At 37.1% G+C, this 72089-nt stretch overlaps 3 protein-coding genes and 1 long non-coding RNA gene across 7 annotated transcripts; 1 reads left to right on the forward strand and 3 right to left on the reverse strand.

Moving 5' to 3' along the window:
• Nucleotides 1-18745: 18745 nt before the first annotated feature.
• On the reverse strand, nucleotides 18746-23364 carry LOC141642760 (uncharacterized). 2 transcript variants are annotated; one of them, XR_012543416.1, is made up of 4 exons: nucleotides 22909-23320; nucleotides 21243-21352; nucleotides 20163-20262; nucleotides 18746-19175 (listed from the first exon to the last, which is right to left on the reverse strand). It is a non-coding gene; the product is annotated as an uncharacterized LOC141642760 (long non-coding RNA). The 2 variants fall into 2 exon arrangements; XR_012543417.1 differs by lacking the exon at nucleotides 21243-21352 and having other exon boundaries at nucleotides 22909-23364.
• A 6315-nt stretch (nucleotides 23365-29679) lies between these two features.
• LOC141642762 (uncharacterized) lies at nucleotides 29680-33919 on the forward strand. 3 transcript variants are annotated; one of them, XM_074451682.1, is made up of 4 exons: nucleotides 29680-29947; nucleotides 31875-32300; nucleotides 32512-32731; nucleotides 33577-33919. In XM_074451682.1, the coding sequence occupies exons 1-3, from the start codon at nucleotides 29882-29884 to the stop codon at nucleotides 32719-32721; spliced, it is 702 nt and encodes a 233-aa protein (XP_074307783.1). In that variant the 5' UTR covers nucleotides 29680-29881; the 3' UTR covers nucleotides 32722-32731; nucleotides 33577-33919. The 3 variants fall into 3 exon arrangements, with proteins under 3 accessions (XP_074307783.1, XP_074307785.1, XP_074307784.1); XM_074451684.1 differs by having other exon boundaries at nucleotides 29744-29923; XM_074451683.1 differs by having other exon boundaries at nucleotides 29767-29947; nucleotides 33590-33919.
• Nucleotides 33920-34162: 243 nt separating this feature from the next.
• Nucleotides 34163-49534, reverse strand: LOC141642761 (uncharacterized). Its single transcript, XM_074451681.1, has 12 exons — nucleotides 49148-49534; nucleotides 48266-48485; nucleotides 47334-47481; nucleotides 44946-45050; nucleotides 44289-44446; nucleotides 42340-42505; nucleotides 39390-39529; nucleotides 37381-38068; nucleotides 36909-37021; nucleotides 36270-36525; nucleotides 35393-35673; nucleotides 34163-34897 (listed from the first exon to the last, which is right to left on the reverse strand). The coding sequence occupies exons 1-11, from the start codon at nucleotides 49338-49340 to the stop codon at nucleotides 35395-35397; spliced, it is 2466 nt and encodes an 821-aa protein (XP_074307782.1). The 5' UTR covers nucleotides 49341-49534; the 3' UTR covers nucleotides 34163-34897; nucleotides 35393-35394.
• An 18392-nt stretch (nucleotides 49535-67926) lies between these two features.
• On the reverse strand, nucleotides 67927-68346 carry LOC141640797 (uncharacterized). The gene has a single exon (XM_074449476.1). The coding sequence runs from the start codon at nucleotides 68344-68346 to the stop codon at nucleotides 67927-67929; it is 420 nt and encodes a 139-aa protein (XP_074305577.1).
• Between the last annotated feature and the right edge of the window lie 3743 nt (nucleotides 68347-72089).

Below are 72089 nucleotides of genomic sequence, written 5' to 3' on the forward strand. Positions count from 1 at the left end.
TCCACATTTATTGGTTTGGTAACGCTGCGTTTCATGTACTCATTTTTGCGTTATTTTCATTTAGTATACACATATGCATACACGTTATACAAGTAATGTCAAAGAAGGTAAGATGGTAATTGTTGGTTTCATCATATGTTGGATCACTTCGTAATGTCAGGTTTATGAGAAGATATCATTTTCGTGTAATATTTCTAATCCGTCTTGAAGATGAACTCATGTTTTGAGTAAATTGTTGGTAAAAGTTTACTATCTTGTACTCCATTTTGTTAACATAAAATTTGAACTTCAGTTAAGCAAAGCAATGTAAGTAATTGTTAAGTAATTTAACTTGTTGTGCAATATAAGTGTTGTGTAAATAATTTAAATGATTGTTGAATCATTTATTGAGTAATTGATTGGTAATTTATTGTACATTGGATGTTAATGATTAATTGTTGGATGAGTAAGTAGAGTGTTCGTGCCAAATGTGTATGTTATGTGTGGTTTGTGGAGGTGTGCGGTGTTAAATTTGGTTGGTAAAATGGAAGTAACAGTTTGTGATAGTGTATCCTTTTGTGTTTGATACGTGGTTGATGACTCAGTAGAAAGTTGTGTTTGATGGTCATGTTCGCAGAGGTAGATGATGATGATGAATAGTCGGCATGGGCAGTTGGGTGGAATGTGGGGAATGGTTACGATTGTTCTTATCGGGATGAGTTATCGTCGGTTACCTTAGTTCATGTTCTTGCGTTGTGGGAGATGATGAGTTGAACTTCGGGAATGAAGTTCTTTTTAAGAGGGGGAAGACTGTAATACCCGCCCTGTTAGAGACCCATTGACCGCCGTTGACTGACCTTAGACACATGTCTAGACCTCTTGAAGCCTTAGTAGTTCAGTCTTACGTCATAGTAACCTTTGGGATTAGGAGGCTCGATCTAGCGCGGGCTACTCAATCGAGTAGCTCTGTGACTCGATCGAGTAGAGGCCACTCGATCGAGTAAGTCCCATACTCGATCGAGTAAGTGGAATTCAGCGGTAAAATATATATCGTGAAGTCGTGAAACCAAAATCAGTTTTATTTCATTTCTCCTAAACCTAATTGTTGATACATCTCTCTCCTTCACCAATATTTATCCTTTGGAGCCCTTTGTGAGTTGAGACACCATGGGAATGGGAAGCATGAGTCGGGTAGCGGTCTTGTCGCCAGAACGCTAAATATAGATAAGTCATCAACATAATCATCATCATCGTCTTCCTTAGTTTTAGTTATGGTTGTGTTGGTAGTAATAGGATTTGTCATGCTGTTTGTAATAGGTGGTAATGGTGGTTGCTTGTCGTCATATGCAGGGTTGTTGTGGTTTGCTAAAGGTAGGTTTTCCTACTCAGTACTGTTGATTGTTTAGTATGTAGGTTGTGTTGTCTAATTGAATTTGGTGTTGTTGTTGGTATTATAATTGGTTATGGTTGTCTGTCTGTGGTTCGCGAGGTGCGCCTTCGGCTGAGTGGAGTCACTTGCGGGAGTGGGTTTGATGCGTGTATTTTATATAAGGTTTTTACCTCATTTTTACACGCAATTCTGTACTATTTACGTGGCATCTAGCTACAAATACCCCCGAATAGTCTACTTTAGTTTGTCTTGTGTAAATTACAGGTACGGACCAGAAAGAAGATAAACCGAGCCTAAACTTATCCCATTTGCATACATTTGTGGAGAATAAAGAATCGGAGCTTGGAATCTATCACCAAAAGACGCGTGAGCTGACTTCGGAAATTGCCAAAGAGTCCTATGTGCTAATATAGCTCGATCGGCTATTTATTTGGTCGATCGAATGCTTTATCCGTCGAAGATTCACTCGATCGAGCTGTTCTGATGCTCGACCGATGGGGCTGATACAAGGAGTACTCGATCGAACATCTTTTCTATTCGATCGAGAGGAATTTCAGGGTTTATCCTCGATCGAGTGGTTTCAATTCACTCGATCGAGAGACTTTGTTATTTATGCGTGTTTTTGCCTTATTTCGTTATGGGCTTTGTAATTAGGATTTTTGTGAGGTTAAGAATGACGTCGATCCTGCATCTTCAAGATCTCTGAGACCTAAACTTATCTTTCTTCTCTTCTACTCTCTCATACTCTTACTCTAGAATTTTGGCTTGGATCTAAAACTTGTAATCGGTAACTTTACTCTTATTCTTAATCCTAATCATTTATTGCTCTTTATTTCTCTCTCTTTATTCGCAATTGTTGTTATCAATCTTTCATTGCTTTGTTATCATGTTTAATCTTTCTTGCTTGTGTATGATTATTGCTATTTCAATGATAATGCATAGCTAAATTCCCTTGCTAAGACATAGGGGAGCCATGATTTTAAAGGAAGTGTAAATTGAATTGTTACGTTTGATGCTAGTTTAATCTATGTTGTTAAATCGCTACTTATAATTGTTCTTGTCCAATTGAGTCGATGCAATTAGATAATAAATCACAGTAAACCCTGACCTAGATCGGAAGATTGGAAAGGGTGAGACTCGTAGCGAACATTAGGGCATTTTAGTGAGGGAGGAAGCTAAGCTATTTGTGTTCTAGGGCGAATTGAGACCGGAAGGAGATATTCACTGCCCCATAGACTATACTTGCATTGACCTGAGACTTAGATTTCATGACTAGAGAATCATGGTGAACTGACTGTCTTAGCTACTTTCTTTCTATCTATTCAATTTCTACTCCTTTGCTTTCTTTCTCTTTCTTGATCTCATTATATTAGAACAAACTATTCAAACCTCCAGAATTGGTTACCTAGACGAACTTAATTAAGGCTGACATTTTCCCATCTCCCTGTGGAGATCGACCCTACTTACTGCTAGCTTCTGTTAGTGTATCTAAGTTTTATTTTTGGTACCTGACGACCGTATCAAATTTTGGCGCCGTTGCCGGGGAGGTGGCGTAATTTTGTTGCTTTTATTAAGTTTGTCTCTCGTCTCAAGGAATTTATTCCTTGAGATTGATCTTATATTTTTGCTAGTTCTTAATTAGTTTTGCAGGATATCTGTTCTAGAAGAGAACATTTTGGTACCTGCCTTGCTGTAAATTCTATCTGTCGGGATGCCGAATTTAGCCAGTCATTCAGAGCCTACGGTGGATTCACTTCCAAAAGGTTTCCTGCTACCCACTACTGATTCGGGGACCTTTGGAATCCACCCCTCATATATACAGCTGGTTGAGAGAAACCTTTTCAGGGGGTACCTAGAGAAGATCCTTGCAAGCATATAGAGCTATTTACAGAGTACTGCTCCACCATTCCTCTAGCTGCTGGGGTAACGCAAGACAAAGTTAAGGGAGTTCTGTTCCCTTTTTCCTTGATTGATGATGCCCGGGAATGGTTGAGAGATTTAGTCAGGGAAGCTGCCGGTATAACTGACTGGAATTCCCTTGCCTGTAACTGACTGGAATTCCCTTGGCTTAGCCTTTTACAGGCGATATTTCCCACCATAGCACACTAATGCGTTGAGAGCTCAAACTACTGCATTTGGCAACTACCTACTGAAGACTTGAACGGGGCTTGGATTAGGTTCAAGAAGCTCGTCTGATCTGTGCCTCATCATGGTTTCAAGCGCTGGTTCTTATGTACCCAATTCTACAATGGGTTGTATCCGGACCAGAGGACTGTTCTTGACAATGCAGCCAATGGGAGGTTTCAGAAGAATGTAGAGGATGATCAAGGGTGTCATCTTATCGAAGAAATGGCCATTCATGTTGCCGAATATGGAAATCCCCGAGGAGGTAGTTATGTGAACGAGTTGGTAGTAGCTAAGGTGGAGAGTCCTAGCGGAAGGCTAGGTAGTCCGGAGATCATACAGACTATGGGTGAGCACGAACAAGTTTATCCAATTACTGAGCATGTGATAGTGTGTGGTAGATACGGTATGGAGGGGCATCACCCTATTGGTTGTATGGCGGATGTAGAGCGCGTCATTGCTTATCTAAAATACAAACAAGGGGTACCATTCTCCAAGCTTTATGAGGATTTGATAACAAAAAATGTTTCTAGCCCTTTTACTCCAATGCCGCAACCAGATTCGCTCTCTACAAATGGGGAGTTTGCCAAACTGAAATCCTTGGTATTGAACTTAACGCAACAACTTCGGAAGAAATGCGACAAGGATAATACCGCCATAACAGAGCTAAGAGAGCAAGTTGCGCGTCTAACACTTGCACAAAACCAAGCGAATCAACCACCCCCATGTGACCCAATCAACGCCATTAATCTCTGAAGCGGTCTTGCTTATGATGGACCGAAAATGCCAGAAGACGGGGTTGTGATAGCTGATGATACCCCGGATAACGAGTTGGAGGAGCTAATAGACGATATCCCTGCTGAATATCATCCTGCAGCTCGATCGAGTGATTTAGCTTCTCCCATTACTCGATCGAGTATAATACCTGCTCGATCGAGAAGTGCTCAATTTGAAGACTTCGATCGAGGAATAATTCCTCACGATCGAGTGATTTGGCAGACAAAGTTGTTCGATCGAGTGATTCTGGGACTCGATCGACAGAAGCTAAAATTGAGGATCTCGATCGAGAGGTCCATACTCCTCCATCGAGTAATTTTCCTGAAAAAACCATTCGATCGAGTGACAAATGTGTTCGATCGAGCACCAGAACCAGCGGAACATCAAATATAACATCTAATTCCACTACCGTATCATCTTCCCCTGATGTGAAGGCGTCACGTACTGATAAAGGTAAAGAGAAAGTCGCGGGTCCACTCATAGCTACCAAGGTTCCTTATCCAGGACGTCTGAAGGATGCTAAGGTAGAGCGACAGTACGGTAAGTTTGTGGACGTGGTCAAGAACCTTCAGGTAACTGTCCCTTTTACCGAACTTATTACCCAGATACCTACATACGCTAAATTTATGAAAGATATTGTGACACATAAGAGAGAGCTAAGTGAATTTGAGACTGTTGCATTTATGGAAGAGTCTAGTAATTTACTTTTAAATAAAGCTCCGCCTAAAATGAAAGACCCGGGTAGTTTCTGTATTACCTGTACTATAGGTAATGAAGTAATAGACAAGGCTCTTTGTGATTTAGGAGCCAGTGTCAGTGTCATGCCCCTGTCTGTATGCAAGAAATTCAATATGGATCACCTTAAAATGACCAATATCACATTACAGATGGCCGATAGATCTGTAAGACGACTCTTGGGTATCTTAGAGGAGGTGCCTGTAAAAGTGGGCAAGTTCTTTATACCAGTGGACTTTATCGTTTTAGATATAGCTGAGGATACCCGGACCCCAATTATACTAGGAAGACCGTTCCTATGTACAGCTGGGGCCATTATTGATGTCAAACAAGGGCGTTTGACTCTTGCAGTGGGAGATGACGCGATTACTTTCAGTTTACCCAGTACTTTGGCTCGGCCGGTGATAGAGGATACATGTTATTCTGTTGATGTTGTTGACGAGTCTGTCTATAACTTCTGGTCGGGTTCTTTTATAAAGGACCCACTAGAAGCTCTAATGCTTTTGGATGAGTGTGCAGATAACCCAGATAACAATGACGCTGTATTGGATTTGCTTGAAGCTGCTTTGGATGAGCGTGAACTCACCAACGCTGAAGGAAAGAGGGTGGAACAAATGATTAACACTCTTTGCGCCATTGAGGTAAAGGTACCTGAGCGTAAGCCTCTCCCCTCTCATCTTAAATATGCTTTCTTAGATGATACAGAGCAATATCCAGTCATTGTTAGTGCTAAACTTGAGGATGATCAGTTAACTGCTTTGTTAGCTGTGCTTAAGAAGAACAGGAAAGCTATGGGTTATTCTTTGGATGACATCAAGGGGATTAGTCCCGATATTTGTATGCACAGGATTGAGCTTGAGGAGGATCACAAGCCTTGTAGACAGAGTCAGCGCCGGCTGAACCAGAAGATGCAAGATGTTGTGATGGCTGAGGTTATGAAACTGCTTGACGCGGGTATTATTTATTCTGTAGGTCATTCCAAGTGGGTGAGTCTAGTTCAGGTAGTTCCTAAGAAAAGAGGGACTACTGTGGTCAAGAATGACAAAAACGAGTTAATACCTATAAGAGTAGTGACTGGCCGGCGGATGTGTATAGATTACAGACAGCTGAATGCCGCCACTAAGAAAGATCACTTTCCCCTTCCTTTCATTGATCAAATGGTAGAAAGGTTAGCTTCTCATAAGTTTTTCTGTTATCTAGATGGGTACTCAGGGTTTTTTCAGATCCTTATTAATCTAGATGATCATGAAAAGACTACTTTTACTTGTCCTCAAGGTGTTTTTGCTTATCGCAGGATGCCTTTTGGTTTGTGTAATGCCCCTACCACCTTTTAAAGGTGCATGATGGGAATATTTTCTGAGTATATTGAGTCTATTATGGAAGTCTTTATGGACGATTTTAGTGTCTATGGAAGTGATTTTGCTAACTGTCTGTCTAACCTTGATAAAGTGTTGCAGCGCTGCATTGAGGTTAACCTTGTGCTTAATTGGGAAAAGTGCCACTTCATGGTCAACGAGAGAGTTGTCTTAGGGCACTTAGTTTCTGACAGGGGTATTGAGGTTGACAAAGCAAAAGTGCAAGTGATTCAGCAATTACCTCCTCCCGTTAATGTTAAGGGAGTGAGGAGTTTCCTTGGTCATGCTGGCTTTTATCGCCGATTTATGAAGGACTTTTCAAAAATTGCTAAACCACTTACACAGCTGCTTGTTAAGGATGCCCCCTTTGTATTCACTGATGAGTGTCTTTCTGCTTTTAACAGGTTAAAGCAGGCCTTGATTTCGGCGCCGATTATACAGCCTCCCGACTGGGATTTGTCGTTTGAGATTATGTGTGATGCTAGTGACTATGCACTAGGAGCGGTGCTAGGCCAAAAGAAAGACAAAGCTTTGAATGTAATCTACTATGCGAGCCGAACTCTGGATGAGGCTCAAGTGAATTACACCACTACTGAAAAAGAGCTGCTAGCTGTGGTATATGCGCTAGAAAAATTTCGTTCTTATTTGATAGGGTCGGAAGTTACTGTTTTTACTGACCATGCAGCGCTGAGACACCTTCTTGCTAAGAAGGAAACTAAACCATGGCTGTTGAGATGGTTACTCCTCCTTCAGAAGTTTTATTTGCAGATAAAGGATAAGAAAGGTGCTAAGAACGTAGTAGCTGATCATTTGTCGTGACTATCACATCAAGAGGGAGAAGATTCTTTACCTATTGATGATTCTTTTCCTGATGACTCTTTATTTGCTGTTTTCTCTTCTATTATTAACCAAGATCCTTGGTATGCAGGTCTTGCTAATTACGTTGTTAGTGGTACACTGCCACCTGACCTTTCTTATCAGCAGAGGAAGCGTTTTCTTTATAACGCTAATCAGTATTTTTGGGATGACCCTTATTTATTTAAGGAGTGTGCAGACGGTCTCTACAGATGGTGTATTCCACAGTGGGAGACCAAAGCAATCTTGGAGGGCTGCCATTCATCTCTTTACGGTGGTCACCATGGTCCATCGCGCACCGTAGCTAAGGTACTTCAGTCTGGATTTTATTGGCCTTCTTTGTTTGATGATGCTAAGGTTTTTGTTTCAGCCTGTGATGCTTGCCAACGATCCGGGAACATTTCAAAGAGACATGAGATGCCACAAAATGGTATCCTAGAGGTCGAAGTTTTTGATGTCTGGGTCATCGACTTCCAAGGACCCTTCCCGTCTAGTAAAGGTAACAGGTATATCTTGGTAGCTGTTGGTTATGTGTCTAAGTGGGTGGAGGCAATTGCTTCACCCCATTATGATGCCAAGACCATGATTAAGATGTTTAAAAAGATTATATTTCCCCGATTTGGTGTCCCTAGGGTTGTCATTAGTGATGGGGGAATGCATTTTAAGGAAAAGAAATTAACTTCTATTTTGTCTAAGGTTGGTGTTCAACACCGGCGTGGTTTAGGGTACCATCCCCAAACTAGTGGTCAAGTTGAGCTATCTAATCGTGAGATTAAAGAGATCTTAGCTAAAGTAGTTTCTAAGTCACGGAAGGATTGGAGTCTTAAGCTGGAAGACACATTACGGGCATGTCGGACTGCCTTTAAAACACCGATTGGTGCATCACCATATCGGTTAGTTTATGGAAAGTCATGTCATTTACCTGTTGAGTTAGAATGTAAAGCTTGGTGGGCAATTCGTGAACTTAACTTTGATCCTAAGTTGTGTGGTCAGAATCGTTTATTGCAGCTAGATGAACTGGAGGAGTTTAGGCTAAATGCCTATGATAGCTCACGCATTTACAAAGAGAAGACGAAGAGATGGCACGACAAACGGATCATACCTCGAGAATTTCACGTCAGGCAGAAGGTGTTGCTGTTTAATGCCCGACTGCGCTTATTTCCTGGGAAGCTAAAGTCCAGGTGGAGTGGCCCCTATACAGTGACAGCTGTCACTAAGTTCGGGTCCGTGGAATTAGAGAATTCTGAGGGGAATAGGTTCAAGATCAATGGCCAATATGTGAAGCATTGCCAAGAGGCAAATGATGTAGACAACTGTATTGAAGTCTTGTACTTCGACAATCCTGATGAGCCAGTTAATTGAAGCCAGAAAGGTCATGCGGACCTCTTAAACCTGCGCTATCCGAGAGGCAACCCGGACTGTTTTATTGTATTTTAGTTTAAACTTACTTTTCTTTTTTTTTTGCCGTTTGTTAAACTTCGAATGCTAAACTATGCGTATCTTGTTATTCCTGTACTTCTTTTATGCGTTTTGCAGGTGACTTTCCTCGATCGAGTAGTTTTTCTGCTCGATCGAACACTTTGGCTAGAAATTGTACTCGATCGAGCTTCTGCTGTTCTCGACCGAAATGCTGCAAAACCACTTCTCTCGATCGAGTATCCCATCTTCTCGATCGAGCACTTTTGACACCCATTCCAGATCGAACCATTCTGACCTGTTCGATCGAGTAGTTACGTGGTCCAGCTATTGTTTTTCGCCTGTTGTGCTGCTGCGTGGCTACCCATGACCTCCCATGTTCATGGTCGGTTTAGGGAGGTCCCTCCTTACGCTGTCTTGTAAGTTTACCGACTCCCGTTATCCTTTTCTCTTTTGTTTGCATTTCTTTCCCTATTTTTGGTATAATGAGGGCATTGTACGGTTTGGTTTGGTGAGGTATGCATCCATATCTGTGTCTGCATATTTTCTTGTATTTCTGTTTGCACGTTTATTCAATTTCACATGCATCGTTGTTTTTAAGTTGAAAAATCACATAAAATTCAAAAAAAATCACGTTTATTTTGAGTTGGAACGATTGAACTTTGACGCTACATTGAGTCTTTACCCTTGCCTTGCATATTCTTGACACCTTGTTGGCATGGTAATGTGCATAATCTACGAGTTTTTGTTTCTCTCTTATCTGGACGAATAGACTTGACTCATTTATTGGTAAACTACATTTATATTCTAAGTTTAGAGCTTAATAAACTAGTGACATTCAAATCCAGTTTCATATAGGATGTGAGTAGTGCTCTCTATAAGACATGTAATATCAATTTGCATAAGCATGAATTTAGTCTTCTTGATACCTATATGCATTCGGTCTGTGGATGGTGACATATGTTAGAAGAGGCAGTTTCCTTTATTTCATTCTACCTATGAGCCTCACATAGCCAAATTGCCTATTTTGTCCTGTTTAGCTATAATCTATAATCTATAATCTTGCCTACCCTAGCCGAGCTAGTAATTAGTAGCTGTTTGGAATGTTTCATTGCGGTTTGGTTATATATCTGATTTGATAGTTTGGTGGAAGTATTAAAGGGAATGAAAAGAAGAAAAATTGTGCGGAAAAAGAAAAACAAAATTGAAAAAAAAAAAGAATTGAAAAAGAAAAAAAAAAGAAAAAGAGAAAATTATGAAAAAAGTCATGAGCCGAAAATATTATCATGTTGTGACTTATGCTCCCATATTCTATCTGTATCTTATGAGGAGTTGATAATATTATGGTGGTTAGTGAGTTTTGTGCTGAAATATAGCACGAATTTGTATTGATTTATTGAGTATGAAGTTGGGATGCGTATCTAGTTTGGATCCATTGTTGCTAGCTTGGCTGCTAACTCCACATTTCCAAATTCATTATAGCCCCTTCTTACCCATTACCTCACTTACCCAAATGTAAGTCCTCGGCATGTGTCTTGGTCATTAGTTGGTTGGAATGTGTATGTACGGTTATAGAGATTTTATTCATGTTAAGCTGCATGCATGTTCTTGTAGGTCGAGTTAGGTGAGTGTCTTTACTTCTTTCTATCTTCTACATATATTCTCACCCTGTGCATAAATTGAGTGATGAGAGACCAGTGAGAGTCCTATTTTTATGAGTCTTGCAAGGTCGACGGTTCAGTAGTTTGAAACATTGATTTAATTCGTTTGCACTTACCATTTGCCACTTTATTAGTTGTTGCATTAAACTGGTTTGGGTGGGTGATTTGTAGCCAATGAGTTGGTCCCGTTCCACTAGTTGTCTTTAGTTGCATTCATAGTTTGCTTGGGGACAAGCAAAGGTTTGGTTTGGGGAGATTTGATGCGTATATTTTATATAAGGTTTTTACCTCATTTTTACACGCATTTCTGTACTATTTACGTGGCATCTTGCTACAAATACCCCCGAATAGTCTACTTTGGTTTGTCTTGTGTAAATTGCAGGTACGAACTAGAAAGAAGATAAACCAAGCCTAAACTTGTCCCATTTGCATACATTTGTGGAGAATAAGGAATCGGAGCTTGGAATCTATCACCTAAAGACGCGTGAGCTGACCTCGGAAGGGGCCAAAGAGTCCTATGTGCTAATATAGCTCGATCGGCTAATTATTTGGTCAATCGAATGCTTTATCCGTCGAAGATTCACTCGATCGAGCTGTTCTGATGCTCGACCGATGGGGCTGATACAAGGAGTACTCGATCGAACATCTGTCTTAGATTGCATGACTAGAGAATCATGGTGAACCGACTGTCTTAGCTACTTTCTTTCTATCTGTTCAATTTCTACTCCTTTGCTTCTTTCTCTTTCTTGATCTCATTAGATTAAAACAAACTAATCAAACCCCCAGAACTGGTTACCTAGACGAACTTAATTAAGGCTGCCATTTTCCCAACTCCCTGTGGAGATCGATCCTACTTACTGCTAGCTTCTGTTAGTGTATCTAGGTTTTATTTTTGGTACCTGACGACCGTATCAGGCTTCACGCCCTTGATTCGCCCCTTCTGGAACCCGCAATAAAAGGGGATGTGCACATTAAGAAACATGGATTTTCGCTCGGTAAAGATGAGCGGGTATATGGGAACGGCTGCGGTCCCCCATTGGCGCTGTGGAATATCTATTGCGACGGACATTCTGGCAGGACTTGACCTTCGGGTAGTCAGAGGAGTGTTGGGTGATTGAAAGTGGTGTTGGGTTTGTGTATGCTGTATCTAGTGTTTTGTGTTGTTCTTCAGTTACTAACCTTGTGTGGTGTTGTCTGTGTTTCTTCTGGTGTTGTGTCTGCCGTGATCCATTATGGTGAGCAGTCGGTCTTAGTAGGTGTTGATATGTGGAGCTTAGCTGGGTGCTTTGGAGGGACGAGTTTATCACGAGTCATGACATGGATAGTATGACGTAGTTGATAGTTTCTTATCAGTTGTACCTTTATTTTATTGAGATAAGTTGTAATAAACTCAATTGTTCTTTTATTGACGTTTGATATTTACTATTCCTCAGGAAACTGGGATGGTAACGCCCTTATCTTCTGGGGATGGTCTTGTTAAGGTTCCTTGGTAGATGGGAGATGTTACAAAGCGGGTAAGGGTCAAGTGGGGTGGTGTTATGGATGTGGATATGGATATGGTGGTTTAAGTCGTTGTATGGTCGGTGGAGTGGTGGCAGACTCATGGGGGTATGGATTGTTTAAAGTTGAGTAATGAAGGACGTCTGGTATATGTTATATTAATGTTGGAAAGGATAAATAAAGATAAAAATGCTGGACCCGCGGACAACCTGGATCCGGTCCAGATCCGTAGGGTCCGGATATAGATCTTAAGAATTTGGACCCGTAGGATTTGGACAGGATCTGGATCTTGTACGGACCACACGGATCTGGATCTTCATCCCACTAGATCCAGTCCAGATCCGGCCCATTGTCATCCCTACTCACAACTCATCTCGCCTCTAGGGCACTTACCTTTTAGCCATTATGGTCTAATTCCATCATATTTGTACCTGCATTTTTCGTTAGTTACATAATCATTCCAGATAACACATGAGAAGCATCCACTCTATTTACCCACTCTCCTTTGCTCTCCCTAGGGTGTCAGGTTCAAAACTAGAACTGCCATAACCCGAATCAAAGATGTCTCCTTAACTTGTGCTAAGGGGGCTCCTAATAGTTTCTACCTGGTGTTCATTTTATTTAGACACATCCTAGGTTCATTTAATTCATTTGTTTTATGCCCTAAGACCATCGCTTTGATACCACTTTGTAACACCCTCGCTTATCTAAGAGCCTTAACCTAGACATCTCAGATAAAAGACGATGTTACCATCTCAGTTGCCTGAGGTATATAGTATAAGAAACAAACAATTCAAGGTACTTTAAATTAAAAGACGAATGATATAGTAAATGTCCGCATTGGACTTACAAAACTCACGGCTAAAATATGCTAAAACTATAATGAACTAGTTTAAATTTAATTACAAACCAACAATATGAACACTAATGAATAAATGTGTAATCCAAGTGTAATCAAATAAGTGGTGATGCATCCATCTCACTCGTCCCCAGCCCAAGCAACATCCATCAGCCATACCTGCTAATTATCTGTTCCCGTGACAAGAACATAAATTTAAAGACGTATGAACACACATAAGTCAACCTATGAACTTAAAATAAAATACGGAATAATATGTAAAGAAGACAATATAAACAAATGGAAATATATGTAAGGCGCACAGCTTTAACCAAGCCACGCTGCCACTGTCTCAAATCACGAATACACAAGTATTCTGTTGTCAAGGCTCACGCCCATGCTCAATCACACGATGTAGACATGCCACGCCAGGTCCAGGGCTAACTCCTTACACCGTGCCCTGCGTGTCCTAAACATCCAAGGTCCACAGCTCGTCCACATCCCCGTGTCAGGCCTATAAAAATCACAATCCACCTCGTACCAGTGCCAACACAATAATATGTAACTACAAATTTGCCAATATGATAATATATCTGCTAAGTACGTAACTACCACAATGCAAAGTTCCTTAACTATCAATGTATTAAACCAACGCACAAACCAATATGAATAAATTTAAACCGAATAGATAAACATGCCCACAAGGTAATAATAGCCAACAAAATGACCTCCAACAACTATCACATACACGGCCTGAAGGCCTTCGCCAATAATCATTAACCAATGCTAAAGTAAGAACTCAACAATTCCAAATAACACAATTCAAGATAAGAAAACCACTCGGCCTAGCCGAAATTACTTATAGGCTTTTTCCCTTTTTTTCCTTCCCAAAACCGTAACTAATATTCCGTCTCAAAAATTATTAATCCCGACTCTTAATTTAGCTTATGAAATTATTTATAAAATATAATGCTATTTATACTTTATAAAATTACGGGTATTACATATCAGTCTTACTCCTTAAGACGGGTCAAACAAACCCACTTTATGCAAAAATGACCCGCCAGCTTGCAAGTGCGTATGTCCTTGCATTTAATGTTATATCCTCCTTTTTTTTTAAATAATAAATCATGTATGAAGACGTAAATGCTATGTGGAATGATCATTATATATGCATGCCTTTAACTTAGACTTGTCAAAACCTGACCCGACCCGAAAACCGACCGTAATCCGACCCATAAATAACCCGGTTTTTTCAACCCGAACCCGTTTTAACCCGTAAATAGCGGGTCGAAACCCGACCCGTAATGGGTTGACCGTTGGGTCAAGCTAATATATCTTCCTTAAAATTGATAATGTCAAATAGGTATTGACTTATAAAATATTAAGGAAAGATATGTATATATACGGAATGTCACGTTATCACCTCAAACCATATGCCACGTCATCGCATCAAAATGTGTGCCACGTCTTCACTTTCACCATATTACATCGATCCATATTCTACTTCAGTACTGCCATGTCATCATTTCAGGCAACCTAACACGTCATCACCTTGAAGTGTGTGCCACGCCATTACTTTCACCGTGTTACATCGAACCACATTCCATGTCGGCACTGCCACATCATCACCTCGATCACATGCCACACCATCACTTCGAAGTGTGCCACATCGTCACTTTCATCGTATTACAGGGAACCACACTCCACGTCAGCACTGCCACCTAATCACCTCGAATCACATGTTATGTCATTGTTGTCATTTTATTTGAGTCTCACTGTCGTACTTAGCGAGTTAGTGAGGGTAATGATGATGATGACGAGGTGGTGATGGCAAGAATGGTGACAATTAAGTGGAATAAGACGAGCAAGAGGAGAAAGAACGTATAATGGTAGGAATTACGATATATACGAAGTTTTAAAAAATGACATAAAAAGATGTTGATCAATCCGTTTTTTTTACTCGAACCCGACACAAAACCGGTATCGACCCGTTCGTATAACAGTGTGATATTGGAAATATTAAGCAAAAAATGTTTAATCTTATTAATATCACATATTAAACTAGATAATAATAAAAAGGATATTCTACGTGGTAACCCCGTATTTTTTTATTTTCTACATGGTAACCTCATTTTCACAAAAAAAAAAACGCCTTTGAATGGCCATAACTCACAGCCATGAGTTCCGAAAGCGGCGATTTTTTTTTTCAAAATAAAGATATCATTAACACGGTCAATTTGGAGAAAAAATGTCGCATTCGGAACATGCTACAGAGAGGACGCTCAGTCAAAGTTTAAAGTTTGATTTGCCGTAATTCTTGCTACGAGTTTAGAAACTGAATTTTTTTTTCCAGATCAAATATCTCGTAAATCCGGTCAATTTGGAAAAAAAAAATCGCCGCTTTCAGAAGTTTTGATCGTGAATTATAACCAGCCAAAGGCGTTTTTGTTTAAAACGAGGTTACCATGCAGAAAATAAAAAAAACACGAGGTTACCATGTAGAATATCCCCTAATAAAAATTTAAGAATAATTATGTCTTTATAAGTAGAATTAAAGAAAATGATTTTTTTAAAGGCGTTAATCTGACCTGTTATGACCCCTAAACCCGACCCGAAATCCGCCCATATAAACCCGTATTTTTCAAACCCGAAATAGACCCGACCCGTATTTCACCCGAACCCGAAATGACTGAATCTGTAACCCGCCTGTTTAACAGGTATACAGTTTAACTTCTTACTTCATCACTTACTTTGTTTTCATTTTTTTACATTATTAATCATCAACTCCATTAATCTTCATAAGGAAAATACTATCATTTACGCTTTTAATGTCCAAATCTCAATCAGTTTCAAAATATTAATAACAATTCACTAATAAATGGTTACAAAATTTATAAACATGGAAAACAAATTATAAAAAATCAGATTTGTGCAAATATGTTTCATTAATTGTGCAAATTAGTACCATTTTCAAAATCATTTCAATATGGTAACTTAGTCACATATTAAATGGTAACAAAATTATCAAATATGAAAACAAATACGAACATTATGATAATGTTATAACATATTTCAAATATGTTACCATTGTTGTATATTTTCAACAAGGTAACATTTTATACGAAGATGCTAACATAATTATTTTACATTTATTACACTTGCTTCGTTGGTTTATCACTTAATAACTGGATTGTCAATCGACTAATAAATGGCTACAAAAGTCATAAACATGGAAACAATCATTGTTGTACATTTTCGACAAGTAACATATTATACGAAGATGCCTACATAATTGTTTTACATTTATTACACATGCTTTATTGGTTTATCACTTTGAAATACTGAATTGTCAATTGGCTGATAAATGGTTACAAAAGTCATAAACACATAAACAATCATATGTCTGTGATGTTCATTTAATGTAATAGGTTGGCATTTTATTACATTTTATTGAGGTTTGGAACAGAAATATGGAAACAATCATACGTATATAATATGCTCAGTTTATTGAGACTTTGAATAAAATAATGGATTTTAAAATGGTGAAATTTCACCTCAAAAGCCACTTTTACCTTTTGTCATTTCACTAGGAGTCTACCCTATTATTTTTGTCGCATATTTGTGAGTAATGAGTCTGTACTACTCTACCCTACCTTTTTTTTATCCGTTAGTATTTGACCACATTTTACAATATGGCCGGTATTGAATTGAGTCGTCTTACCTTTAAGACGGACACAAATTCTCATTTGTGACGGAGATACCCGTCGCAAGCTTGCGAAGGGCCAAATACATCTCATATTCTAATCGGGTCAACTAAACAAGGAGCCGACAATTTCCTGCATGCATTTATGAGTGTGATGTACAATTGAGATTTTTTAATATCTAATTGTACTTAGCCCACATATTTAATTCCAATTATTTGCAATCCACATGCCACCATTTAATGTCCTCCGTCTTGCTTCTGCATCATTGATGCGCTTGCTTTCTTTCATCCTTGCATGAGTCAGAAAATTCCATCTTCTTTCCTCTCTATTTTCCACAATCTTTTACATTTTTTCTTTCTTTTTTTTTTCTGTCAAATCTTTCACCTTTTTCTTCCATCTTAAAAAAATTATAATTTCAAGATCAAATCTACCAAAAAAATCCCAAAAAAATCATTATCATGTAAAATACGAGTATGAAGATCTACCAACAAATATTATGTAACTAGAAGAAACCATCAAATACGGTTAGCATTCTTTTGTTTTTGATTTTTTTTTTTTCCAAATTAAGAATGTTTAGTGAATAATTATGTTTGATGGAAGAAATGAGTTGAAAAATCTCACACTTAAGTAAATTGGGGATTTTAATTGTTCTTTTCCAGTTTTGGTATTTGGGTAAAAATTAGGGATTTTTTTGTTTGCAAGACTTGTTATGAAAATGAATCTTTTGGATTTTTTTGTATATTTGATCACTATGTTAGATATTATGTATCTAAAAGAAGCGATCAAATCTGATCGAAAACGGTTACTTTGTTTGACTAAATGGTAACATATTTTTATTACAATATTTTTGTTTGATGATTACTTGATTAGTGATTTGAAAAATGGTAACATACACCACTGGAATACCGACGTCATATACTAAAATAGGAACATAGTGAACTGAAATAGTTGTATGTTGAAAAGTATAAAACATGTTGGTTAGGTGTGGTCATTGTATGCTCTTACTACAATGGTAAGTAATTAAATTGAATGGTATTATATGTGTTGATTTTGACAAAAAAAAATGTATTTATATAATAACTTGTAATACTTAGATGTAAACATATTAGATTGAAATGACTGTTTATTAAACATAATAGTTGGAACATTGCAAACAATATTTTTGATTTAATTGACTGTGATTTATGGGGTCCTTGTACCGCTACCTCCTCTTGTGGGTCACAATATTTATACTTGTGAATTGTATATTTTGTGACCAATTTATTTGAAAATGTTGCTAAATTGAGAGGATTTCATATTCTGTTACAAAGGGTACATTTGTTATTACTTGTGGATAGAACTTAGTTTCATTGATTTCATATTCTGTTACAAAGGGTAAATTTGAAGTGTACGAAATATGTTTGAATATGTTGTTTTATATTCATCACACGACAGATTATGTAAATGCAGTTGTTGTTGTTGTAAATCTCATCAATGTTTCTACTTTTAGTTCTAATATCACTCTGTCAACTCGCGTAGGTACAGTCTATTTAAAGCCACATTTTATATCTTATGAATGTCTATATTTTATGTACAAATGTTATCCTGTGAACTTGTGTTAACTAGAGTACGACAGATTACTTAAATGCAGATATTATTGTATATCTCATCAATGTCTCCACTTTTTGTCCTAATGTTACCATGTCAACTAGTGTAAGACAAATTATGTAAATGCACTTATTGTTGTATATCTCATCAATGTCTTTATTTTTAATTCTAATGTGACCCTTTTAACTAGTGTAGGTACAATCTATTTAAAGCCACGTTTTGTTGTATATCTGATGAATGATTATATTTTCTGTACTAATGTCACCCTCTCAACTTGTGTTGATACAGATTATTGAAAGTCACTATTGGGAATTAAAGCTGAAAAGTGGGAAATATGTACAGATTATTCAAAGTCACTATTGGGAATGAGCATTGTTTGAGCAATATGTAATTAGTAACCACTTTAAACTTCATTGTTGTATATATAGCTGAATTGGTTACAAACTGACTTAAAATGCTAACATTTTTTTTATGTCTCATAACTTAAATTGTTGTGAATTATGTTCAAAATGTAGGTATGTAACATTGTTTGTAAAAAATAGGTAGTTGTTATGTATTTGGGTAATATGTAATTTGTAACCATTTTAGATATCATTGTTGTATAGTTGAAATGGTTACATGCTGAATGTTACCAATTATAGTTTATGTATGTTGCATGACTTAAACTATCGTATTTTGATATGATGGGGAAATATGAGTTGTTGAGGTATGATGGTATTTGAGACATATTATACTGATAAATTGTTGAGTTAATAGTTCAATATGTCACCACTTAGCCTATGTTATTAGATTATTCTATTGTCAACAATAATCCAAAATAAGATGACATATTATACTGATGAACTGTTGACTTAAATGAGTTAATTGTTCAATATGTCACCACTTAACCTATGTTATTAGATTGCTCTAATGTCAACAATAATCCAAAATATGATGACATATTATACTGATGAACTGTTGAGTTAAATTTTTAATATGTCACCATATGAATAACTTAAGTAATCATTTAAGTTAAATATGGAGTTATAAACATCTAAGCTCGATATAGTAACATTGTCTTCTGTTCTCATCAAATATACCCATAAAGCAAACATAGGTTATGCGAACGGCCTCCTCTTCAGCCACATCAACATCTTCCTCTTTGATCAGCCACAACCTTTCCCTTTCCTTTCCCTTTTCCCGCCACAACTTTCTTCTTCTCTTGAACCTTTGATTGCTCAATCGTCTCATTTGTCACAACTTGCTCAGCATCTAACAACACCAAAATAAATACGCCAATTTAACAACATCAAAATACGATAGTTTAAGTCATGAAACATACAGAAATTGTAACTAGTAACATTTAGTTTGTGATCATTTCAACTATACAACAATGATATCTAAAATGGTTACAAATTAGATATTATCCAAATATATAACAACGGCCTATTTTTAACAAACAAATTTACCTACCTACATTTTGAACTAATTCACATTAAAAAATGCTAATATTTTAAGTCAGTTTGTAATACAATCCAGCCATACAACAATGAAGTTTAAAGTGGTTACAAATTATATATTACCCAAATACACAACAACAAAATACGACAAACAATTAAACTCTTGTGTCTATTATTAAAATCAAACAACATCAAAATACGACAAATATAAACTGAAAAAAAAAAGTCAAATCAATGAAAATAAAAAAAAATCAATGATAAACCTTAAAACCAAACTAAAGAAATCACTTGCATTTGTCTAAAAAACCAATGAAAATCAATGAAAACCCTAAAACCACCAAAAACTGAAAAAATCAATTTCTGGCCAAAACTATACCCAATTTAACACTTTTTATGACCATTTGAATTATCCAACAATCAACTCAATTTCTGGCCACTTCATTTTAGACACACTAGACACTAAATCCTGAAACATACAAACTATACACCCAATTTAAGTCAATTTTTAACCACTTCATTTAGAAAACACTGAATCCTAAACTGGTTACAAATAACACATTGCCCAATACATAAGTTTTACCTATTTTAACAACATTGTAACCTAGTTTCATTTTAAAAAACAAAATAGAACATTTTAAGTTAATAAACATACCATAACTATACCACTTTAACTCACTTTCTGACCATTAGTTATTATATGTCCACATTGTACATTTGCATGTCTACATTATTAAAACATTAAACTATAATCAAAAGCATTAAACAAAGAAATTAAAATAAAATAACTGAAAAGACATACCTTCAACGACATCATCACCCGCCTTTGTGGCTCTTGTGTTTTTCTTCACCGGTTGTCTTTTGGTTACCATATTTTATGATAATGTTTTGTATTTTGTAGGCTGTGGATGAAGGATCCAAATGAGATTAATATGGAAGTTTTTTACAGAGAAAATTGAAAGGGAAGAGAGAAGGAGAGAAGATGAAAATGGGGTAAATAATGATCTTGATATGTATGAAATTAGGTTAAACGTTTGTGGTTATTAATCTTGTATTAGGAATGGTGGACTTTATTTTATTTTTTCAAGTTGTCTCATCAGTCAGCAGATCACTATTCATGCACAGTACCGGCTGTCTATCCATTTAGCATTTAAACGGTACTATTCGACCCGTCGCAAGCTTGCGACGGGTATCTCCGTCACAAGCAAGACGGACTGTAAGATGGATACCATCCATCTTAAAGGAGACTTATTGTTGTTAATTAGGCCATCAACATGCATTTTTATATTATTTATAGATGGATGGAGACATCGAGAACACTTCAACATAAATTTTATGCATATTTAATTACACTTTTATATGTATTGTAAATTTTTATGTCATGAATCGTGTATGAAAGAGGAGTAAACCTATTCTTTTGGATTAAAGTCAATTTCTTTAAGGTCGATTCAAATATTATAATTACAGTGTAAAAAATTCTGATCTTGTAAGTTTAATTCAAATCATATAGGTTCAGAAATTTCAAATCTTATAAATTTAGTTGAGTATTAAACAAAAAATTTCAGACTTTATAAGATAAGTTCAGTTCATGTCATATAAATTCAATTTCGAAGAGTTTAGGAAATAAACTATCTTATAGTGTTATATTATATTATGCCAATATTAGGTTTTGTTTGGCAAAACTAAATGAAAAGGTAGTTGAAAACTGAAAAGGTAACTGATAAGTTAGCTGAAAATTAGGAGCCGATAAGGTAACTGATTATATAAAAATGTGTTTGAGAAACTAACTGAAAAGGTAGCTGATTTTTGTAAAATGACGTAAAAGCATATAAAAATTATAGAATAAAGGGGTACAAAATGGAAAATAAGCTATTTCAGGTACCTGATTTCTCAAATGCTTGGCAAAACTAACTGAAAAGGTAGTTGAAACCTGAAAAGGTAGCTGAAAACTGAAAAACTAAATGAAACCTGAAAAGGTAACTGATAAGGTACCTGAAAATTAGAAGATGATAAGATAAGTGATTATATAAAAATATGTTTGGCAAACTAGCTGAAAAGGTAGCTGGTTTTGGTAAAATGACGTAAAAAGATATGAAAATTATTTAATATTATAAAATAAAGGGGTAAAAAATGGAAAATAAGTTATTTCAGGTACATGATTTCTCAAATACTACCTGAGGTAGCATTTCATTTCAGGTACCTTGTTTGAACAATTAAGCTACTTGCCAAACATTTGCAAGAAAATCATGTAGCTGAAATTTTGGTCAAATAAGCTATTTTGGTCAAATAAGCTACCTTAAGTGTCGTGTCAAACGGAGCCTTAAGCCAAACAAACGGGTCAATAGAGTCGGGTTAGTTTATGCTTTGCAAGAGTTCTGGTCGGGTCATTCAAGTCGAGTTATTTATGAGTAATATTAAATGTGTAACAATAGACTTTCGGGTCGGGTTATATTGGGTCGGGTCAATTTGGGTTAAGATCAAGCTCGGCTCTTAAGTTAAGGCGTAGGGTTGGGTCATTCAGGTCGAGTTAATTTTGTCAGGTCTAGTTAAACTTGTGAAACAACTTGTTTAATTAAATTAATTTAGTTCAATATTATACTACACGATATTATTAATATTGTTGTTATTGCTTTTGTTATTATATCATACTCGTTCGCAATAGGAGGGAATATAAAAAAAAAAAAGGAAAGTAGGTAGTTTAATCTTAGAAAAATGGAATAATTATTAGCAAAAAAGATTGATTATAGTACTAAATTTTTATTTTTGGATGATGAGGGAATCTGCGGCCGCTATCTTTGGTACGCACTGGGTAAACCCCCGAGTATACGTAATATAGCTTGCAAACCACGTATAATAGGTTAGCCACCCGAGGACGACATGCTCGAAGTCTAGGAGGTATAGCCTTAGGCCTTAAATACTCTACAAGACCGCTCTTAAGGAAGCTTGAACTTGAGACACATGAGTGTTACACCAATGTTTTAAATTCTAGACTTCACCCTTGCGGACAAGAGTACTATATTTGATGTCATTTTTTTCCTAACTTACATATATAACTCATGAAACTGAAAACAAACCAACGAAGATAAAAATGACATCAACCCGTTAGGTTAGAAGGAACATGTAAAAATTTGATGTTCTCTATTGTTGGTTATCTTTAATCAAACCTATTTTGACAAGTCCCTTATGCATGAGTATGTGTAGGTGAGACCACAACAAAAACACCAATTCTTCAAGGTAATGTTTCTTTCATATTTTCTTACCAGCTCTTCAACGTTATGAGTTGCCCAAAAAAGAAAAGCATTAATTTGTATTTTTTCATCACACCTATATATACTATTGTTCACATTTATCTCAATTCCAAACTAATTTCTCGATTATTAAAGTGATCAAATCGAAGCGAAAAACCCAAAATCTATACCGTCATGGCTATTACCCGAAATTTTTTGATCATGTATGCAATTACTTCACTTATTGTTAGCATGCCTTGTGCCCAAAACTGTAAAAAGTACAAATTCCCTAATAAGATGGTCTACAAGTCGTGTACTAACCTTCCAACTCTGGGAGCCTATCTTCATTGGACCCTGAAACCGTCTACAAACACGGTCCAAATCGCTTACAGAGCAACCCAGACGCCAAATGGGTGGGTGGCATGGGGGATCAACCCAGAGGAGACGGGTATGGTGGGAACACAAGCAGTAGTTGCCTTCCAAGATGGCAAAGGCAAAATGAAAGTGTATAGCACCAAAATAAGTAGTTACAGTCCGGGAATGAAACCTGAAGCTCTTAATTTTTTGGTTTCGAAACTGAAAGCAGAATATGTGAATAATGAGATGATTATATATGGTGTTCTTGGAGAATTAAGCAATGGAACAAGTCTTAATATTGTTTGGCAGGCTGGAGATTCGGTGAAGAATGATATACCGCAGATGCACCCTCTTGGTGGTCAGAATGTTAAGTCATTTACATCATTGGATTTCTTGTCTAAATAAATCTCCCTATGCTCTAGTTTTCTACGGTTTATATCTATTTTCTTCTTGCATCACACAATATTTTTTTTCTTTGGTTTCTTTTTTTTTTTTTTAAGGTAAAAAAAAAAAAAAAAAAAAAAAAAAAAAGAATGGCGTGGGTTTTAAATTTTCTATATACATTACAAAACCTGATTGCATACCCTACTTATAGCTTGACTATGTAATTTACGAAATACGGACCAATATAATTGAACGACAAGTATATTGCATGTGCGTTGCACTTCTTAAATAATTGGTTAAATGCATAATTAGGTAAGGATATTGTAGAACAATTTTAGTGCTAATATAACTTGATTAACGATTATTATTGCTTCAACTTGTGATTTATTAGCTAAACTAATAAACACTTGGATGACACACTTTTTTTCTTTAAGATACTCCCTGCGTCCGGTCAATTGTTTACCTATTCTATTTTGGAAAGTATCAGTTAATTGTTTATCTTTCTATTTTAGTGATGAACGAGTCGTTGTCCACTATCAAACACATTTATATCCAACTTAGTATAACAATTAAGTCGGAGTCAAACCCAATGGACAGAGGCAAGCAAGTTGTAGTTGTGCTAAGGTTGTCACAATTGAATTGGGTAAAGAGTATGGATCAACTAACAACAAATTAAATGTAAATAAATGAAAACAAGACAAGTATGTAAATAAGAGTGTAAACAATAGATTAACTAGTTGCTAAATCATACACAACCTTTTACTTAATCCTACACATTTTGTCAACTTTTTCCACAATTACCCTTCCTCTAAAAAAACTCACTTTTCCCCCTTTTCCAAAACCTAATTAAAATTATCACAAATTTTCAATTATGAATTGTAGATGGCAATTAAACAGATAATTACTTCATTTTGTTGAGTAGATTTACATAAATTTCGATCAAATGTTATGTGAATTGGATTTATTAACTTTGTGGGTCAAATATAATTGATAAACTCCTCCATCGATTGAATTTATAAACATTGTATTTCAATCTAGGTTTGTTCAAGGGTAGGGTGTCGGCAGGGCGGAGATGCTGCGAAAGGGTTGGGCATCGGCGCGAGTGGGAAATGCGGTGCAGTGGTGGGTGAAGGGTGGTTGGTAGGGCAACGACATGTGGCGAAGGTGGATAGGCAAGGGAGGGGATGTGGGATGGAGCGGCAATCGTAAGGTGTGGGGTGGTGGAAGGGTGAGGGTAGGGCGATGCAGGCGGTCCGGTGGTGGGTGAAGGTTGGCTGATATGGGTGGTTTGGGTTGTTGCCATGGTTTTTTTTCGTGTTTATCAGGAAAAGGTAGAGAGAGGTGAGGTAAGTTTAGAGTTGGGCTAAAAAAATGAGAGGGGTAATGTCGGAACAAGTCCCAAATTTGTGTAGGATTAAGTAAATTCTTGTGTTGGAAATAGCAAGTCCTTAGATTAAAGACACTAGGGTGTCATGGGATCATAGAGGAATCATGGTAAAATCACATAAAAGAGTCATATAAATACAAGTGTTGTGTTGGAATCGGGTTGATTTATGTCTTACAATTCCTAGGTTGACTTGGGTCTCCTAGTCGAGTTGGTCTATAGCTTATGACTCCTACATCGACTTGGATCACCCTAATCAACTATGTGCATGGTCTAACAATCCTTGAGTAGGTTTATGTCTTACAAGTGTTGTTGAAAAGATAGCGAATCATGCTAAGGTTGTCAATCAAGCATTCCATCAAACATAACATGTGCATAAGTTGAAACCATAACAAACAATCATTCATATGAACTCATTAAGCATGGATCTATCCCATAATTACTCCCTTAGTCCCCCACTAACCCTAGTTAAGAGACCACTCACAAGTCATCACGATTAACATGTCATAAATGGTGTCAAACATCTTAATAAGCACAAACATGAAAAAGTGAAATAATTAACAAAAGCTTAAGTAAAGGAGTAAGTAGAGAGTAAATGATGAATTATACCAACTTGAGATGAACAAAGGGAATGAAAGAACAATAGAATAAATCTTTGATTCTTGATGAAGAGTTGTCAATTCTCCAATCTAAGATTGTTTGAGTAATAATTAAGGAAAGATTAAAGTGCAGTGATGGAAAGATTAAAAACCAATCTAAAGGAGTAATCTAATCAAAGATAGCTTAATCTCTCTAAGGAGGCTTAATCCTCTAATTAATACAAATAAAGTATAAATAGTAAGTACAAGAGTAAGTTAAGCAAGGGCAGAATAAGAAAACAGGTAGAAGTGTCGAATAAACATTCCCTTGCACTAGGTAGGAACTCGTGCGAGTTCAAGCAAAATATGTCATTCTGGTGTTCAGCTCGAGCAAGCTGGTGCTCAGCTCGTCGATTTGAGCTCGGATTGTAAAACGGAGATTATTTCCTCATCCGGACTCCTAATTGAGTGATATAAAAGCCTAGACCACTTTATTTTTCGACACTGATTCATCTATGAGGTTTTTAGAGACAAAAAATCACTCCTGGGTTTGGGTCCAAGTTAATTCCTCTTGTGGTCACTCCCTTGTCGTAATTGTTGAACAATAAGTCGAGGGGGTTTGGCATCAAAACCGTCCAAACTCTTGCTTTATTTCTCTAAGGATCCTTGGCCTAGGTCTTCTCTTCATGCTTGGTCGCTGGACGTGCTCAATTTATCTCCGAAATGCTCCAGCGCTCATTTTCTACCAAAGGCACCAAACCTCAAAGTATAGCAAATAGGAAGCGGAAGATAGTGAAACGGCCCTAATAATCACATAAAAGCATGCAAAATGAGGTTATTTAGAAGACTAAATGTAAGTAAATATGAGCCATGCAGTGTAATTACCAGGGTTTTGCTATAATACTATTAATATTGCAGTAAAAATTAAAAATATCAAATGACCTTTAAAAATCCTAAAACTTTGTGGTAATTAAGTTTAAATATTAAACTAAAATTGTGCCAAATTTCAAGATTTATGGTGAATTAAGTACTTTTAAGAACAATTTGAAACAGCTTGCACAGAAGTAATTGCAGACGGTGGACTCAGTTAAGCTTAATGACTATTTGGTTAATAAAGAGGATATATTTCAAATCCTAAACTTCCACAGAATGTCACAGGAAATTTAAGAGATTAACTTAACAAATTTAAACTCAAAATCCACAGTTGAACATAGGATTAAAAGCTTATACTTGCAAAACACAATTAAAGTGAACCACAGTCAAGCACAAGTCCAATCTAATTATGCTAAACTGACTTGGATTAATTTGCCACAGAGATCACAGGCTAATTATCAGACCAGGGACTCAAACTACGGATTAACACAAGTTTGAAAGGATTTGAGAGAAGTCTCAAAGGTTAATTTCATTCAAAAAAAATCTGGTTTAAACAGTTGAGACACGGGTCCTTATATAGGCCTTGTCTTGCATTACATCTCGAATAACCTAGCATCCAAGGGCCAAGATTTCTTCTAGGATGAGTAAAAACAACATTAAATATATTACAAACTGAAATTGAAAGTAAATAAGTGAAAATAAAAGCAATGGGGTTAAAAACAGACTGGAATAAAACAAGAATTTAGTCTGGTCATTTGTCTGTTTGTGCACATAGTTGTTGTGGCTTTGTTGGCTAGCTGAGTACTTTCCAAAGTCAAGGTTAATTGTTGTTTTTCTGTGGCAGGCTTTGTGGAGAAATGGTGCAGTGGTCCTTCCTGTACAGCCTCACAATTGCCTCACCAGAAATGGAAAGATTGTTTTATGCTTTATCACACTTTTCAGCAACATGTGACTGGCTTCCTTGTTTGATTTTTGTGCTGAATTTTGCATTGCATTAGCTTGGCTTGACTTGGATGCTTGGGACTTGTGCTGGACTTAGTTTAGGCTCACCCCAACTGGCCATATTGGCAGCTGAAAGTTGGACCTGGTAAACCTTTTGACAGGCTGTTTTGATTACGATCCCCTTATGGAGGGTATATTTTGTTGTGAAGGGTGGTTGCATCAGGTACCACCGTTTGGCCGACTGACCGGGTTGTCAGAGCTCTTGGCAGTGCTAGGTTTTGTGTATTCTTAGCGCGTCAGGGATGTCTCTCTTCGGTGTCTTCCGACTGAGGCATTTTTAAGGTGGGTTTTCTTATGAGGCTTTTGTGTAAGCGTTTCCCACGTACGGGGCCAAATTATTTCGGGTTAAAACAATCTAGTCAGCGTTGCTCGGATCTGGGTCGGCTCAACGCGCTCCTTTCGGATATTAAGTTGGGTTATCTCTCGTTTGCCTCGGAAGGTACCTACAAGGTAGAACACTAAGCCTCGAGGGTTCTCAAGGGGCCCTTTTCGATGCCTAAGTCAGTACGGTACATGACGTATTATCGGGACCTCGCTTGATGCACGGGTACCAGGGCTCTATTAGATGCATGAGTAGTCTTATTTCTAAAGATAGAAAGTTGTTAGGTGAGAAGTATTTTACATGAATCTTGCATTTGTCCCCCTTGGAATGGATCCAAGGAGATATGTATAGAGGCCAAATGTACCTTTGTGTAAGGCTTAACAAAAAAATCTGATTCGAATTTTTTATCCCGACCCGAAATCCGAATTATAATTTCCGAATATGTGGATACCATTTAAATTGGATACCGATCCGGTTTTTTCTGATTAAATTGGATTGGATGTGGATTGAGAAATTTTGAAATCCGAATCCGATCATCCGAATTTTAAAAAACTTAAAACAAAAGGAAAAACTTAAAAATAAACCACGACACACATAATAATAACAACAACAACAACAACAACAACAACAACAACAACAATAATAATAATAGTATAGTAGTATAGTAGTATAGTAGTAGTAGTACTAGTAGTTGTAGTAGTAATAATAATAATAATAATAATAATAATAATAATAATAATAATAATAATAATAATAATAATAATAAATAAATAAATAAATAAATAATAATAACAACAACAACAACAACAACAACAACAACAACAACAACAACAACAACAACAACAACAACAACAAGCAAGGCAGTACACACAATTACACAAACTAACAAACCTAAACCCTAATTCTCATCTTGCCTCTCTGATCTATTAATCTCTATCGTCTTTTTCATTCTCACATTGCCATGCTCAAGCTCATCAGTCATCATTATTCATCACTTAATGAGGTAATTTCTTTTTGTTATTTTATAATCTTTATTTGATGTATTTTCAGTCGATTTTATAATTACTATTCCCAAAAACATTAGTTGATTTTCAGTCAAGATGATTCAATTTGCTTAATAATAGGATGTATTTTTTTTTTAAAAATCTAACTTTAAGCTATTGTAAATTAGTGTTATCATGTAAACTTTGCGGTTTTAAGACTTATAAATTATGGCAGGAATGGACGAGATTATCTTTTTGAGACAGACAAAACTAAAATGAGGCGGACTCTATTATCCCTTATAAAACTGGATCGGATCCGGTTTCCGAAATTTGAATATCCAGATTTTCAGATTCCAAATTTCTGGATATCCGATCCGGTTTTGCTCAGCCCTACTTTTGTGTATGAGGCGGCAATCACTTGGACTCGTGTGACCCGCACTTGGTATGCGAATCAAGCCGACTAAGTGTTCTCAGCATTGATGTTTAAGTGAATGAACTCATAAACTTCTAGTAAAACTCATAATCTTTAAAATAAAAGTCGAAAATTTCATTATAATGCTCATAAACTACATCACCAGTTATAATGCATCGGATGTATAGCCTACTATCTGAATAAATATCCAAACTTTTTAAAATTAATGGATAATTAATTCTTAACAGAAGATCTTCCTCCAGATGGTTATTTTTGTTCGAAGGCTTCAGACGTGTCATATGTGACCCATTTATAACTAAATGTGACCCGGTTTAAATAGTAGGAGTAACCTTTTGCCATAAAAATGTGACCCTATTTAAATGATCAAATTTTATCATAAAAATGATAACATAAGACCGTCTGAAATGAGAATTAGGGGTCGTTTGATTCACTACTTAGGAATGGGGAATAAATTGGAATGAGAAACCATAGAAGTATGGGGTCCCGATTCTATACCGTTCAAAATAAGTTTGATTCATTAGAAAAATAAACATATTAATGGAGTTTGAATCTATGAGAAGGATGTGGGTATTCTAACATATTCCAACTTCATTTCAATATGCCCCAACCAAATACTATAATAACTAGAATTTGTGAATACTTAATATGTGTCTTGTGAAGATATAATAGAGAAAACGTATTATGAAAATAGTGAAACCAGTTCCTTGAACAAATTTTCCTAAGCCAAACCTATTATAATAGTTCGGTTTGTGTACGCGAGACGGAAAAAAACCCGAATAATGAGAGGATCCATTAATCGGTGTTGGGTAAAAAGGGGAGTGGGTTGAGTGCGCACCTAACAAGCCGATTGTGAAGTAGTAGTAGATTAGTAGTTCCATTATCTTTCTGGGTTTCCTGCTAATCTATTTTCTTTGTATCTGGGTTTTTTAATTTTCAAATTCCATATTTTTCAAGAGTTTGAGAAGAGCAGGAGCAAGAATGGCAACATCAGCTATGGCGATATCCTTCTCAACACCTTTCGTACGCCCTCTTTCTCATTCCAAAGTAATCTGCTTTTACTCTTGCTATCTTTATTTTTGCTCAATTTTGTGAATTACCCTTTATTTAATATTTGTCCATTATATGTTGTTTTAACAAGGGTAGTTTAAATATCTGAACTTCATAACATAGCTAGTCATGACCAAAAAGCTGCTCATCTGTATGGAACTATGGATTATGGAACTGTCTGTTATGACATGAAAGGGTAATAGACATATTAGAGTTATTCGATGGATGTGTGTGGCGGATTTGATAAACTATTAAAGTAATTTTTTAACAAGGGTACAATTATGGAAGTAGTGTTTTGGTTTTTCTTGGTGTTGAATGAGCCTCAATAATGGGGGTGGAGGGATTCCAAAAACTCTGACCTCATTATTAACCACTAGGCTAAGACATCTTTGGTGGAAGTAGTGTTTTGGTAATTTGGTGAGGTAATTTGTCAGTATGAATGTAAATGTATATAATATCTTAGAAATATATTATGATCTTTACCCTGGTGGCATTAACGATGGACAAACCAGAGCCAGTAAGCAAATAGTTGTCTCATTGACATCAAGTAGTTTTCATTCTTCACATGTGTTTTCTCTTTTATTATTTTCTTTGGGAGGAAACACATAAGGGCAACTACTATATGTACTTAAAATGTGCTCCATGGCTACCTTGAAACTTCATGAATATACATGTTTCATGCTTGATTAGGCTTGTTATGTACATACTATAGACACATTGCTACATCATTATCCAATGCATGAAAGACTCATAGGGGATAAGACGGGTTGGCTGTACACACTTAGTATTGCTGTAAAAACACATATGTTGTCTATGGATAATCCACTCTGAACATTGCGTGGAGAGTTGCATTAGTAAATATAAGAAAATCAAATACTTGCTCATTTCGCTTTCTTATGTCATATTGCATAGTCAAAGGAGTAGGCCTCCCTGGAAAATTAAAACACAACTATAGAAATGTTACGCCACAAAAATCTAGAAACAAAAGCTATCAACCATCTGAACTACATATATTTGTGTTTGTATTATATTGGTATTTTGTAACAGTAATGTCTGGATAAAGAAATATTATTCTTATTGCTTTTTAAGGTGGTTTTGGATAGCATTTATGGAGGGAAGGGGAAATGGGGAATGACTCTAGGGAGTTTTTTCCTATGCACCCCACTCCCTCCGACCCAATCATTTGCTTATCTTTAATACAATACCCCTGACAAATACGGAGTAATAAAGAAGGTAAACAAATGAATGAGACAGAGCCACAGAGGGCAATGGATACCTCTCCCTCCCTCTTTCCTTCCAATCCTATTTGCTAATGAAACAAGGGAATTTGTATCCGTTCCTCGCTCCTCTCTCCTTCCAATTTTCCACCATCCAAACAAGCCCTTAGTACACTTGACTAATTTAAATTGACTCTGGAGATGATTTGTACTTTTTCCATGATGTAATAGATGGTCATTCTGTTTTATGTTATATGTTACATGGACACATCTGTTACTTGGTTGGGGGGGGGGGGGGGGGAATTGCATGTCTAACTTCCTCTTCCTCAAGGTATATTCGAATAATGACAATGATAGTGTTAGACAAGTAGCTATGGATATTTGGATAAGATAACTATAGCTTCTGAGATAAAATGGTGTGAAGACCTGTGTGTAACACAGAAGATTTTATGACCACCTATCTTGGCATTGCTGAACATTTCTTCTGTTTTTTTTTTCTCCTTTTTCTTTTACACTACTTTTAGAGGCTGAAATGCTTTGAAAATAAAAGTTTCCTGATCCCTTTCTGTGGGAATCGGATATTAATGAACATCTAAAGTATTTTGCTTTCTTTGGGATTTCTAAGATTCTGGGAAAAAATTATCCACATCATGGAAATCATTTCCCCTGTTTTGTTAGCCACCGACAAACAATTTGTCTCTGTACAGGTTGTGACGCATCACAAAATTAGAAGCCACATTTTGGGTTTTAAGCCGGGTTTTGTTGTTCCAACTGCTAGACCCAGATTCTCTTGCTCAGCAAGCATGGCAGATGGCCAGTCTGGTGATCATGGGAAACTAAATTTAGATCACATAATCTACAAGGCCAAAGAATATTGGGATGTGCTTCCACAACCCGTCAAGAGCTTTCCTTGGGACAGAGTGCTAGATCGTTTCTTCCAACTTATATTTAATGTTGCAGCCGTTGTTATCAAATACCTTAGCGTCCCTCTGCTGGCAGTGTCCTCGCTCAGTGAAATGTCGTACTGTGCACATGAAAGGAGACTGTTTTTTGTTCCTGTCCCTGTGGTTCTGGGGTTTGCAGTAGCTGGAATATTGAAAGAGACTGCTTCAAAACTTACTCCTGCTGTCAAGGTTCAATGATGTGCATTTATTATATTTTTACATTAGCAAATGTCAGCTAGCTTACTGCTGAAGCCATTGAGTACTCGTACGGTACTCATAATTTGGGTCTGAAACCAGATTTTATTATAATTGCCCTTGTGCCTCCCTTACATCAAAATAAATTAATTTTTTACATTGTGTTATACGATGCTTCATACTTCCATGATCTAAAAATTTGTAGGATGCTGATCTTCCATGGCAGCTGATCTACCTTGCTGTTTTCTTCACACTTCTTAAATTGCCTGGACCATACTACCCATATTGCGCTCGCATTTGTATTCCACATTTCGCAAACGGGGGATTGTTGAGGGTTTTCTGGATGATTTATAGCTGGTACCAAAGGCCAGAATCAGATGGAGCAAAATTGCAGCAAAGTGTACAGAGCTTGTAACAAAACTAAGGTATGACTGTTATGTACTTAAATGGCTTCTTTATGTCCTTGGTGTCAACCACTATACTGATTAATATGATCGAATTGTATATGTTTTTGAATTATTGTACAAGTAATTTAATACTCCGTATGTTAAGAGTGTTGGTGTTTGACCCAGAATTATACCGAGGTCTTGCTCTCGATTCAGCTCTCCCTTGAACCTTGAAGCATGTTTCTTCTTAGAAGAGTTTTGAAGACTGAAGTCATTTAAATAGTGTACAGCAGTAACAGCACCCTTACTCATGCTCGAGACCCAAATCCGACCCAACCGGGCAATCTGAATATGACCTGCCCTGAGCCTCCGACACAACAGTGGTCCGAACATTGTCGAACCTGATTTTGGCTTGTTCCCCAATTAATCCAATCCAAAAGAAAATGATCTGAACTTAAATTACCCGAAATATCCCCAAGTTGATCTACATAACCAATAATCATAAACCTTAACAAACATGACCCATAATTGTTTGACTTGGACCAAATCAACCCGTCTCGGAATGGTCTGACCTAAACGGACCCGATAAAGCACACCCGCAACAGATCTACAATCTGTGTTATATACCTCAACTCGGCCTGAATCCAACCCAAATAACTTGTTTGGCCAAGTCTAGACTTCTAGTTCCACACTACAAGTTTTTAGTTATATAATGATGATTGGTCTGGTAGCCATACAGTGGTACACCTTGAGCGTTGACCTGTATTAACATGCTTCAAGTTTTCTAGTTTCATAGTATATTGTCTTTAGTGCTGAGATCTTCTTACATTATTCATTTTTTTTTTTTTTTTTTTTTTTTTTGGTTTTGTTTTTGTTTTTGACAGCGACATCATTCAGGTTGATGCATGGCGAATTCAGCTTATCGCCTACCGGCCACTTGAGTGTATACCGGGCACTTAGAAAGCAGGGTCTTCCAACGATTATGCCTTTAAATAGAAGAAAATCAATTTTGTGCTGAACTACTAGATTGATGCAACTTCAAAGATCTTTGCTGAGTGCCATATTAAAAATTTCTCCATAGAATACAGCATGATGATTTGCGTCATTCAGTACAAGCCACCGAGTTTAATTTTTACATACTTCAGTTTTAGTTGTATTTAACTTTAGGGATAGCTTTGTTGACTAGTGATGTTATATCTATTTAGTTTTTACTGAGAAATGAACAAAGACAGGTAATGTCGGTCGAGTTCGTAGGTAGGCTCAATATTTATCCCTCAACATGCTTCACCATTGCACGTTTTTTCTATAAACTAAAGACAACCAAACTTGACAATCATTTCAGTAATGCTCTTCAATGGAAAATGAGGAGTTTTAAATAAAGGAAATAATCATAAGCAAATTAGTGATTGAAATGGATACTCAGCTAAGCATCAAATCAAATGCTTGTAATAATCTTATACCATCGCTCCAAAATGCAAACCATGTAAGTTAACTGAAAAGAAGCTTTCAATGTTTGCTCGATGAAGTACAAATCTGAGACATGCCCTATAAATCACTGTACAAGTTCGCCTGACAAAAATTATATTCTATCGGTTACCCATTTTATTGAATGATTTGATATTTAGCTTGGTTTGACAATGACCTTATTGTTAGACCGCAGCAAGTCTATAGACAATTTGTTCTCAGAAGGCACAAGTTTCACAGTACTGAATGGCTGAGAAGAGAGTTTCGGAAGGGATGGATGCCACGAAGAAAGAACAATAACAGTTAGGAGTTGATCTGAAAGCAATGCAATCATATCTGCTATTACTGCTCTTGCATCTTGATGAAGTGTTGAACTGGGTTCTCATTTGACAATACGAGCTATGATAGCTGCCATCAGGTTGCTGTGTCGCTTCTTCAAATGTTAAGGACTTCCTTAACAATCGCTGATGTCAGCCTCATTGAGGGTTTCAACTTACCAATAAAGTTACTCCCATATCTTGGGAAACTGCTGGTCGGAGCATCGGAGCTTGCCAACTTACAAACAGTTGCTGGCGTCAGCTTCGCCCTGTCGAAAAACCTTCGATGCTGATCAATACTCTTCCAGGGGAAATTATCGAAGTCTTGTGCATCTTATCAGGCTACAAACTATTCCTACAATTATAGAAAGTTTGTCTTCCATGTATCTTGATCCAATTTGCGTGATCAGCTGCACATTTATATCTGATTGTTTTTTGTACAACAAGGTACACTTAGGTTAAAAATATGTATGACTGATTTAAATTATAATTAGGCCAAAAGGACCTTCAAGTGAAAAAAAATGGCGAAATATAGTAGTACTCAGATCAGCAAAACACATATACAAAGGAAATTAGGAATTTTTTAGACAATATTAACAATAAACAATTATTATATGATGGCGAGAATAAACAAGCATATATTACTTCCTATGTGTTGGGCATGAACAAAACAATTCAGGTACGTGGACGAAAATTTAAGTTAGATGAAAGATGTAAGGACACAAATTATAAGGGTTTTTTTATCAGAAGTACCTAACATTTAGGTCACTTTGCACGTAGGTACCTAACATTATTTTTTTTTTGCCCAAAAGTACCTAAAGTTTACATGTCATTTGTTAACAAGTACAGTATCAACAAGTCCAAAGCAGGAGACAACAAAAAAGGAAATGAAGCGTAGAATTTTGACCATAAGAATTACCTTCACTCTAAGTTTTTCTGGGACGCCAATTTATAAGATTCCTGACTCTGGTTCATCAACCCTTTGTCGACATTCTCAAATGGCAATACTATCACTGGGGCAGCCGGCACAGTTTCCCAACGCTCTTTCAACATTTTCCTGAACCTTAAAACCATTGTCCTTCGGAATTCCAGTTCGCGTGTGAATACATCAAATATGAAAAATGCAAGAATGTATTTGAAAGGAAATATCAGAAGCACTGTTGCAGAGGATAGCAGAACCAGGGCCACCTCATTTGTGATCTGCCAAGCAGTATAAGAACATGTAAGATAAAATTCTAAACTCTATAGATGCCTATTACAGAGTAACGGGACAACGGGAATACGGATTAAAACTTTTAGGAAAAACATCGCTCATTTTTACGTTCTACACACGATAATGCCAAAATTGTAAGTGATTACCAAAAATTCAGTCCATAGTATGATTAGTTCATGTAATGGTTGAAAAAAACCGAAATCCTTTCCTCATGTACTTTGTTTATCACCTAACATTAAGGTTTAACATCTGTTTCCCAAATATTATTCCAATACCCCCAAAAAAAAAAATATTACAATTCACAATCAAATTCATTTTCCCATCAAATTTTTAAAAGAAAGTGCTTTCGCGCAGCAATTTGTGAATGTAGAAAATTACATTCCCAGCAGTAGTAAATCACATGCCTGGTATCTAAGTTTCCACAATAATGATGCATAAAAGTAAAACTTAGCCCCTCAAACAGAAAAAAATCAGGAAAACCTAAATAAACATGAATATAAAGTATAAACTGCTGCAGAAAAAAAAATATGAAAACAGTTATCTTGTCTGTGTAACTTCAGGAACTTCAAACACATTATCATACCTGAGGCTGACCAGCCAAAATGATAGTCCGCAATTTCAAAAGTGTGACATTAAGATTTTGCAAATAGTTCTCCATATCACGCATTGCCTGTTTAAGAGCTATGATCTTCTGAATTGTGTTAGAAGGTGGCTGGTCACGAATAGTGACCTTCCCAAAAGATCTTCCAAGACGACCTTGCTCCTTTAGCGCCTTTATCGAAAGCATAGCAGCAGCTGCCACCACTAATGTTGCAGGGAATACATAGGCAAGAAGATTTCTGCTAACATAGAGTCAGGAGAGTAAAATGGTTCAGGATTTGTATTTTTTTATTTTTGTTTACAATTGAATCTGATAAAATCATACTGGTCACTAATTTCTGGCGTCGCCTAATTATCCTTTTATTGGTCAATACAATAGCATTGCACCATGTCCGACTCTAGCGAGCTATTTGGATTTAAACTTTTAAAGTGACTTTTTTGCCCTTATTATTTGAATTAAAGCAACACATGTATCTTATGGCCCATTAAATTAAATTTCAGCATCCCTCTTTCATCCTTAACAATTGGCCACCCCACATGCTCTCCTACATATTTCTCCAATAAGCAAATGAGGGCAATTCCAAATATTAGGAGGGCATAGGTAAAGAAGATATGTAATTACCTGAAAATAATCGAATATACCAAAGCCAAAAAGGAGATGGTCATAAACGGATCCTCCCAGCGTCTAAGCTTGTCAAAATTCCTTGTCATAATTGTCAGAGGAAGTAAAAGTTCCTGAAAAGATGCAAACATTATTATTTTCTCCATTCCGGAGCTTCTAGAATCAAGACCTTTCTTACTCAGACTCAGGTAAAAGTACACGACATAGGCGCGTATTCAAGTTCGGTACTATTATGAAGAAACCTCATGTTTTTCGCTTAAAATTAAAGGTTCAAGTGTCATACTCATGTCCAAGTACCAAATGTAGACAAACGTACGAGGTAACATAAAAAACTGGAAGACACACATACGTGAGGCAATATGAAATGTTGGAGTAACATATCACATGTCCAAAGGTTGCTGTAGGACTTTTAATACTACGTGAGAAAAAGGTTGCTGTAGGACTTTTAATGCTACAACCAAACTGGACTGACCTTGAAAAGGTCAATGTTGCTTGGTATCCCTTCCAGTGTAGCAGCATCAATAGTGGCCTGTGTTTTTTCAACAACTTTGTACTTCTCCCTACAGATTTTGGCCGCCCTTTCTGTCAAGGAAGTACCGCCCACTACTAGATTTTTGCTTAGTACCAATCCTTGTTTAAGAGAAGCATTCCTCCAAAAGGCAATTGAGCTTTTCGAAACCCAAGACCGAGATCTCATCCAATGTCTCAAGTATACACTTCCATCTATGTCATGTACATGGTTATTTACAGCAGAAGCCTCGTCCGGGGAGTTAGCCTTCAGAGTAAAGATACTTCTAGCCTCTTTAGACTTTGAAACTAATGGTCCACCCCAATAATTGAGGGCAAGAGTTTGACTAACAATCTCACCATGTGGAGCACATAGCAGATATGAAAACTGAACAAGTTTAATTGGGTCATCCAATAGCTTTCGAATAGATTGGAGAGATTGAAGTCTAGAGATACTACAAACAGCGTCGATCTTTGCCCGTTTCTTTCCTTTATCAGCTCCATAAACCCAGGAAATAGAGTAATCATCATTTTCAGGTCCATATTCAATCATGAACTTGTGAAGAGCAATGACTTCACTGATAGATGCATGCCAGACATCTCGCCTCATTTCACCTCCTAGATCAATGAATTCCAGCACCCAAGTCTCAGATCTAATTGCATGAAAGAGATTAAATCAGTATACAATGTTCTTTTAACAGGTAAAACAATGGAGTACTTTAGCGAAGACAAGCTATTGCTAGCAAGTGATTGTTGATAACTATATGAATTAATATAGGCCGTCAAAAATCATTCATGAAGTAAAATCTTGGAATAAATGTCTACCACATTAATTTTTTGTAAGTTAGAGAGAAAAATCACCAATAGGAAAATGTGAAGTACACAAGCAGAAGACATGATCCTCTAATGAAGATCAATAAAAAAAAAAGATGACCAATCCAACTTTTACTATACTAAAAACCACTCCTCAACCAGTATACAATGTTCTTTAAACAGGTAATATAACCACCAACTACTATTAGCGAGGACAAGCTATTGTTAGGTAAGTAATTGTTCATCACTAGAATTAACATAGGCCATCAAAATCTTTCATGAACTACATAGTTGGAAACTTGGAATTGTCTTCTACATCTATTTTTCTAGTTAGAGCGAAAAATCACTAATAGGAAATTGTGAAGCACATCAGCAGAGTCCTCTAATAAACATAATACAAACTGTACAGCAATCAAGCTTTTTTTATTTCCCCTCCACTGCTACATAGTTGTACCCCAGAACTCACCCCATCTCCTTCTGTTTCTCCATTATTATCCTCTAGTGTTACAAGTTTGACGTTACTCCCTATTTCCCATAGTTAACATATACTCTCAGTTCACAAACTTTAATCAACACTTAAGATCTCAAGTAAAGATCCTCACAACAGCCCGAAAATATATCAACAGGAGCGAAGGTCTTAGTTTGAGCAAGAAGAGAATTATTTACTACTGTTTAGTTTTGGGCAGGAATCAAACTTTAACCAACTAGATGACATAAACCAAAATTAGAGAGCCTAAAAAAGAGAAACAGCAACGATAGGCTCAAGAAAACATAAATCTTGTACCCGCCCAGCATAATCCAGAAAAAAAAAAAAGAGCAGAAGGAAGAAAATTCCAATGGAATCAAAGACTTGTTATTCTTTGGTTTTGAACTATGATGGTATAAACCAAAATGACTCACTAAACTGGCTGCGCTTCTTATTATTGTGAAGTAACAGTCATTAAGTGCACTTCTTGACTCAATTTTTATCTTGGGTCATTTGGAAACATCTTTGTGTTGCTAGCACGAGGGTAAGGCTGTTTACTCCGGCGCCTCCCCGCAATTTTCGGGAGCCCTTGAGGCACTGGGGTACTGTTGTTGTTGTAGTTAATTACTTGTAGCTCAACCATAAACTAATATAGAAGAAAGGACAGCTATTGGAAAGTCAGCATGAAGACTTACTCCTTTTCACCAGAAGAAATAGAGACAGCTGAGTCGAAGAGCATAGCTCCAAATAAGCCAACTTTGGTCTTTGTCGCCTGGGCACCTCGACCAGTGATATCCAATCTCATAACTCTTTTGTTCTTTGAAAAGTCTACTGGCTACAACAATAAATGAATGCAGATGTGTCAAAAGAGATTCCATCACAAGTATATTATCTCATCAAAAAATGCTTTTTAAAAGGGTTTTGCAATCTTGCTGGCGACATGCCGTAATACCAAGTACATTCTCAAAAAGGTTTAGTAGCATTTGAATTACAAAGATGTTTTTTATAACCCGACACACATCTACAGAAGTAATAAATGAATCGGACATATGAATGGATCATCGAAGATGGCTTTTTAATAATTACTCTTCTCACCCTAGTACACTTGTGTCACTCTCAAGTTTTGCAGATACTTTACTCGATGCATCACATCAGAAAGATCAAACCTCATAGCAGAATAGGTTGGACCAACAGTTATTTTCAAAAGGATTAGTTCATAACTCCCTTTCTTTTCTATACCTATTTCCAAAACTCTTTAGCTTTCTGAACATTCCATCTAACCAATCACCGAAAGTCAGTTTTGACAAATCGGAAAATATCCTTACTTAATGGTCTTTCTGTCCAGCCAAAAGTTAGTTCTGGGGGAAAAAAGATCATTCAAGGCTGATACTCAAGGAAAATGTCCTTTTTGTTAAAACTGACTGTTAGTAAGCAGTTTGGTGAGAATTCTCAGAAAAGGATGTAGTTTTGAAATGGGGAACAGAAAAGTTCGCATTTATGGATAACTCTTTCCAACATTCCAACAGAAGCAGTTTGAGGGCCAAAAGATGCCGAAATGAAAGTGTTCAATTCAAACTATATACTCACTCATTTTATATACTTCCTCCATTCAACTCCACTCTACCACTCTCTTTTTTCACGTTTGTCAACGCGTGTTTTACGCGTTAAATATCGTTAGCTACGTATTTGCAAAAAATATAAAAGTTAGATATTTTTAATATACTCGTAAAGACGAATCAAACAAGATCCCACATGAATATATTTCCACTTACGTATCGAGAGAAAATCGAAATTGAACACACAATTGTGAATAGTGTACAAAAGTGAAATAGGTAGAGTGGAGTTGAATGGAGGAAGTAGTTATCAACAATCTTTCCACAAGAATGTAGTATTTTTATGAGCAAAGTAGGACAAGGATCCTTCCTTTTCTTCTTCATCATCATCATCATCATCATCGGTATCATCATAGTTAGCCCAGCGCCTGTACAAGGCCTCCTCTCCAAGCACTCAAACAAGATAAGGGGTCGAGCATACACAACCTTTCTCCATTAAAGAAGCACAGATGCTTTAAGAGACACTTAACATGGACTCCCATAAATACACGGCATGAATGTGTTAAAACACGGAGAATCTCCACAAATACCCCTATATGTTGTCCTGTGGGGCCCACAAGAAGACTTTTCCAGTGCACAAAAAGGATGCTTTGGGTATGTCACCCATATTTCCAGTGGATTAGTTCATACTCCCCGTGGAAATATGGGTACCCCTTAATATAGTCCCTTACATCCTAAAACCAAAAGCATATTAAATCTTTTAGCTCTATCAGATCTGGCCGAAGGATCCCCCTTGCCATATCAATGCACGAAAAGTATGAATACTTTGAAGGAGATTGGCACATCCTTGAAAGCTCCCACAGGAATGATAAAAATTATAACACCACATATGTCCCTACGGTTGAGAGAATACATTGTATATGTATTCTCCTCAAAACCAGATACACCAGATTGCTGCAAAGTGATTGCATCTACACAGAACTTTCTCACCTTAGCTTTTACCTGAGCCTAGAAATAATAAGTCCAACAAAAATCCAGGGCACACTCACTGCTGCTTAGAAAAGTCAGACAGTCTATGCCATATACGGAAAACGCCATAAGGAAGATGATTAGGACCAGGACAACTTTTCCAGTACATGACACAAACATCAAGACTTACAGCATTCACACGCTATCACTGAAGGATATCTTTAGTAGTAATTTTCCCTAACACCACAGTTCAGCAGAAAGCACAAAATTTTAGAAGATACGTAACACAAAAATCAAGACTTACAACATTAACACGCTATCATCAGTCATCACTGACGAATATCTTTAGTACAATTCTACCAAACACCATAGATCAGCACAAAGCCCAAACTTTTAGAGGAGCTTTAGCTATCTGATACATAGAAGATAAACTAACTCATGATTTCTGGAGAGCAAAATTATCTAACTCTCCTTTTGCAAATGGTAATATGGCCTCACCTCCTTGGTGTCTTTTTATACAAGGGTGTCATTTAACTGATATCCTCTCATATTTATCAAAATAAAAAATAAGATTCAAAGCAGAAACAATAAAAGCAGACATAAGCCAAGTCAAAGTCCCAACATATATATATATAGAGAGAGACAGAAGTCACTGAAGGCCTGATGAGAACATAACAATGAGTCATTAACTATTCATAATCCTACCCGTTTAAGTTTTCTACGCAGAGAACGCTTAAGTTATCTACGCAGAGAACAGGCCGTTAATAAAATTACATAGGCGAAGGAGGAAATACACAACAAAGAAGTGTTTTTTTAATAGCATAACCAAACTAGTGAGATGCCCTGTATAACTTGACCTGTATGGTTTCAGCTTTCCTATAAAATTTGCTGCATAATTTAAAGATGTCCTAGAGCACTCAAATTTTGTTGTTACATTGGTAGGGTATCGACTTTTGCTCACAAAATAGAAATAAACACTAAACTAAATGATCAAAAGTTACTAATACCAATTCTTATTAGAAACTGCAGGATAGACTGAGTGTCAAATAGTCTTGACAAGAATTTAAATATTTTAACAGGTCATAAAGTGATTGTTTGGGCACAAATAGTCACATAGAAATACCTCAAAGTAAAGGGCTTTATCTGTCAAAATTAGCTTTCCCGGGAATGCTATGTTGTTATCCCATTTTAAAACAGGCTGCTTCCTGCTGGAACCAATGCACAAGACCCGCTCAGAAAGAAGTTGTGGAAGTTCATGAATCCGGTAGGACTTCCTTTCATTGTGCACTCTACAGAAACAAAGAGTCAAAATTTACCTTCAATATCCATGGATACATCTATTAGCTCAAAGTTAATTTGAATATTCATTTACTCAATAATTATGAGGATTACCACCAATTTAACCAGGGAAACAGTATGAACACGTTCAAGATCAAAGATTTTCATACGCGAGCACTTCAGTTGAAGTAACATTTGACCAGTCAAACAAACATAATTCTTTACAAAAAAATCCAACTGTACATAATCAGACTTGAGCTTGCGGCATTACTACCAGTCTATCACGCCCTTGCTTTTAATTAGTAGTTATAAGTGGAAACGTCGTCTAGGAATTCTTTTGGCAGCCAGGGATTTTTGTTCGATGTGGCAACATTGTACAATATCTATATATTTATTTTTGCAAGAGTTCCGTTTACTCTTCAAACCTTAATGGACTATGCCATTGAATACTTTGGTTCACTTCTCATATTATTTTCAGACTAGGACTTCCTGTCTACTAATGCTTTCCTTCCTCTTCAAATTGTCCCCTATGTTATACTCTGTAATCCCGTTCTCTAGCAAGTTATGTGAGAAATAACAATTATCTTTGTTAGAACATGAACATGTGCATGTGCCTTACTCGAATAGAGGAGAGACGGACCACTTGACAAACACAAGGGAGGTTCCACCTAAAACCAATTGGCTATAGGAGGAGTAGCCCCCTTGGTTTATAAAGTGGTACACTCTCCCTTCTCTAAGCAATGTGGGACAATCACAGGTGGGTTTATATTTCAACAATCTTCATTCACTACAAGCAATTTTCCTATGTGATTTAGAACCATGACAAATAGGAATGAACACAATTTCTAGCCGAGTAAAGCAATAAATCAAAACGATTCACAATACCATATGTGCATTCTAACATTGTAAATTAGCAGTCGGTCGACATAATTCTGGGTAGAGCTTACATCATGGTTCATCCAAAAACAAGCTTTTGTGTACAAGGGTTAGGTTGCGTACATCGACTCCTTACCCCTTTATAGACGGGAATCATTTTGGCATTGAGTCAACGTTGATACAAATTGGAAAAACAATTGTTGCCCAATTTCATATGAATACGTAACATCCAATTCCAGATCCGCTATTAATAATGTGTCTTGGTGTATACTCCCTCTTTTTTCTATACGTAATTCAAACATTTTAGTACAGTCACTTCTCTCTAAATTCTTTCAAAATATATGACCAAATATTATGAATTTCATTCTTAAGAAAGTCTTTCTCCTTATGAATATAAAGGTATATGTTTCACATTTTTTTCCCAAAGTACTTTGTGATAAAATCAAAAGTAAAGGTTTATCTCGAAAAATGAATGGACTTGTAAAAAATTAGCGGGACTATAATTTATGCTGGCATCGTAATAGAATATGCTTGAACTGATTTGTGATTTGCTAGAATTGAGTGAAAGCGGTAAACCATGAAACAACTTGAAGAGAGTGATGAGAAGAAGGTGGCTTGTTGAGGCTACAATTGTGGAACAGCGAGGTGACTTGGTGAGTGGCGGGAAGGATAGAGCTTAAGCAATGGAACATCACAAAGACAGAATTGTAAAATCTCCCCCAAACTGGAATCTATTTCGTTTTATCCAGGCGCAGTCCTAGCCAAACCCACACAACATAAATAAATCAAGACACTGAGGCACAATTTTGGCTACACTACCTTTTGAGTAGAAATGTAATTTACATCACCGTCAAGCAACACATATCTATTATCACACATGACAAAAAAGGGAAGAAATAAGACATTGGAGATGCTTACATCAAAAGTCCTTGAATGTAAGAGGACCATACACTGAAAGAGATTCCCTCTTTACTACCAGCAAGAGCCTTGTAGAGGTTATGCACAGTTGCTCGATCAGCAACACCAGATACTGCAGGTGCTACGCGAACAAAAGCTTCTTCCCCGACCAGCCTAGTCTATATAATAGAGGAGCATTATATATTCATACATGTATACTAACTAGATCAACAACAACAACAACAACCAAAAAAAAAAAATTACATTGAATCATATAAAAAATGTGGAATAAAGCATAAAAATGGACATCAACCATCCTGCATTTCATAAACTTCATTCATTTCATATTACTCTTTTCTAATAGAAAAGACATCATTACATTACCACTACTCCAGCAGTTACTATGGTTGGATCAACGTTAAAAAACACGTTGAGCATAACGTCAACGCACCAGCTTGCACTGGTAAGAACTAAGTTACATCAGGTTTAATAGGGATGGTTATCCCTAACCTACTACTATCCTTCAAACATATTTCAGTCCAGGCCACAATGGAAGAGGGAAACAATGCTGACTACTTCAGCAATCAGTTATTCAACAATGCAAAAGAAACATGTTACAAAATTGAATAGTGGAGATGAATGAGCGAACAAATAAATAGGTTTAAATCAGACTAAAACCTTTAAAGAAGCCTCTTGAAAGCCATTATGTGACCAATCAATCTGCTTGTAAGGATTTTCCCAAGCAAGCATAGTAATGAAAATCAGCCTCTGGAAAGCAAGATCCTGGGAAAATAAAACCAACTTTAATAATAAACAGTGCAAAATTTAACTGTGTTGGATGGACAAATGTCGAATCTGAAGAAGGTATGACAGTCTATACTACTGCATATTTACATGTATTGTCCAGAGATGTACATTAGGAGTACAAATAAAGATATTGCTAGACAAACTACCAACATGTCTAACAAAACAATACCCCCTCCGTTATTTTTAACATATGGCGTTTCTATTCACAGGAATGCAGTTTAACACACCCTAAAAAAAGGAACTTTTTACAAAAATTGTGTACTTAATTTATACGGAGTAAGATTCGGTTAAGGTGTTGCTGTGTGATAGAGAGGTCACGGGCTCAAGTCCTAGGAGCAGCCTCTTGCCATTTGGCAAGGGAAGGCTTGCCTTTGTTACACCCTTGCGGCAGGAACCTTTCTCAGGCCCTTGCTTTGCGGAGAGGCCATCCGATGCCGGATAGCCCTTTTTAAGATTCGCCGTGAAATCGTGGATAAAGCTTTCACAAAAGTACCCATTTTATAATATTTATTTGCATTATTTTGGATGATATTTAAGAGAGTACCTCCAATAGTGAGAACGACATATATCAAAAATAGAGAGAGCAATAGAATGCCAAGCCTCTAGAAAAATATGCCATGAAAGGCCGCATCAGGCATATTGAGAACACAAATTCTCATTTGTGACAGGTGTGAGCACGTCACAATTTGTGACGGACCCAAAATGTGACCATTTTAATGAGAAAATTTGATTATAGGTTGTTACATTTTATCTTAAAGTGGTAACATTTGTGCCGTCACAATTTGTGACCGTCACAAGCAAGACGCTTTGGACTGAGAATTGAGCTATAAATGGGCAAAACAGCTACTCACTCACACAGAATATAAGATTTTAAAAAAATAAAAAATTGATCATTACATCAGAAAAACTGGATAGCATGTTTGATAAAAGGTAATAAATGAGAGCAGGAAATATCTAATGTTATTTTTACAAGGGATGTACCAAGTAGCCAAGTAGACATCCAAGGGAAAAGTAAGTATCTGATTTTACCTGGGATATACCCAATGGATAATCATGGGAATGCATTTCAAAAGTATGTGATTAATTTTCTTCAAAGTTATCCTTCCAACAATAAGCATTCACCCAATGATGCTTTAACATAAAAACCTAGAAAATAACTTTTTTTTTTTGAAAGAAAAGAACAATTCATTAATAGAACGTCATACGGCACTTACAAAGAATAGGTATAATCGAAAACAAATCTAATGGAAACCAAAGAAAAATAATTTTCTTATAAACTAGGGATCTCAAAACAGCATCTGACAATTCGGCTCGTCCTATTATCGTTGTCTTCATGTAGCTTTTGAGGGGATCCTTCGTTTGATTTATGAGATAAAATTTACCTCCGACTGATTCCAAAGATCATAGACAAATCACTTGTACCCTTTGAAAGAACACGCTACGAACTATCAACGAACTACTCTTGACTATATTACTAATGAGACTAAACCACGAATAATGGAAAAACCCCGAAATTAGGGACATAAAAACTATTCTCATCCAAAGGGAGACTTTTATTGAATAGAGGATATATATGCATACTATCGATTGAAATATGAAATAATTTTGGGGCTTACCATCGATTGTTAATCAATGGAAGCCCCGCGTATACCTGATGGAGGCTAGGGTTTTTAGAGAGATTTTTTTAGAGATGATAGTAGTTTAAAAAAAACACTGATATATTGGAAAATAACTTTTGTTTCCAAACAAACATTCCATTAAGGGGGTGTTTGGTTCACGCGTGGGTATGGGTTTGGAATCGGGAATCATACCTGAGTGGTATCGGGTTGGAACTTGATACCTCATACCTTGTGTTTGGTTCAATTTTGGGGTATGGGGTTAGAAACTAATCAAAGCTAAAAACTCTTCAAAATACAATATTTTTAATAATAATTTTTATACTATTAAATCATGTAGAGAAAATTTAATCAAATAAATATATAAAATGATTTTTTTACAATTGTTTTTATCACTTTTTAATATTTGTAATTTGATACCATGGGTATCAATCTCATACCCACCCCCCTCCCTGGGTATGAGAAACCCATACCTCATGGGTTTGAGGTATGGGTATCAAACCTTCAATTTTGTCAACCAAACACATGGTATGGGTTTGGTTCATTCCAAACCCATACCTCATACCTATATTGGGTGAACCAAACACCCCCTAAATGATAAAAATCAAGCCGGGTAGATTTAGAAGAGCACATAAAAACAAACCTGAAGGCAAGGATGAATATCAGAATTATCCCGCGACAAATACCTAAAGCAACAATACTCCACCAAATTACGGACGTCTTTATACACAGATTGGGGGACAAGAGACTGGAATAATTTTTGCATCTTCTGCCCAGTCAAACCATTCATCCTGCACAATGTATGATGTGCTTTTAATCACCCGATTGTATACACCTATCTAAAATAATATCATTAGCATTTTTAAATTTGCTCTGATCTATCCTTCAGAGCCTTAATCCCAAAATGATTTGGGATCGGCTGACATGAATCATCCTTTAGAACCGTCCATGGGTGATCGCACACCTCCAAATGCAAAAATATAGAAAAGGAAAAGTGAAAAACAAAAGGGGAGTGAAAAATAATACAAAAGTCAAGGTTTTAAAATCGATGTCCGGATTTCTTTTATAAAAACTTGGAATTTAAATCGAGAATAAAATAGTAAATTACAACTGGCAACCAAAGCAACAATTTTATTAGCGCAAGATTCTGTATCAGAATATCCCCAGCGAAGGACAACATCCACAACTATCAGTCAACTGAATTCCTTCGAAGTCCAAGTTACAAGCAATTACCACCCTCGCATTTGGTTTCAAACTGGAAAAACAATGAAGAGTGTATGATGCGACAGAGGCAAGAGAACAGGATGGACAGCAGTCAGCAAGTGATCATGAGCCTATCACTCCTCTCTAAGTATGACAAAGAGTAGGCAAGTTGCCTACATGAAGACTACCCAGTCTGCGTATATCACCCTATATTCCGTACCCATCGCAGAAAATTTCTCATTACAGAATCTTATCATATGAAAATCATTCCTAAAATATTCTTTTATCAGCGCATAAATTACACGTCTTAACATACGTGGCCGTAACTTAAATGTAATAATTGGATAAAAAAAACAATTAACAGTAATGTACCTACTAAACTGTTCAATTGAAGCAATAGCAGCAAGTGAAAGTTTTCCACTTGGCATTTCGCTTTGAATCGTTTGTTCTCCTACATATATATCTTCAATATCATAAGACATATCATCATCGTCGCTATCAGGGTTTCCAGTTTTGACCAGAGGAGCAGTCACTTGGTTAACAAAGTTGTGGGTTCTAGTTAGCAGCGAATTTAAACTTTTCTTCACGGCATCTAGCAACAATGAAAATTCAACATTAGTCACAACTTACCAACTCCTAGTATATAAACTATCCTAAAAACCACTAGAAACGCTAGAATATTGTATGCTTGGAACAGACAAAGCCACATGTTTTTTTTATCACACGGACGAGGATAAGCAGACACTAGAAAGTTATCTTGGACAAATCTTGTAAGCCGATAAAACTTCAAGCTCATTCTTTAATGTCCTCTAAGCTTGTCAAATAACACATGTCCTCTATAAAGACAAAGTCAAAGAACTTGTAAAGACACACAATCAACGGACTAATTAATGGGTGATCTTTTGAAATTAGCATCCCTAATCTGGAGATACTTATTCCTCCGCGATATCTAAGCCAAGACCGCTTCTAAAACACATGCCCTTATGTTTTTTGTCAGCCAAACAACACCTCATATTGAAATTGAAGGCTAAATGGCTTAAATTGATCAAGCATATCATCTCAAAATTGAAATTGACGGCTAAATTTCAATCAAATCACATGTCACTGACCAAACAGTTCCTCAAGAAAGTTAGAAATATCAATTCAAGCTTCTGCATTTCCCAATCAAAAGAGATTCCAAGTAATTACGAATATAAAAGGTAAACAAATGAGCGAGACAAAGGGAGGTATATAAGGATTAAAAGAAAGACTGACCAGGATCGATATCAGTAAACTTCCAGTTTAAATTCTGGAATTGGAGAGGGATTTTGAAAGAAAATTTACGATCAGTAGGATTATTAGCACAACATTTGAAGCTGCAAAATCCATGATGCTGCTGCTCAATTAACGGTAACTTCAATGGAACTGCAATCAGCGACCTATAATTCGGTGATATATTCATCAACATTTTCCTATGATTTTACAATAATATACAATAATTGAAATTTCCTACGCTATGATTTACACTGGTTCTAATTTCTGGTTTTTTTTTTTTTGGAATCGCGTGGTTAATTAGGAGTTTGCAAGTTATTATTATGTACAGGAAGGACAGAAATGGCACGGCACCACAGTGGATCAAAGCCACTCGTTAGTCGTTACTTTCCTTACTTCCTTTTGTTTTGGTATAATCTATATCAATCAATACTATATATTAATTCCAGAAACCAAGGGATTTCAATGTAATTAAATAAATTTATACAAATTAATTATACTATATAGTTTTTAATCACTAAATGTGTGATGGACGCAACAAGGACTTCAATGTAAATATTATATAGTTTTGGGTTGAAGTATAAATTTAAAGAACATCGAGAATATGGTGAGTTTCCTTAAATAAATGTGCTCTACTTATGGTATTAATTGAGTATAAAGATGTTAATTATTTAATATACACAAATATAATATAAGTCGTTATATTTTGGATATTATTAAAAGGTAAATAAATCATTTTAGATTTCCAAAAATATAATATTCCAAAGAATTCATTAGATTTGTAATTTAATTAGTAAATAATAATTGCTCTTAAATAATATTCTAATCTAATATTTCAGAATTCTTAAAGTATATAACTTTAATACAACTATATAATCATCAACTAATATGATAGTAACCACCCATGTAAGTAGTAAAAGCAACAATAGTAGAAACAAGAGTGAAAGTCATACTATTAGCAACGGAGTAGTGAAATTAACAAAGAATAAATGCGGGAGTTGTGAAAGAAAAAATAATGAGGGCGGGAGTAGTGAAAGTAATAGTAGTCACAACATATGCAAGTAACAATAGAAACAACGGAGAGAGTATGAAAAATTAATTAACAATTCGATTATTAATTTATTTAAATATATGAGTTTGACAAAACTAACGGATTAACCGTAAAAATAGTAGGAAGTTAAAGAAACAACCGTAACCGAAAAAGTACTGAACGTAATAGTATTAACAGGGGATGTAGTGAAAGTAATAATATTAACAGCGAAAGTGGTAATTGTGTCTCATAATTTGTTGATTAATTTTACATCTCATCATAATTTCAAGATATAAATTGTAAATGCATGTGTTAACAAATTTAGTGAATCATATTTCATATAAAATAAATTTTAAATGGTAAATAAAGGTAGCCCGGGCGTAGCCGGGCATCAAACCTAGTACTATATATTAAATCCAGAAACCAAGGGACTTCAATGTAATTAAAGAAAGTTATACAAATTAATTATACTATATAGTTTTAAATCAATAGCATCGTGTGATGGACCCTATTAAGGGATCTCAATGCAAATATTATATAGTTTGGGTTAAAATTAAATTATATAGAAGCTTGGTAATTTTCCTAAACTTTTGTAAGAGACTAAAACATGGTCAATTTCCTAAAAATAAAATAATTAATTGAGATGGCCAGTTTCCTTAAAATAAAATAACTAATTAAGATGGTAAATTTCAAGGAGACTAAAAGAATGAAGATGCTTGGTAATTTTCCTAAATATTTATAGAAGACTGGAAGATGGTCAATTTCCTTAAATAAAATAATTAATTAGTATAAACATGCACACTTATAGTATTGATTATTATCATCATAAAATTAGTTATTAAACTTTATAGTTTATTAGATATCATAAAATTATATATTAAATTTAAAATCTATGCAATTTTATTAAATTTATAGTTTATTATATGTATAGAGATGTTAATTATTTAACATACAAAAATATAATAAGTAGGTTATAAATAATTCAAGTTAGATTCCATAATATATAATATTGCATAATTCTTTCGATTTGATTTAATGCATATATGTAATATATTTATATAAATATATAATTCTCTTAAAATTGCATGTCTAAGTAGTAAAGTAATTTTGTCATTAAAGAAAAGAATTGTAGTAACATTGGATATAGCTTTATATGATAGTAATCACTCATTTGAATAGTAAAAGTAATAATATTATCAACGAGATTAGTGAGAGTGGTAGAAACAACAACGGGGTAGTGAAATAGTAATCAATATTAATGCGGCAATAGTGAAAGTAACAATAATTACGACGGAAGTAGTGAAATTATCAATATTAATGCGGCAATAGTGGCAGTAACAATAATTACGGCGGGAGTAGTGAAAGTAACAATGATTACGGGCAAGTAGTGAAATGTTATTACTATTGTTTCAATAATAAGAGTAAAATATTAATAGCGGGAGTAGTGAATTTGTCTCAAAATTTATTTCATCGTAATTTTAAGATATGTTATAAAAATATATTAATGATAAATTTATGGGTTATGCAACTTTAAGTAATTTTATTTAATGAAAAAAAAAAATTAGTGGTAAGTAGAGGTAGCCCGGGCGAAGCCGGGCACCAATACTAGTATCTATATAAAAGAGAGTTTTTTCGAGCGATCTGAGAGCGTCCACATCATCAAAAATCAATTTAGGAAAGTATAATTTTTGATGTAAAAAATAAAGTGGAAAATCTTTTAATTATACAAGTGATATTTCCAATTTTTATATCAAACTTTTACATTTCATTTGGCAAAAAAATATCGTTAAAAAAATTATGAAAATAATATAATTAGCTTTGTAGAAAAAAATGTTATCATTAGAGTATAGATTTCATATTGTTTGCACATATTAAAGATGATGTACTTCTTAATACGTAAAATTGTGTACTTTTTAGTATGTTTTGTCCCACATTGGTAAATAAGTAGGAGTGGTGAATATACTACATATAAATAGTAAAATTGTCCCACATCGAAAGATTAGTATAAGGTGATGTGATCCTATGATTATAAATAGGAGGCATATTTGGAACTTATGTATCCACCAAAAAATTTTCGAGTTTCATAAATATTGTTTTAAAGAGCTCTTAAGATTTTCTATCATTATCTACGATATGATATAAAAAATAAAGTGAAAATCGTTGCAGGTAACTACCCGAGAAAGAGTTAAGAACATGAACAAGAAAATCAAAAAACTAAAGATTTTACTAATGGTTGTCTTCTGAATTCAGTAATAGAGCGTTAATGAGTCGTTATATGTACGATGTAGAGATCCCTATCTAATGATTGAGTCTAAGTGGTTTTATCTTCAAAGAAAAATAATATGTATACAATAGTAGCTTTTTTAAGAAGAGACATGTATTTCTTGGTATGTTATATCTTTCACATTGAAAAATAATGTAGGCATGATGAACATACTACGTCTAAATAATTAAATTATGTATCTCACATTAAAATAATAGTATACGGTAGGGTGATTCTATAAATATAAATAGGAGGCATCCTTGAAACTTAGGTATTAACTCAAAATTTTTTGATATAAAATATATGTACTTTTTAGTATGTTATATGTCCCACATTGAAAAATAATGTAGGTGTAATGAATATATTATGTATAAATAATAGAACTGTCCCATATATATACATTTTCTATATTATATTAAAGTGATGTTTATAATTTTGATATAAAAGCTTTATATTTCATTTGACAAAAAAGTATCGTATGAAAATTATATAATTAGATTGTGACAAAAAAATGCTATCATTAGAGTGTAGATTGTATTGTATTGTATTTTCTCATTATTAAATCGAGTTGATGTAAAAGTAGGTGCAAAAAAAAATGGTGTACTTAGTATGTTATTTGCCCTACATTGAAAAGTAATGTAACTCTGGTGAATATACTATGTATAAATATTAGAATTGTCCCACATCGGAAGATTACCATAAGGCGGGGTGATCTTATGATATAAATAGAAGTCATAACCCAAAATCTTTTGATTCTCTTAAGTATTGTCAGAGAGAGCTCTTAAAAGAGTTTGTATTACTGTCTCTACAATAATGATTTCTAACCTAAGTTAATCTTTGGAAAATCTTTTAGTTATTATAATATATACTATACTATGTATTTCTTATTTTATATTCAAGTGATGTTTCTAATTTTTATATAAAAACTTTTACATTTCATTTGGCAAAATAATGTCGGTAAAAAAATTATGAAAATAATATTATTAGATTCATGGTAAGAAATGCTATCATTAGAGTATATATAGATTTCATATAATTTGCACATATTAAAGATGGTGTATTTCATAGTATGTTATATGTCCCACATTGAAAAATAATATAGGTGTGATAAATATACTACATATAAAAAATATAATTTTCCCACATCGAAATATATCATAAGGTGGGTGATTCTATGATTATAAATAAGAGGCATCCTTGGAACTTAGGCATCAACCCAAAATCTTTTGAGTCTCTTAAGTATTATCTTGGAGAACTCTTAAAAGTTCATATCATTATATTTTGTACCTATAGATTTTATATGTCCCATATTGAAAAATAATGTAGGTGTGGTAAATATACTACTTTTAAATAATATAATTAGAATTGTGTTAAAAAATATTATATCATTAGAGTATAGGTTCCTATTATTTGCACATATTTTAATTATGATAAAAAAAAATAGAAAACAAATGTCCACGGTAGCATGTGTAATCTATCAAAGAGGTTACCATGAGAAATTTCCAGTATTATAATGATATAGTTAATTAAATTTTCATTTAAAAGAGAGAGATATCCGTACCAATAAAACAATAAAGGGAGTATTATTTTTAATTGTTATTTTATTGTCACACCATCAAACTTAACGTCCATTTAACAGCCTTTACATAAGGGGGTACCATGGGCAAAAAAAAGGAACCTCAAGGGTATCATAGGCAGATTCTTAAAAGTAGGGGTAACATAGAAAATCTGACAAAATTAAGGGGTACCACGGGAAATTTCCGTATCTAAATTATGTTAAAATTTTTTTGAAGAAAAACAACGTACAAATATTAATGGAGAGTACTTGATCATATTATTAAATTTAAATATAACTATTAGATATAATGAGTAGCAATTGTCTGTATTCGGTATTCGAGATCTGGTTGGATGTCGAACTAAGTGCAAAAAAGATGGTGTAATTCTGAGTATGTTATTTGTCCCACATTGAAAAACAATGCAGGTTTGATGAATATATATTACGTATAAATAGTAGAATTGTCCCACATCAGAAAAAAAATCCAAGTTTGGTGAATATATTACTTATAAATAGTAGAATTGTCCCACATCGAAAGATTAGTATAAAGTGAGGTGATTATATGATTATAAATAAGAGTTAACCCACGTATATATTACTCTTTTATTTTTTTGAAAGAGATATTTTAATAATATGTAAACAAATCATTAGACATAGAATGTAAACATTAAACCCTTATTAACGTTTTTTTTTTTGCATTATAAATAAGTTAATTATCCCGTTGCAACGCACGGGCATTCAAACTAGTTTCTATCAATTTGGAGTTAGAGGGTTCTTAGTGTCTAATCAATATTACGGTTTAGGTTTGATGATTTTTATGTATGCGATAGTAATTTACGTGTGAGATTGCACAAGAATAAATAAAGAACACAAGGAATTTTGGTGACGCGGAAAATCCGGTGTAGGAAACAACCACCAAGATTTTCACTACAATTTAGTTGGGAGTACAACGAGTACACGACTAAAACGTAGAACTCTGTATGCTAGGGTTTCCTATGCGTATTTCTGAATGAATCTTTGGTCTTATGTTATGATGCTTATATAGTGAAGCTTCACAACTAGGGTTCTTTACTTGCTCCCCAAGTCTTCGGAATTTGGTAATACCTTAGACTTCCTTATTCTGTCCGTGGGCCTATTAGTGCTTCAGTCCAAATCAGATTCTTTTTCGCGTGCTGCCCCATCCGGGATTATCCTGCTTCCAAGCCTTCTTCTCTGGCTCAGCCCATATCCAGAAATTGGGCCCAACAGTTTGCCCCAAATTTTTCGCGAAAATCGTTTTTTAGCAGTTGAGCGGGAAATTGTAGTGTATCGTTGAGTGACTTCCCGCAGACTCCTCTCCAATCCCTAGATTTCCTCATTTAAACTCCAACTACCCTCATATTTATTCTTCATCCGTCTCCTCCTCCTTCTCTCTCATCAATTATCAAAGGCTCCTCAAATCCCTCAAAAACCCTCGGTATTCTGAACGCCTTCTTTAATTAATCTTTCCGTCGTCGCCGCCTCATTTCCACCGTCTTCCAGGTATTCCACTTCAATCCTTTCTTTCAATTCCCCATGGCTAAACCCGCCAAGCTTCTTCCTCATCTACCCTCGTTGATTTCGTCTCAGACGACACCTTCCCTTCTCAGGGTACTCTTAAAAAAACCGCCATTTATGTGATTCCTCCCTCACCCAAGACGACATACCCAAAATCAAAGCATTTCTGGGTCTGGGTGACGATGTGGTGATACATATTCCTGGCCCCGGCCACAAAGCTGACGCCATGCGTAGAGGGTGGATATGCTTATACACATACCCTTTTGTCCTTGACCTTAAGTTCCCTTTTCCACCCATGGTCCAGGAGTTCATTCGCCTGAACTCCCTTCCAATGGCCTAAATTGCTCTATATGTATGAAGAATTCTTCTGTCCACCGTCGCCCTAAACAACAATCTGGGTGCTGAAATCGGGCTAGCAAATCTGGCTCACAGATTTGAGTACCGATCCCTGGGAAATGGCCAGTACACCTTCAGGGCCATGGAGAAGACTGAAAACTTTCTTCAGTCCGCGGCCAAGGGTAAAGATGACGGTTGGTATGAGGGATTCTTCTACATCAAGCTTGACTCTATCCCCCTGCATGCTGACTACCTCTTTGAGCGCTGGATCCAGACCAAAAGTAAGTGTGATTACATGTCTTTTTCTCTGATTTCTTCTGCCACTTACGCCCCTTACCATGTGCTTTTCTGCAGAACTTAAGAATCTAGTGAAGTTTGCGGACGAGGACACCTTGGTTGCTAAGCTGTTCTCCATTCCTGAGGAACAAAGAAGGTTCCTTGCACTGCTTTCTGGTCCCGTCACCTCTGCCACCGAGGAAACCATGTCTTCTAGTAAGTATCTGTTTTCTGCTTCATGCTTAATTCTGGCGGCTCTTAATTGTGAGACCCTGCACTTGCCTCCTGAAATTTGCAGGAAGTACCCGACCCAACGCTTCTGAGAACATGATGCGTCAGGCAAGAAAGAGGGTTGTTGAGTTTACCTCATTCCCCGCTTCCTCGAAAAGAAGACATGTAGGAAATATCGGTATATTTCATCAAGAAAATTCGGATTATAACGAAATTATGAAATATGAAATTACTAGTCATAAACGAAATTGCATAAACAAAAGAATAGAGATTAGAATTAACCTCCGGTCCTAGCAATTTGGCCTAAGAACAAATATCGAGATCGATATTCTCCTAATCGTTGCACCCAAGATGCTCCGAGAAATGCCTCTTTCTTGCTAGAAAGAAAACCCTAATTTACTAATAATTTTAGGGTAGTTTTTAGGGTTTTGTGATGAGAGAGTTTTAGGTCAAAAATCAAGTGAGAAAATGATCTCCTCCTCTCCTCTTTTAACCGTCCAAATGAGAAAAGAGGGGGAAGATCTTTTTCTTTCTTTTTTTTTTTCCAAAACCGTGTAACCAAAAATAAGGAAAAAAATCTTCTTATTTTAGGTTGGTTTTATATTGTATAAAATGTGTATATTTATCAATTGTCATTTATGTCGTCACGTATTAATAAGTCCACACACAACAGTTTGTAGTCGATTTATTAATACCGGTCTATCAACATTTATTATGACAATTTCGCATAATATATACATTAACTATAAATATAACATATTTATAATTTGCTAATTAAATATAACCGTTTACGTTTAATTACGAATTAACATCTTAATTCGTTTAAGCTAACATTATATACATTAATTAAATATAACAGTTTATATTCAATTTACGAATTAACAATTAATTCGTCTCAGCTGATATTATTTAATTGTATTAAATAATCGTCTCATCATCACATTGACTAACTTTTTAGTCAAATACATGGACTAACCTTTTAGTCATATAAGGCATCAATGTGATTATATTTTCATATAATCACATCTCTCAAACACATCCTTTAGGTGTGACTTTTAGGGACCAGTTGATCACCGCCATCAGTATGATAATAACATCAAACTTCTAGCAAGCCAACAATTATTAATAAACGTTAATCAACTGATAAAATACTAAGTATACCCTGTGAACCTATAAGAGATTTATATACGTTATCACACTAACTGTGGAGGACACTAGCTCCAACAAGACATGCCTCCAGGCCGACTTCTGAACCGATTGAGGTCACCCCTATCTCCCGTGCCCCTTGATACCCGTCGTTGTGAGTACCAAAGATAAAATTTATAAACTCCTATTAAGACTAACCTAGGCTAGTGGTAACAGGGTCGATCCACAAGGAGGCAGTTGTAAACTTTAGTTGGTTAACGTTCAGTCTGAGGTAACTATTATGGGGGTTGATTTGAATTGGTCTATAACTAATAACAATAAGAAGAAAATAAACTAAAGATGTGAATTAAACAGATAAAAGAAAGGTACTAGGATGATCGGGTCATTATAGCTTCGGCGGCAGCAAACTAAGTCGGTCTGAATCAAACACAGATAAGGCGGGAAATAAGAGGTCCTCTCGGTCCACTCCTAACAAATAGCATCTCTCGATCTCGCTATAGGTCCCTAATGTCACTAATACTAACTTTCGTCCTGAAAAGTGACTAATGGTCTAAACTATACCTATCTTTCGATCTTAGCACAGTTTAGTCGAATTAATTGATGGTCAAATAACTTTCCCTATCTTTCGATCTAGTGGGTCAGTCACAAAATAGGTATCTAACTGGTCGCATGCATTCGATTTGTTAAATACAAGATTAAAGACAATTAAAACGAGGGATAACCTTACAAGGTCAGTCGATCGACCAACAGGGTCAGTCGATCGACTGACACGCGGGTTCAGGCCGTATCTAATCTAATGTCGCCTACGCCATAAATCGCCTACATCCTAGCACTAAAGGTTTAGCTACTCATGATGAAGGTAAAAACAACAATCAAACTCATGACAATTACGGAATTCATACTTAAAATAAATAGCAATGATGATGAAACAATAATTGGCTTGGGAACACTAACTATCAATTCTAGACTAACAATGGAAACAAAACAATAAAACTGAAATTAGGGCAGAGTCAATACCGAGATTAAGGAGGAAAGATTAAGAGCAAAGGCAGAAATCCAATGTTAAAGTTGATAACCCAAAACCCTAACTCGGAAATAAGCTAAAACTAAAAGTACTGTCTTGTGTTAGAAACTTAATGTATTCTCTGATATATTATTCGATATGAAAACTAGATGCTGGTGTTACGTTATATAGCAATCAACGCAACAACTTCTTTCTAAAACCTAAACTTCACGGGCTTTCTAAATCTCGTCCTGAATCGAAATCAGTCGATCGACTAAAGATGCTTTGGTCGATCGATCGCTCTCCTCAAAGAATAAAGAGCTTCGAAACCGAGCCTTGGTCGATCGACTGACTAGGTTGGTCGGTCGACTGGCTAAGCTGCTACTTGACTTCTTTTAACTCGTGGACTTGTCTTTCGGGCCTTGGATTGCGCACCAAGCTCGTTCCTTAAGCAATTCCTTTACGTCATTTGCAATGCAGATTACTCGGGGGCGGATTTGGCTTGATTTCCCGTCGAATTCTTCACATTTCTGCAATAAAGTACAAAAGCACGAAAGTAGAGGAAAATAGAGAAATATGGGCATATATAGCACAATTAAGCTCAAATGCGTGTAGAATACGATGTGAAACATCATATTTTAGACACGCATCAAATCTCCCCAAACCAAACCTTGCTTGTCCCCAAGCAAGAACTAGACTCGATCTAATGACCTAATGGAACGAGTTCAATCTTAGAGCGAAATGCAAACTGTAGGGCCCAAACCAATTTAATGCACAACCAACAATCAATTAGTAATGTGAATCATGCAAACGAATTATAAAGTCGTTAAAAGGTCAACAACCGATTGATCGTAGAGACTTATCAAATTGGACTCTCGCGGGTCGCTCAAATCACTCAATTAAGCACAGGTGATATATTTGTAAGATAGAAAGAATTGACTTTGTAGAGACTCTCACCTAACTACGACCTATGAGAACATGCCAGCAATAAAATATGAAAGTGATCTCTACGACCGTACATACGTATTCCAACCAAACAGATGACCGATGACACATGCCGAGGTATAAATGGGATATGTGAGGTATGGGTAAGAAGAGGCAAAACATTTTATGGTAAAGTGGAGGTACAGGTGATCAAGCTAGCACCAAAACGGAACCATATAACAACATCTTCTTCTTGCTCAAAATCAAACGAAACGGTGCTATAACAAGCACAAAACTCACAATCTCCAAACTATCAAATCAATAAAACTCCCCATAGGATATAAACAAAACAATGGGAGCAAAAATCGCCAAAAGATAAGGATTAAATTATGCGAATTGATTTTCTTTTTGAATCACAGTCGATCGACCAAAAGGAGCGGTCGATCGACCCATTTGAACAGTACAGAACCTCTTTTCTTTTTCGAATCATTTTTTTCATCTTCTTTTTTTCTTTTTTTTTTTTTTGTTTCTTTCTTTCCTTTTTCTTTCATTTCATTTCCCAACTATCGTCTCAACAGAGCATATGCTACCAAAAACTGAGTAACAATCCCGAAAACACAGACTTCTAGCTTGACAAGGGACAGGCTATGTGTAGGATGTAGTAAATAGGACAAAAAGGATATTTTTGGCATAGTGAAGCTTATGGGTAAAATGAGAAAAGGAAACCTCTACCACATGTGTCAACAAACCACAAACCGAATGCATACAGGTATTAAGTAGATCAAATTCATATTCATGCAAATTAAGGAAACACGTCCCATAAGGAGAACTACTCACATTCCTAAATAAACTGGTCATGAATGTCACCAGTTATAGGCTCTAAAACTCAGAAATATGATGTAGCTTGCCAATTTTCAAAGTCAAGTCTCAAGTTGAGCAAGAAATGTAACGAAAACTCGTAGATATGCATTTACGATTCTGCTAATAACATGTAAGTCAAGCAAGGCTTAGGCAAAACAGGTGCAAATGCAAAATCATCCTTGAAATACTACCGTTCCGACTCGACCTATATGCTAAAATAAACGTGCATTTTATGGAAATTTTTGGAAATTTTTCAATTTTTATTGAATTTTTTTGATATATGATGAAAACGAAATAAACGATGCAAACTGAAATTTAAACGTGAATGCAAACAAATGAATGAAGTGCGACGCAAAACCCTTCCCCAAACCAAATCGCACAATGTCCCCATTGTGCAAAATCATATGATGAAAGCAAAGAGAAATGGGAATTTGCGAGAAAAAGGAAATAAAAACACAATGACATAAGGTAAAGACTTGGGAACTCACAAGACTTTAAGCGCAGCAAAAGGGAAACCTCCCCAAACCAGCGTGAGCTAGGAGGTTTCAGTAGCCAGCAGTGCTACCAACGAGAGTGCCTGAAAGACAGAAAACACCACGCATAAGACCGAAGAAAACAATTTTGAAGCGTAAATATTGTGCACTAATGAGACAAAAGAAGAAATAGATAGTTCGACGGAAAATAAAGTGGAGTAGAAAACTCCCTTAGGTCCGCATATCGACCAAACACAGCAGGGGAGAGGTCGTGAACGAATATAGCAGCAGCAGCAGTCGATCGACCAGGTGGCGAGAACAGTAGCTCCTGTAAACCTGCAATTCAGTCGATCGACCAATGGTGCCAGTCGATCGACTGAAAACACTGCTGCAGTGTCTTATTTCTTCGTAATTGCTCAATGATTTGAGCTAATAAGCTCTAAATACCTGCAAATACACAAAAGTACGCGCCCAAAATTGCGCAAAACCCAGAACGAAGTCTAAAACACTTGAAAATCCTAAGCAAACGAAATAAAAGCGAAGTTTTCGCGCACACAAAAGCAATAGAAAATAGTTCGAAAGCAATAAAATGAAGTTTATAACGAACTTGATCAACTAATAGTTGATCAAAAAGGACCACGGTATGGCCCACTTCGTTGGCTTCTGGCTACTAGAGGTAGCCTCAATGGTGCTCATATTATCAGTTGCACCTTTCTTAGCTTCGCCAGCCGGAGAACTCAATGGATCAATCTCGTCATCTCCCCAATCAAGGGCTCCCTCGGAATCGTCGGAATCAAGATCAGCCCATCTCACCTTGGCTGGCTCATCTTCCACTTCCTCATCAGTCCCATAGCTTAGGCATCCAAGATCTCCTCTTTGAACGATAGGCTTTGTCGCAGATGGAGTATCCAACGGCTCTCCCTTCCCCAAACCAGCTCCTGCATTATCTAAAATAACAGATTCTTCCTCCTTCTTGCTCCCAACTGGGCGGAGGGGTTAATACAAAGAGAGTAATAGGGACAATCGATTCAGGAAGAACAAAGTACGATCTCTTTTCGTAGACCGTATTAAGTAATAATGTGCCACATGGCGTCCTTCTTTTTAGCAGGTTGGGCAAAAATGATGGAATGTTTCCCAACCTTGAAGGTCAAGGTTCCTAAACCGACGTCAATAACTGCACCAGCAGTGTGCAAAAACGGCCTACCCAAAATGATGGGAATATGGTCATCCTCAGGCATATCAAGGACAACAAAGTCGACAGGGAAGAAAAACTTCCCTATCTGGACGGGTATGTCCTCTAGGACTCCTATGGGCTCGACCGCAGATCGGTCAGCCATCTGAACTGTCATCTCTGTGATAGCAAACCGGGTCAACTTGAGTTTCCTAGCTAAACTCAAGGGCATGACACTTATACTGGCCCCTAAGTCGCACAATGCCTTCTCAATTGAGAAGGTACCTATTTTGCAAGGGACAGAAAAGCTGCCCGGGTCCTCTAACTTAAGGGGCGCAGTGTGAGACAGATAAGAACAAGACTCCTTGGTGAGTGCGACAAGATGCACTTTGTTTCAAGTGACCGCTTTTTGACAACGATTGCTTCATAAATTTAGTGTAGGCGGGTACTTGGTTAACTAACTCAAGGAAGGGGACTTGCACATTCAAACTACGGATAACTTTCTCAAACTTATTGAAAGATACCTGTTCTGTGGTCGGCACGAGTCTCTCCGAATATGGGGCTGTAAGGAGCACCTTAGCCCTCTCTTCTAAGTCGCGTGTGCCGGTATCCTTGGACTTAGGCTGAAAGTCCGTCACTTTCTCTTTGTTGAAGCTAGATCCTCCTCGACCGTCTCAAATGAGACCCATTGACCGTCATAGGATCGAACTTGGAGCCGGGGGTGACCCATCAAGACTCGGTTCCGCTTCAAAATCTTCGGGACTGTGGTACCCCGAAACAAGTGATCTCGTAAGTTATTTGGCATTAAAGGACGAGATTCCTCAATATCAGCAGCGATATTGGTCGATCGACCAACCTCCTCAGTCGATCGACTGGTATGCACAGTTCCAGAAGCTCCTGGAACCCGTAATTCAGTCGATCGACTGATTTTCCTGGCAGACGTCTTTTTCTTTGAATTGTTCGTTGAAGCTTTCTCTTGGCTTGTTTCTGGCTCATCTTTCTCGACAGCATCCTCAACCATGGCAGGACCATCAAGGGTGGACCCGCTCCTCAAGGTGATGGCATTTAGGGTCTCTTTTTGTTCGGATTGAGTGGGTAAGTGTCCGGGAGCTCGAGTGTTACTTTTACTAGCCAGTTGAGCAATTTGGCTCTCAAGTAACTTCATCCCGGCCTCTCTTGCTTGGGACTCCTTTAGTAACAGATTCTTAAGCTCGGAGAACTCAGAGTTTTGTGATTGTTGTTGTTGCGGCACATAAGGAGGTTTCTGGTATTGTTGTTGCTTTTGATGAGGCGGCACATATGGTTGTTGCTGCTGCGGGTGTTGGGTTGGATTTTGAACATTTTGGCTCCTCCAACTCAAGTTCGGATGCGGTGGCTCGTAGTAGGTGTTTGTCTGCCTATAGTGTTGAAAGGCAGCACAAGATTCAAAGGGGCTAGGGCAATTTTTCGAGACATGGCCCTCAACTCCACACCTTTCACAGACGAAGGGACCGTCTGACACGACATTAACTTGGTATATCCCACCTTTAGAAGCTCCCCCTAGCTCATACTTGTCAAATCTTGCGGTGAGAGCCTCAAGCGCAGCAACAGAAGAGGATTCAGCAGCTCTCCTCTGATTTCCCCTCGAATTTCCATACTCGGCCTTGTGGGTAGCTAGATCATCAATGATCTTCCACCCTTTGGTTGCTCCCAAATTTTCAGCAAATCTCCCGTTGGCTGCAGCATCCAAAATGGCCCTCTGATCATCGTACAACCCATTGTAGAAATGGTTGCACAAACTCCACTTTTCGAACCCATGATGCGGTATGGTTCGCACCAACTTCTTGAATCGGACCCATGCCTCGTGGAAATTCTCATCTGGCCCTTGTTTAAAGCCCGTGATTTGAGCTCTAATAGCGATCGTCCTCGAAGCAGAAAAGTACTTCTTGTAGAACGCTAATGCCAAAGTATTCCAATCAGTGATCTCCTGAGCGGCTCGGTCCAAATCTCTATACCATTCCCTTGCAGCATCACGAAGGGAGAAGATGAACATGGTCTCTTTGATTTGATCCTGGGTTACGCCAGCTGGTGGGGGAATGGAGCAGCAGTAGTCGATAAAAGTCTCCATATGTCTTGCTGCATCTTCATTTGCAGCTCCCCCAAACTGATTTCTCTCAACCATAGTGATGTAGGCAGGCTTTGGTTCGAATTTTCTGGCATCTCCCGGTAATTCGAACCCCTTGTATAAGTTGTCGGCTGTCGGCTCAGAAAAACTAGCTATACTTGCCTCCTCGGCCATGACTGGAATTTCTGGGAAAATAACTATTTCGGCTGAAGAGGTGGGTGAAGACTGTTGGTCTTCCTCAAAAAGATCGTGCTCGAGATAGCTTGACAGAGTACTCAGCTCTTCCTCTGTCGACAATATCCTTCGTGCTCGTCTCAACCCGCGCAAAGATTTCTCTATCTCAGAGTCAAATGGTAATAATTCTCCACCCTGTGACCTGCGCATAAGATGAAACTACAACAAAAATATAAGAAAAGTTTAAGGAACAAAAGTCCCTTAAACTTAGAAAGACTGAAAATAAAAACAACTAAAATTAGGACTATTGCCTCCCCGGCAACGGCGCCAAAATTTGATACCCGTCGTTGTGAGTACCAAAGATAAAATTTATAAACTCCTATTAAGACTAACCTAGGCTAGTGGTAACAGGGTCGATCCACAAGGAGGCAGTTGTAAACTTTAGTTGGTTAACGTTCAGTCTGAGGTAACTATTATGGGGGTTGATTTGAATTGGTCTATAACTAATAACAATAAGAAGAAAATAAACTAAAGATGTGAATTAAACAGATAAAAGAAAGGTACTAGGATGATCGGGTCATTATAGCTTCGGCGGCAGCAAACTAAGTCGGTCTGAATCAAACACAGATAAGGCGGGAAATAAGAGGTCCTCTCGGTCCACTCCTAACAAATAGCATCTCTCGATCTCGCTATAGGTCCCTAATGTCACTAATACTAACTTTCGTTCCGAAAAGTGACTAATGGTCTAAACTATACCTATCTTTCGATCTTAGCACAGTTTAGTCGAATTAATTGATGGTCAAATAACTTTCCTATCTTTCGATCTAGTGGGTCACCACAAAATAGGTATCTAACTGGTCGCATGCATTCGATTTGTTAAATACAAGATTAAAGACAATTAAAACGAGGGATAACCTTACAAGGTCAGTCGATCGACCAACAGGGTCAGTCGATCGACTGACACGCGGGTTCAGGCCGTATCTAATCTAATGCCGCCTACGCCATAAATCGCCTACATCCTAGCACTAGAGGTTTAGCTACTCATGATGAAGGTAAAAACAACAATCAAACTCATGACAATTACGGAATTCATACTTAAAATAAATAGCAATGATGATGAAACGATAATTGGCTTGGGAACACTAACTATCAATTCTAGACTAACAATGGAAACAAAACAATAAAACTGAAATTAGGGCAGAGTCAATACCGAGATTAAGGAGGAAAGATTAAGAGCAAAGGCAGAAATCCAATGTTAAAGTCGATAACCCAAAACCCTAACTCGGAAATAAGCTAAAACTAAAAGTACTGTCTTGTGTTAGAAACTTAATGTATTCTCTGATATATTATTCGATATGAAAACTAGATGCTGGTGTTACGTTATATAGCAATCAACGCAACAACTTCTTTCTAAAACCTAAACTTCACGGGCTTTCTAAATCTCGTCTGGAATCGAAATCAGGTCGATCGACTAAAGATGCTTGGGTCGATCGATGGCTCCTCAAAGAACAATAGCTTCGAAACCGAGCCTTGGTCGATCGATCGACTAGGTTGGTCGGTCGATCGACCGGCTAAGCTGCTACTTGACTTCTTTTAACTCGTGGACTTGTCTTTCGGGCCTTGGATTGCGCACCAAGCTCGTTCCTTAAGCAATTCCTTTACGTCATTTGCAATGCAGATTACTCGGGGGCGGATTTGGCTTGATTTCCCGTCGAATTCTTCACATTTCTGCAATAAAGTACAAAAGCACGAAAGTAGAGGAAAATAGAGAAATATGGGCATATATAGCACAATTAAGCTCTGAAATGCGTGTAGAATACAGTGTGAAACATCATATTTTAGACACGCACCACCCCTAACTCTCCTCCTTGTGCTGAGGAACACTTGATTCGTCTCCCTGCTGGCTCTAGGTATGCAAATCATGTTACCTATTAGCCCTTGATGAAGCGTTTCGTGACGCCAACTTGCTCCCAGATCTTTGATGAAACTGATCCCCAGAAGATGGTTGATCTGGCTGCTGAACAGAGCTTTCTTGTAAGTCTGCTCTTGTTCTCTCTACTCCTTGCTTTCACCATTATTTTGCCGCTTCTTTGCTAACCACTTTTCGTGTACCTTAGGCTCTGCAATCTTCCATTTACCTTCGCAAGATGCCGAAGAGGGCTAAAACTGAATGCTTGGCGGCAGTGGGGAAGAACAAGGAGCTATCGGCTACCTGTGCTAAGCTGAGGAAGCAGCTTTATATGCAGCCAAGAAAGAGAAGGAGGTGGCCAACGATCAGCTAGCTAGGACGCAGGAGGCTAACCGTGTTCTAACCACTGGGCTGAGGCTCGTGCTGAGAAAATGGCTGAACTGGCCAGGAACGTGGGAGCCTACACTGCCTTCAAGAGGAGAATTAACTGCATCAAGGCCTTCACTAAGGGGAGACACATCACCTGGAACCTGGAGAATGAGCAGGCTGAATTCGCTCGTTTGTTTCCCAATGGTATGAACTTGAGTGATTTGTGCCCCCTTGAGGGTGTGGTTGTGGACCCTGAGCCTGAATTTCTTGCCATGGATATCTCTGGAACCATCTCTGAGACAGATGTCGTAGAGGAGGTCCTGGCACAGGTGGTTGGTGGTGATGTTGCGGTGACTCCTGAGGCTGATCAGGTACGTTCATTGAGGGAGCAGATAGAGCACGGGAGGCAGGGCAAAAATCAAGATGCTGTTATTGAGAGGATTGACCTCTCTTAAAAATTTTAATCATGTTTCTGGGAACTTGGCCCTGTGTGGTGCAAGTTTGTAATTATACTTTGAAACTCTTTTTTTTTTGTGTTTGCTTGCGCCTGCCGGTGTGCAGGCTGAAACTCTTGGCATCTGCTCTGGATAGCAGGTGCCTTTATTTTGAAATGCGCTAGGCCTAGCTCACAAGCCTCTTTTGCATACTTTGTGTTGATCTGTGGTTTGTCCTTTTAGTTTAGGGTTTAGTTCACACCTATGATTTTCCAGGAGACTGCCCTGATACCAGGTACACAGTCATTATCCACGTTTGTAGGTGTTTGATAAAATATTTTACCCATGACGTAAAATACTTTATCAATATGATAACTAGTTAAAGCACACCTCTCATTGTCCTTTTCTGGTTAACAGGGGATGTTGCGTCTTCTGTGATTCCAACGTTCGTATTGTGTGCATGCACCTATGCATATGGCCCCGGGATTTTAGTACCCACAATGTAGCTACGCTTTTATCCGGGATTAACGCTGAGATGCAGGTGGTCTTTGTATCACCGTGCCCTGCCATCTCCAGATCGTACGCCCTCCGTGTGGTTGATTTCACAACGTCTGGTTACCCCACATAGCAGGGATTAGACCCTCAAAGTTTACCCTGCCTGACAAACAACTGACGTTAGTACTCAAAGCCTTTCTTCCAAGAAGCACAAAATTTCCAAGTAGCACAAATTACCTGGTGCTATCTCATGGTGTTCCAGAGCAACGACTAGATCCAGGAAGCCACAACTTGCACTACTTGGCTTTCAAAACGACTCAATTTTTCAAAAAATAATTAAAAACGAAAACAAACAAAAGAACTAATCAGAACTTAATAAGTATAGTATGTATTACCCCCACTCCCTTTTTTTTTGAATTTTGTTTTATTTTTTTATTTTTTTGCTTCATGGACTGTTGAAAGGTCCTTTGTACACTAAGTTCTAGCACTTTGTCAGACAAAGTACTGTCTCAGAAGGCGAATGTTCCAGGGTTTGTGCAGGATTTGACCCTGCATGGTCATCAACTTGTATGCCCCATTCCCAACAATGCTTTCAACCTGGTATAGTCCTTCCCATTTGTAAACAAATTTTCCTGCCTTCTGATTCTTGGTGTTTTCAAACACCCTTCTGAGTACTAGGTCCCCTACTGCGAGGGTCCTTATGTTGACGTTCTTGTTATACGTTCTTGCTACGGACTGCTTATATGATGCCATGCGTATGTAAGCACTTTCTCGTAGTTCGCCAACTGTGTCCAGACTTCTGGTCATTTCTATTTGATTCCGCTCTGCTGTCAAGCACCCATATCTGTGCGTTGGTACCAGAACTTCTGATGGAATTACGGCTTCTGCACTGAATACCAGACTGAACGGCATTTGCCCTGTTGCTGTCTTTGGCGCCGTTCTATCTGATCAAAGTACTAGTGGCAATTCGTTTGCCCACTTGCCTCCAAGTTCCTCAAGCCGTTTCCTGAGGTTCTCTACAATGATTTTATTGCTGGATTATACTTGTCCGTTTATCTGTGGGTACCGGGGAGCAGACTTTCTTAATGTTATATTCCATCGTGAGTAAAACCCTTCAGTGTTATCAGATATGAACTGCGACCCATTGTCACATATGATTTCGGATGGTATCCGGAATCCGCTGGTGATGTAACGCTTTATAAAAGAGATTACTTGGGACTCCATTACTTCCGCCATTGCCTCAACTTCAATCCATCTTGAGAAATAATCTGTCATGGCAAGCATGTATACTCTGTTTCCTGGCGCCTTGGGTAGTTTCCCTACTATGTTCATCCCCTACATCATAACAACCATAGGGAGATGATGGAATGCAATGGTTTTGCTGGTTGGTGAATGGCCGGAGCTGCCCTCTGACATGAGTGTAGATACCCAGTATCTGCTGAGACTCAAACAAACACCCGATGATTATCGGACTATAACATGTTTTGGAATCGCGGCGTTTGATCGACAGTTTGTGTACAACTTTACGTCGGAAAACTTAAAACGATTTCGAAAATAAAACATTTCAAAACTTTTCAAAAGTACCTGGAGTGTTTAATGCACGACGACGGGGTCACAATGACACTAACTAGAGTCAAAACCGACACCGGACCAAAAACCGACTAAAAAATTCAAATCCCGATTCCAACAACGAGTCAAACCGAGTCAACCACCAAAAACAAAACATTCAAAGCCTTTTATACTAAGATTACCCGGATTCATGAATGGTCAAGTACCAAAAATGTGACTACAAATCCTAGGATAGAACAAATCATGATTGCACTTGTGTGAAAGCGACAAGACAACTCGAAGACCCGCGACGTGGCTCGCGCCTCTTTGAGCAGCCCAGGTGGCCACGTCGCTCAAAACTCACACAACCACTCATTTTCCTATAAATACCCCTCAAATGCCCCCATTTTAGAACTTACGCGAGTGTCCGCCCCCTCTTTTCTCCCTTAAAATTCTCGACTCGACTTCTTAAGTCACAATCCGACGCGTATTTACGACCTACCGATCATAAATACAAGCCTTACACATTGTTTGGTACCCTCATCGTGCATTAAATCACTTGACCGACCACTTCGACCACTACACCGTCACTAATCTTAATAAAACACTATTTTTACTTAGCAAAACGATTTTAAACCGGGTCTTTTCCGACCAAACAAGTTGTTACACTTACGTCGGTTTCTCGCCATTGTAACACCCCCTCATACCAAGGTGCCTTACCAGGACCGCCCTACCATGAAAGTGTGTTACCATCTCGTTTACCCGAGGTTAGTACATATCAAAAGCGTCTGAACTGAGCACATTTATTAAATGCCATAAAGGGTTAAAGTTTACATCAAACCAAAATCCAAAATCTGATTCAACAATACCAATCCAATTTCTGACAACTAATAAAATCAAAACTAAGACTCGAACGGTGATGCTATGACTGGTGATGACAACGCTCCCATGACTGCCCCAAGCTCACCACAAGCATTACCTGTCAAGCCTGCTCACCATCTCCGAATGGATCACCGCAGATTCCACAAATAACAACGGGGTCAATATTACTCAAACAATATAAGACAAACAGACGAGATAACCAGCTGATCATCCTCCAACTCCAGTCTCCCGATCTCACACAGTAACCGACTACACACCAAAGTGTGTAGCCCTGCCAGATTACCCATCGCAACAGGTAATCCTCGCCGCCAGTGGGTGACCGCAGCCGCTCCCACCTAGTCCAGCTCATCAACGAGCGACTAACAATCCCTGTCCCTTAATGTGCACATCCCCTCCCGTGGCAGGTTCCACGGAGGACGAACTAGGGTGTGAAGCCACTCCCGCAAGTAACTCCACCACAATCACAATCACACAACATCACAGCCGTCACAACATCTCCACACCAACACCGTCACCACAACACTCATACTCCGATGATCAGCAGATAACAATATTCACAAAACAACCATGTCTTAACAATGAACAGTAAACTGAGTAGGAAAACTCTACCTTAGCAATCAACAGTAGAACGAAACTCGGATAATCAGAAAGGCTCCTCTACGAAGTCTTCTCCTATACAATAATCACATACACAATTACACATTGCACAACCCCCATATCCCCAATTTCATAAATACAATGATCCCAAACGAATACAAACAACATGGAGATGAAACTTACCAACAGTAGAACAAGAGATTATACGCAAAGACCGCGACAATTGTACACACCACAAGATTAGAGGATGATTAGGGAGTGATTAGGGTAATCGTAAAATGATGAGGTTTGAAATTATGTTTTACAAACTGACGCGGGATATTAAATATCCCTAAACATTCCCTAATCAAACCGTCAAAATACACTTCACCAGACCGGTTACTCGGTCGAGTAAAGTGTATACTCGGCCGAGTATCCTCTACTCGGTCGAGTATTCACTATACTCGGCCGAGTATTCCTCGGCAGAACCAAAACAAACTATAACAACAGCACTACTCGGCCGAGTAGGCTCTACTCTGTCGAGTAGTCACCAAAGAAAATCCGTAGTATTACATCCATAACCAAACATGTAAGTATGAGGGTGTAAAAATCCTTCTTTTATCATGTCTTCATTTGTTTTATGACTATAACATGCTAAAACATGCATAATACGATCCAAAACATGGGATAAACGAGCCAAAACTGAGTTTTAGCCTGAGGCAGAAGCCCCTTATTGTGCACATAGGCTCGCGCCTCAATGGGGTGCCCAGGTCAGAACTCAGCCGTGTTTGTTCTCGTCTTTCCCCTTTAATCCATTTTCATATTTGTAATCGGTTTTCACCATTTCAAATATTTTCAAAACCTTTTTATTTTATTTCATTTGTTTTTTAACCATAAAACATTTTTCACCCTTGGTTCCTCATACCATGACGGTTAAATCCGTGTTTCGGTGATAATATTTGGTAAATAACATTTAAAAGGTATTTAAAGCCTTTTATTCCATTTCTTTACATTTTGGGAGGTATTTTAAAGCCTTTCATCATTTCTTTATATTTTCAAAATAAACATATTAGTCACCAACACAAAGTCATCGTTGGTTCCACATACCATGCCGGATTTTAACCCGGGTACGATGATTAGTATTAACTAATTATATTCAAATGAACTTAAAATAATTAGTTCATAATTATTTTCAAAACTATTCATGTCAAGTTTGTCAAGTCGAACCCGACACCGAATATCATCAAAATAATAATGATTATTCGAGTCTCGTTCCTCAAATCAACAAATGCGGTCTAAACGACCATTTCAAACCAAATCGGGTCAAATACCCATTTTTCAATACGTTTTATAAACGTTTTTCAAATGGTCAGAGCACGACATATAATCGTTGACTGACCCGCGCCTAAACAAGCCTTTTCTTTCTTATTTCCAAAACCAGGGGAGGCCCCCTTACATCACCGGCATGCTCGCGCCTCATATGGCCGCCTGACACAGGGCCTGTTCCTTTTCCAGCATTAGACTAGGACGATCCCGACTCCGGTTAGCCCGGATATAGGACGGATCAGATGACTATTTGCTCATTCAAAAATCATATTTGTAAAATACTTTACTAAGACAAATGGATCACGTTATGCACCATAAACCTA

Source organism: Silene latifolia, chromosome 2 (genome assembly GCF_048544455.1).
Source record: "Silene latifolia isolate original U9 population chromosome 2, ASM4854445v1, whole genome shotgun sequence".
Lineage (NCBI taxonomy): Eukaryota > Viridiplantae > Streptophyta > Magnoliopsida > Caryophyllales > Caryophyllaceae > Silene > Silene latifolia.

Excerpts from the sequence above, each read along its gene's own strand:
- LOC141642762 (XM_074451682.1), top strand. The coding sequence starts at position 29,882 with ATGGCAACATCAGCTATGGCGATATCCTTCTCAACACCTTTCGTACGC. Across the intron at positions 29,948-31,874 it reads GCCCTCTTTCTCATTCCAAA|GTTGTGACGCATCACAAAAT; the intron begins GTAATCTGCTTT and ends GTCTCTGTACAG. Across the intron at positions 32,301-32,511 it reads AACTTACTCCTGCTGTCAAG|GATGCTGATCTTCCATGGCA; the intron begins GTTCAATGATGT and ends AAAAATTTGTAG.
- LOC141642761 (XM_074451681.1), bottom strand. The coding sequence starts at position 49,340 with ATGTTGATGAATATATCACCGAATTATAGGTCGCTGATTGCAGTTCCA. Across the intron at positions 47,482-48,265 it reads TCAATTGAACAGTTTAGTAG|GATGAATGGTTTGACTGGGC; the intron begins GTACATTACTGT and ends TACATTGTGCAG. Across the intron at positions 37,022-37,380 it reads GCAACATTGACCTTTTCAAG|GAACTTTTACTTCCTCTGAC; the intron begins GTCAGTCCAGTT and ends GCATCTTTTCAG.
- LOC141640797 (XM_074449476.1), bottom strand. The coding sequence starts at position 68,346 with ATGCCGTTCAGTCTGGTATTCAGTGCAGAAGCCGTAATTCCATCAGAA.